This window comes from Pituophis catenifer, unplaced genomic scaffold, assembly GCF_029215685.1.
Source record: "Pituophis catenifer annectens isolate HBS135680 unplaced genomic scaffold, rPitCat1.0.hap2 SCAF_3, whole genome shotgun sequence".
Lineage (NCBI taxonomy): Eukaryota > Metazoa > Chordata > Lepidosauria > Squamata > Colubridae > Pituophis > Pituophis catenifer.
In genome coordinates, this window is record NW_027256883.1 from 153,465,183 (window position 1) to 153,537,271 (window position 72,089).

Here is a 72,089-nt window from a genome sequence, read left to right on the forward strand (position 1 = left end):
AAATTGCCTAGGTCTGTCCCATTGAGCAACTTACTAAAGACTTCTTGTACTCTTCCAGGCAAAAGCTAAATCTTCTGCTTAATCAGGATAGTCCACCAGCCCCTAATCCTTTTAATCTTTGCCTTGGAATCGGTTTCCTGAGATCAGCTTGCCCAATTTCTCTTTGATTTTTGGGTAACTTTGTTTTAGCACTAGACTAAAGCATCTGCCAGTGACCTTGCAAGATTGTACACAGTTTTTATGCTGATCATAAAATGCCAAAGACTAAAACTCACAGGGATACTGTTGGGTTGCTCATGAAGTTGTTACATAATGGATTCAAAGAAAGAAATTCTACAGTCAGGTAGTCATGGAATCCTTGGTTAGAATTCTGCATAAACTCTGCCTTTCCTCATTAAATATGATAGTTGTTCCAGTTTTCCTTCTTCTCATGAGATTTTCAGCATGCCAAATTCAAAACATACAAAAATGTGACACAGTCGACTTAACCCTGATGTCTCAGTCTTCAGCCTCTCACTGAATTAATACCGAAGAAAGGTCCAGGGTGATCTGCATTCATAGATATTTGTAGTCATGCTTTGCAAATTTGCCTGCAATTAGTACACAATAGCTTTTTATTACCTGTCGGGTTTCTTCCAGCTATCCAATGTAATGGAATGATTCTAATTCATTCTGTAGATCTAGTAAGATTATTATCAATGACCAGGAAATTGAGGAGGTGGGGGGGAGAGAGGAATGGAACAGACAGGAGCATTCTGATTTATGGCTCAACTGCCTCACTGGGAAACCACTGAGATTTTTTTCCTGGAATGTTTTTCTCCATACCCCCTGCTAGATTCAGCCCATTTTCAAACTCAGTCATGCTCCATTCTGATTTTATCCTGCTCATAAACAGTATCATCTTACCAGATTTCTTTCCAATCTTATCCTAGGGAGAAAAGAAAGGGCTCCTTAATTACATTAGGTGCAGTTACCAGAATCTTGGGAAGGGTGTCATAAAGAACAAATTGTCTCAATCCATTGCTTTAGTGTTGTTGCCTTTCTTACAATAGAATTCCTGCTTGAGGGCAACACACCCTCAGTTCTTCAATTCCCAAATCATTTTCACACCTGCTGATTGAGAAATAAAAAAGGAATAAAAATCACTGCCTCATCTTGCTAGCAATGCAGTGAAAAAAAATGCCCTCATCTACGTCATACAAAAAGGAAAAGAAAACAGAGGGAAACTAAACAGCAACATCGGCTGAAGAAAAGGGAATTTGTGTAAAAAAAATCTTGCCCATTTCACCTTCCTTGCTTCATTTGAATGACTAAGAGATACAAGCACCCTTAATCTGCATTTCTTTTTAGGACTTTTGGTGGCTGAGGAATTCTGGAAGTTGAAATCCACAACTCCCTGCCTGCTTGATTTCAGGCAGGGAGATTCAGTTGCTTGCTGATGCAATGGATTGCAGGGATTACAGCAATGCATTGCGACCAGCAGCTAAGGTAAACAAGCTGAGGGGGGGAGGGGAAGGATTTTTGCTACCGATTAGCAGGCAACACATTTAAAAGAAAAAAGTTTTTTTCTTTTACATGGCTCTGGCGATCCAAGCTGAGTTGCCTTATAGTCCAACCCTCTGCTCAGGCAGGAAGCCTTACAGTATACCGTTTCAGACAAATGGTTGTCCAATTTCTTCTTAACTTCCAATGTTGGAGCATTCACAACTTCTGGAGGCAAGTTGTTCCACTGGTTAAGTTTTCTAACAGTCAGGAAATTTCTCCTTAGTTTTAAGTTGCTTCTCTCCTTGATTGATCTCCATCCATTGCTTCTTGTCCTGCCCTCAGGTGCTTTGGAGAATAGTTTGACTCCCTCTTCTTTTGTGGCAAAAGAAATATTGGAACACTGCTATCACGTCACCCCTTCTTTTCATTAAACTAGACGTACCCAATTCCAGCAATTGTTCTTTATGTTTTAGCCTCCAGTCCCCTAATCACCTTTATTGCTCTTCTCTGCACTATTTCTAAAGTCTCAACATCTTTTTTTACATTGTGGCAACCAAAACTGGATGCAGAATACTGCATCCAGTTTTGTTACCTGCCAGCAGGAAAGCATCCATTTAATTACTCTTATTAATTAATATTCTTTTAAAGAAACTTGCCCATTTACTCCTCTTTGCTTCATCTGAATGTCTAAGAGAAAGATACAAAGCTCCCTTAATCAGGGGTGGGATTCTACCGGTTCGGACCGGTTCGCACGAACTGGTAGCTCCAACGAACAGCTGGGAGCAAACCAGTTCTCCACGATGATCTGGTTGGCCCGCCCACCCACCTCAGCATTTTATTTACCTTTATCTTCTCAGCTGATTGGCACAGCAGAGTGGATTGCCGCACCTCAGCTGTGTTACTCCCAAGTGGTAACAGAGAATGTTAGTATTTGTAAAATTGTGTGTGCGCACAAAGTGCGCGATCACAGAACCGGTTGTTAAACAGGCAGCATCCCACCACTGCCCTTAATCCCCGAGGCATCTGTAAAAATTCATGAAAGTTTTGCAAAAGTATTTTGTTCAAATGAATTCAAGTGATCTTGACTATCAATTGATCTCCCAATATTATGATATGGCCAGATAGCACTTTTCCAAACAAGTGATCAAGAACAAATATAAAGGCCATGAGTGAAATTACAGGTGCATGGATCTGATCCAGAATGATGCAAATTTCTGTGGAAGCAAACAGTTTTTCTATTTCCTAGAATTTTTCTAGTAAAATGGACCAAAATTTCAAAAACAAAGCTGAACATTTCCATCTGTAAACAGCACAGAACATGACTATGGAAAGGAGTTGATACATATTGTTGAGGAGTTAATGTGTATGAAAAAGGCAATCAAGATAAAAAAAAAAAGTAAAGTGAGAACTGTGGAAAAAGAAACCAAAATGGAGAAAGCAGAGACTTCTGTTGACATAGTTAGGCTTCTGTATAAATCACAGAATGCTTTAGAGGGAGAACTGGGTTGAAGGTTTACTTAAGACTTAATAAAAGGTGTTTATATGAAGGAAAAGAGAGGCTACTGTTATTCAAAACCATTTGAGCCACATTTATTCAAGAATCTTGCTTTAGGAGTTTATATTCTGTGTTGCTGACTGATACACCCTCAAGAGAAGTAAAAAGCTTGGTTCAGAATTGTTCAGTAAAGATAAATCTTTCAACAATATTTGGGCAAACCAATGGGAATAAGGAAATGGCCTGATGTTAGAAAGAAAGGCTTTTTGGGAAAATTAATATTCATCATTTAAACTCAGCAAAAATATAATGTATTATGAACTTTTGGGAGATGAAAGAGTTATGGCTCTCTCTAATTACACACTGCATAGAGTATTAATTCTTTTTACCAAGTATACAGTATCTCCAATGTAAAATTAAATTTAATTAGATTAGAATTATGAGTTGTAAAAATACAAGTGATGTGTTTCCTACACAGGGTTTTTTTTCTTTTTCTTTAGTCATCTGGAAGAATTGTTTTGAAAAAACATAATAAAAGCACTTTTTATCTGCTTTAGATAAAACCAATGACATTTAATAAACTGATCTGTAGAAATTATGGGCAACTGAGTTACAACAAAGAATTGGATTATTTATTTTTCCCCATTTTTGCCTTTGATTCTATCATTTTAATATACATACGTACTCTTAAAGGCCTCTAAGTTAATAGTTCACCATCAGAAAATTGTCCAATGAAAAGTAGAGACTCTCCTCTCTTTAAGTGAAATGATCACACTTTCCCAGGTAACAGGCTAGGGAAGAACAGAGTGCCTGATTCTTTTATAGTGTAACTGAAACACTAAAATGAAACTTCTGATCAAACATGTTGGCTTGCTGATTTGCTGTGCTGCACTTCTTGACTTTAATCAAGCCATTTGCAAGGTTGCAAGATGACTGTGTTGGTTAGTCCAAACTGGTCACAAACAATATATACACAGCTGCCAGCAAACTCCCACACTGACAGTATGTTTGATAGCATCACCTTGTACTCATATCAATTTTATGAACTGGATTAATTTACAAAAACTAAGCAAATTTAATTTATAGAGAAAATCCATGAGTTGGTTGACTTTTTAATATTTTTTGATGAAATATATCTGGCAAACCCAAGGGTGGGCTTCAAAAATTTTAGCAAGGGGTTCTCTGCCCGGTTGCTGGGTGGGCGTGGCCATGGTGGGCATGACCTAGTCAGGCTCCTGCACCACAGCAGCCTCCTGGGGGGAATTTTTGCCCTCCCCAGGCTCTGGAGGCTTTTCTTGACCCTCCGGGAGGGCAAAAACAGTCTCCCCAGGCTCCGAAGGCCCGTTTTTGGCCTTCCTGAACTTCCGATAGGCCCATTTTTCGCACTCCCCAAGCCTCTGTGCATGCCCTGCACTTACCTGCATCCAAAATGGGCTGCGTGGGGACTCCTGGGAAGGGCGGGGTGGGGTGAGTGGGGCCAGCCAGGGGTGGGATTTGGGGGTTCTGCGAACTGCACAGAATCTTAGCTAGAGGTTCTTCCGAACCCCTGCAAAACTCCAGCAGTCACTCCTGGGCAAACCCCTACAAGAGTGTCTTAAGAAATTTGCTGTATTGTATATCTTCATAACTATCAAGTTTGCAGGAAAATACTATCTCTCTTGATTGGAAAAACAAAAAGGCAAATTTGCATTTCTTGTGTTCTATGATAGGTGACAGGGTGCTTCAGTTGTTCTGAATCTCATTCTGGTCACTTACCAAATGACACCAGACTTACTCTCAGATTGAGCTAAATCAAATATCTTGTTTCTAGAATACTGGAGCAAGTCCTGAAATTAGGCAGTTTTCCATATACTATAATTAGCACAGTCTTCTAAATAACTATTCATGGCATTGCCTAGAGCAGTGATGGCAAACCTTTTCAGCACCGAGTGCCAAAACGGTTGCACGGAAACATTGCGCATTCACACAGGCTTGTCGGGGCCGCACTCCGGAAAAGCCGAATTTTCAGGTTCTAGCACGCATGCGCACCCGATGATCAGCTGGCCGGCACGCATGTGCAGGCCGGTTTCCAGCACTGCCACACGTGTGAATGGATTGCACTCTGGAAAAGCCAAACTTCTGGGTTCTGGCGCGCATGAGCACCCAACAATCAGCTGGCTGGCGTGTATGAGGACACTGGTTTTCAGCATTGCTGTGCACGTGAAGGACAGCTGACCGCGCACACGCATGTGTGCCAGAAACCCAGAAGACAAACAGGCAAGGCAGCGTGTGCCGGGCGACATGGCTTCACGTGCCACTTTGGGCATGCGTGCCATAGGTTCGCCATCACAGGCCTAGAGTAATTATGAATCACCTTTACATGTTCAAGCACAGAACAACCAAAAAGTATAGTATTTTCAACAGAAGAGAGTACATATAGATCAGATATGAACTGCTGGAATCCTGTGTGCTCTCTGAGCTTGTTTGTTTGCTTATAAACATTTCATTACCATACCAAGTAACATTATCAATGTTAGCATTGATGATATTACCAAGTTGGATAATGAAATGTCTGCAAGCAAATAACTAAGCTCAGAGAGCTCCAAGCATTCCACTACAATATTGGTCTAACCAATCCTCCAAATGGAATGGTTTCACATCAGAATTATCTCTTCTATGGTCTGTGATTATTACTGATTTCCTTAGTTATCTTAGTAACATTCAGGTTTCATTGGCTTTTTAAAACTTACATTTAAACTCTAGGGGAAAAGGATAATTATTCTACATTAAATTATCTCCTAGGTTTCGTTATGTTATGCTGTTGCAAATACTTCTCACTTCACCATTTCTTTCTGAGAACTGTTTGCATCCTGAGACTGTAAAAGGAAAACTTACCTATTTCAAGTAACTTCCAAACAACCATGGCAATCAGATCAGAAAGCCTAATCCCTCTCCAGGCACCATAATGTGTTACATTATGACTTGTTATCATCTGCAATTAGAATTCTCATTAGTGAGTGGGGATGATGGGAATCCAACCCGTCTAGAAAGGCAAGCCAAATTGAGCTCAGGAATAGGGAAGACTGGATTACCAGGTTCCATATTGCAATGGTTACATCCCCTATATTTGTTGCTTTGCACAGTAACATTAGATTTGTCACCCTCTGTTCCTTCTGCAACTGAGATCAGCAACTCCCACATTTGCATTGGTGGTAGAGCACAGCACCTTCTGTTGCCCACTCTAGACAGCAAGGTAATCTCTCCCTCCTGAGCATGTGCAGAGTGCATAACAATAGCATCTTTATTCCCCCATGGTTCAGATCCTGGTCTTAAAGCAGCAGCGACCATCACTCCCCCACCCACCCACCCAACTCGTCCCAACTGATGTACCTTCTGGGTTAGGACAAGCCGGAAAAAGCTCTCCTTATTCTCACCTGAGCCACCACATGTAGTTGTGCTCGTAAGGGAAAAAGCTGTTAGGGTCGTCGCAACAATACTTGATATCCTGGAAGCCGCAGCAATAGATCGCGTCAGCCTCGCCGTCTTCCCGCGGACAGCTGAAGGAGCCCACCAGGACTTTATCGGCGTTCACGTAGCTGCTGCAATCGGCGCTCATGGTGCGCTGCCCGCCCGGGAGTCACCGAGCCTCGTACGGAGTTCTTCGATGCTTGGCTATACTTTTCGGAGACGAGAAACGGCTGGAAGCGAAGCCAGAGCCGAAGCAGCGGAGAAATCGCCTCGACGACTGGTGCTCTGACGGCTCTGCTTTCATCTCCGCCAGCTGGCTCTCTCCGAAAGAGGATCCTTGCAGCTTCTCGCGATGCCCCGCCTTCTGGCCCAGAGCTCCGCCCCTCCATCTCAATCTTGCCCGCCGGCCGCCACTTCAGTCTATATATGCTGAAAGAGAACCGGGTGACGTCCAACGGCGCCTTTTCTGTTTTCCGTGCTAAAAAAAAAAATACAGTCCGAGAAAGGTGCGGTTGCCAATTCCCATTTGGACACCCAGGAGCAGCCTAGCAACTTACCTGGATTTGAAAAATCTGAAGGATTTTTAATTAGAAATCCGATCTTTGGTGGCAGAGGGTTTTTTTAACAGCCGTTCCCCCCCACACACACTTTTAAAAGCAAGTCTTCCGTAAATCATAAATAAGCCCATTTTCCACCATATTTTATTTGAAAGGAAATCAAAGCAGTAGTGATGAAACTAGTTGTTCAAGTTTTTGTTTTTTTTACTTGGATTACATGGTGTGGGAGATTTTAAAAAATGGTTCCGGGATGATCTCTTCTCAGGTACCATCCTCAAATGAAGAAGAGCAGGAAGATTACCCCGTGCTGTCATGGCTCAGCAAAAGATGCAAGTAAATCTATCAAGACCTGACAAATTGATTTTGATCAAGAGCCCCTTTTACACACTCCTATGTCAGACAACCATAGAAGGCAGAACGATAGAAAGGAGCATTTGGACACTGAGAACCGGCAGAGTTCATCTGCAAGAAGTCCAGACACAGCTAGGATCAACTGTGCTTAAGAGAAGCTACTGGTTGTTGCTATTTCTGAAATGATCTGGCCAAGCAAGAGCCCCTTCAATGCTGCAGTGAGAGCCCAGTATCAATTCCTCTCATGATGTTCCCTCATCACTGGACTGTGTCCTGAAATCTAGATCTGGTCTATAGCTGGCTTTCTGTCTCTGCTTCTCCTGCTTGTCCTTCGAAGAAAGCCTTCATGTGTATAGATGGATTTATGTTCTAGAAGATAAGCACAACAAATGATGATAAACCCTTTTGTCTGTGAGGCCCAGACAGTTTTCAGAAGGTAGCAGCATCTGTTGTCTTCCCTAAAAAGAATTCACAGACTGAGGACTACAATTGGCACTCCTTTCTGTCAACATTCCCTGTGCCTTGATTTGTCGGTTTATTTATATCCAGCCTTTATTATTTTTACAAATAACTCAAGGCAGCCAACTTACAGATAGTCCTTGACTTACGATCACAATTGACCCCAAAATTTCTGTTGTAAAGTGAGACATTTGTTAAGTGAGTTTTGCCTCATTTTCTTTCCTTGCCACAATTGTTAAGTGAATCCCTGCAGATGATAAGTTAGTAACCTGGTTGTTAAGTGAATGAGTCTTTCCCATTGACTTTCCTTGTCAGAAGGTCTCAAAATGAGATCATGTGACCTGGGACACTGCAATTGTCATAAACATAAGTTAGTTGCTAAGCATCTGGATTCTGATCATGTGACCTTGGAAATGTTGCAATGGTAGTAAGTGTGAAAAATGGTCATAAGTCACATTTCATAGTGCCATTGTAACTGAACAGTCACTAAACAATCTGTTGTAAGTCGAGGACTATTTGTATTCAGGGTTGGGCTAGGAGACAGCAACTGGCCCAAAGTCATCCAGCTGTCTATCATGGCTAAGGTGGGACTTGAATTCACAGTCTCTCGCTTTCTAGCCTGGTGCCTTAACCACTAGATCAAACTGGCACTGGTTGATGGGCTTCAGCAATCATGAGAGCTTCAGTGACAATACAAGCAGGCTAAGGCTCTGAAGGATAGTCCCAGCCTTGATAATTACATTATAAAATGGACAGGGATCAGTGTAGCTATTTAGGCACTGAAAAATATGTCCTTAATATAGATAATCCTCAAGATACAACCCATTACTTAAGAACTGTTCAAAGTTATGACAGACCTCCCAAAAGCTACATACAACCCTGTTTCAAACATATAGTAGCTGTAGTGCCCCTTTGGTCATTCTCCCTTATGACCCATCACAGGGACATGGCAGTGCCCGTCCACCTCTCCATCCCACACCCCAAAAGAACCTCATAGCACTTGGGCCTGCTCCTCCTACCTCCTGGAAACAGCCACCATTTTCAGCGCTCTGACATTTCCTTGCAGAAATGGTGGCTGCTTTTGGAGCTTTTTGTCCCAATCAGCTGGCCCATGTGAGACTGCAAATCTCTCCTGATTCTTGCTAGCTAACTTAATAACTGTTTTACTTTTTTTGCTGCCTGTCTGACTGCCTTTAGGGTCCAGTTTCTGTTGTGACTGTTTGGTGCACATTTGTGCTGTAGCCACTTTCTCTTTAGAGCTGAACTTTTTCTTTAGCTCCTCAAGGCTGCAGAAAAAAATTCTCTGCTTGCTTCCTTCCTTTCCTCTGTCTTCAGCCTGGCAGTGACTCATCAAGGTGAGTAACTTACATATTTTGTCATCATCTTTCTAGGCATACAATAAATTTAGCAAATGAAGGGGTTAAAAGGGATTGAGGGTAGAAGTGGAGAGTTTGATTTCGGCACCTAATTCAATGTGGGAAGTCAACAAGTCTGTCTCTCCCAGCTCTTTTTGTTTTCTTTATTGAAGAAATATGGTTTTCTGGAGCAGGGAGAAGATTAACTAAAATAAAGGTTTTGGAAAGGTTTTGCATGCAGGCAGTTAACATCCCCAAAGCTAGCAAGAGCCAGAAGAGGTTTACAGTCTCCCAAAGGCCAGCTGATTGGGGTAGAGGTCCAGTCCGTAAGCATGGTTTCATCAGTCAAGCATGGTGGTTTATTCAGAAGCCTCTATAACATTGGAATGTGGTGCTAGGCCCTAATCTAGCTGGGTTCTTTGCTGGGTGATTTTTGGTTTTGCAAAGCTTTTTACTGCTTATCTGCCTCCTTTATGGACCCAGTTTGATAGCAGGCCTGCCAGCACTTCCCCACCTAGCAGGAATTCCATGCTCATCAAATGTTTGTCTAATGGTGGCATCAAGGAGAGCAGAGGGTGGGGGTCATTAAGCAAGCCACTTAATGGTTGTCATCAATTACAACCATAATGGGCAGTCTCCATTATGGTTATAGGTTGAGAACTACCTGTATCCAGTTTCATTTATTCATCCAAATGACTCTTCCAAATTGGTCACTCGTATAATACTTTAGTATAGTGTATCCTGCAGGTTTCAAGATATGATCAACTATTATGGCAAGGCTAATTCTATTTAGACAAGGAAAGAAGCAATCCATCATTGTGCTTTGAGAAGCCACGTGGATCTTTAATAATAAAACTGGATAAATTTATATCCTAAACTGCAGATCATGGTCTTTGAAAATGAATAAGGTCCAAACAGGTTCATGATCATGATCAAAAGGAGGAAAAATCACGCCCAGTATTAAAATCTGATCTTGAAAAATGGCTGTATGCAAATATTGAGTGTTTTGCTGTGTCCTTTAAACTAAAGTGATAGGAGAGGGGTAGGAGTAGACTTCACAGAACTTACACCCAATTTATTATGTAAGTTCAAAAGCTAAACTTTTGAACGTCAAAAAACTTTTTCCCATTCTCCCCTTTACTCCAGAAAACAAATCCCTCTCCCATTGGAATTTCACTTATATGGTAATTTCAGGTTGCAGCTTGAAATCTAATTGGTACTTAATTAAAAATGGACCAGTACCATGACCTAAGTGAGGAACTTTGTTTCATTCATTTTTCCATTTATTTATACACCTTTCAGTTTACATGGGGAACGTTTTACTTTGTCTCAAAGGCAAATTACAGATTCTGATTCCTCAAAATTCTCAGGCAGAATGTTGAGTACTCTCCACTGCCTGAGAAAATGTCAACTCACTTTGCAAAATGTTAATATTTGGTTAAAAAAAAGATTTTGCTCCATAGTTTAGTGCTATTTTTTTAACTGTTGTTTTTAATTTATCCATTCCAGACTGTAAAAATGCTACTACCGATGTTCTTTCCTAGCACCCCAAATTATCTACCTGATAAAGAATACCAAATACTACAGGTCAAATTCCCTTTGGAGCTGTACCGTCATAGACAGCCATGTTATTATGGTCTTCTTAGCACCTCAAAAAGAGGGGACAGCTTGGAAAAATTCAGAACATCTCCAGGTTTTTCTATTATCTGGAAAATAGATATCTAGATTTCCAGTTCATCAAAAGTTCATTACCAGGAAAATGAAGAAAGCTTTGCCCTAGCAAATTCAAAGATAAGAAGGAACCTAGAAATGAAGAAAATCCTTTTTTTCTTTTAATAAACGAGGTTAGAAAGGCCCAGGGTATCTGCAGGAGTGAGGATGTAGTCAAAATCTGCAAGTTAGCAAGTACAATGTTCTAATCAATCCCCACCCTGTTTATATATAGATGCACATACAATACAAAACAAATGAGCACTAAGTTATGATTCTATGCTGCTGAAATTTTGTTTTGAAGTGTACTTGACTCTAAAGAGTTTGACACATAGGTAATTTGCCCTCTAGCTCTCAAGTAGCGCAGAAGAAAGAACGTATCCCAGTTCACCCCTCAACTAACATAGTGCTTCACAACTATGGTTAAAAATAAAAATTCTACCAGAGTCATTGACTGAGATGGGTGGCCATAGAAATTGAACAAATAAATAAACGATACAAAGGTGACACATTTTTCTATATAATCTTTACCATTTATAGACTTTCAATCTAGAGATAACTGACTGCACTTCATGATCTTGGCCCTGGAGAATATGCAGAATATGGTTTCATAAAGATAAATAAATTGGCCATTTCTCATGAGACAATAGAATGTTTAATCTGTGTGCAGCTAAGAATGACAGGCATTGATAATACTTTGAAAAAAACCAAAGGTTCTAAGGAGTTCTAACTGTTACCAAGTTACCAGCAACATCAACCTGGTAAAGAAAAGAAAGAGAACAAAGAGTTGGACCAAAAATGGTAAGTTAACAATGCAGGGGTGGGGGTGGGTGAGAATGGAGGAGCAGGTAGCAGTGGAATGTATAAACAGGTTAATAATCAAATCTTAAAAATGTAAATTGTTTTAGAAAGGTAATTGCTACTATTAAAAAGTGAGAAGGAGCAAATTCTCACGGAAACAAAATAGAAGTCTCCAGCTCCATTTTACAGGGATTTACATAATAGAATAAGATTTAGCTGCTTCAGCTTAGCAAAGGTCTCTCTTACTTGCAATTCCGCAAGCAAATAGTGCTATAAATTAGACCCATCTTTAACAAAAAGGACAATGCAGGCACTTTCCCCACCACTGTTTCTCATTTATAGGATTGGAGCTGCTGTAATATCAATCATAGCGGTAACACAAAACACATCTCCGTATTTTGCTAAGGAGCTCACCTATTCTCATTAATGGGGAATAAGATGACTTCATGACAAAAAGGCAAACTCCAGAGTGCGCAAGAATTTCTGCCTAGGAAAGGAATTTTCATTTGCAGGAAAATTTATTTATCATTTAAAAAAATATTTTTAAAGTTCATTTCAGGAAAAAAAACCCTACCTTATGGCTAACTTTTTTTTCAGAAGCTTTTATTTTGTAAAACCAATCTGAGTTGATCACTGATAAAAAGAAAGGAGGATATGATTGCAAATGTTATAAAACGATGATAAAGCGTATGATAACTTCATATGCTTTAAGTAATTCCTAAAAATTGTTATTCTTTTAAACTTTTGTGGATTATTTTATTTCATGTTCTTATTCTAATAATTTGCTCTATAAATTAAACGCAATGTTGTATTTATCGTTTAAAACAGAGCCTGAACCAAGCAAATCTGAGCAGTAAGCTCCATTCCCAGAAATTTTCTGAAGCTTCATATCTTGGTCTGGCCTCCTGCCCCAGGATAGTGGTTTGATACTTCCCACTAATATTATTTATCTTCTGGGGGGAGGCTTATATAGTGCCCTCACCCTAGTGAGTATAAGAGAGAGAAGTCCTGCAACATTCTTGCAAATAAAAAGATACTAGTGAAATATCTGTTATGGTGCCATTTTCTCGCATTATACTGTCAAAGGGCGTGACTAAAGGGATCAGCCCCCCCCACCCCCCCATTTGGAATTATACCAATCTCACAAGAGATAAAGAAAAATGAAACATTATTTAAAATAAAAAATAAGGAGAAATATATAAAGTAAATTTGTAACTATGTGGTGTTGCAGCAACAAGACGTACAACTGCTTAATTTACAATATAGACCAGCTGGCAAATTGGCTAGCCTAAAATGTCCAAAAATCAAAAGATGGCATCAATTTGTTATAATTATCCCAGGTTCTGAGTTTTACAGAGCTCAAAGAATTTCTTAAATTATCATATTAAGAGATTTGGAAGAAGGAAGCATCCCCATGCAGAATCTGATATATGCATAAAAGACCGAAGTAGGTACAGTAGCTCAATTTATACCCTGTCAGACCAAATCAAGAAATTAATTCATACGAATGCTAACATTACTTTTATTAATATTGGTGATCTGACTGTGCTTCCCTCTCCTCCCCTTAGAATATGTGAATTAGTGTGTGTGCCTGAATCTTTTGTGCATGCTTTCTCTTGTTTTGGACTTAAGTCATGTTTTCCCCATGTCTCTTTGGTAATGGATTTGGCCTATCTCTCTCAAGATCTTCTTTGTTATTTTCTATATAAAAGGTAAAGGTTCCTCTTGCATATATGTGCAAGTTGTTCCCAACTCTAGGGGGCGGTACTCATCTCTATTTCAAAGCCGAAGAGCCAGCGCTGTCTGAAGACGTCTCTGTGGTCATGTGGCCGGCATGACTAAACGCCAAAGGGGCCCGGAACGCTGTTACCTTCCCACCAAAGGTGGTCCCTATTTTTCTACTTGCATTTTTTATGCATGCTTTCGAACTGCTAGGTTGGCAGAAGCTGGGACAAGTCACGAGAGCTCACCCCGTTATGCGGCACTAGGGATTTGAACCGCTGAACTGCCAACCTTTCGATTGATTATTTTTATATATATTTAAATATAAAGTATATATACAGAGAGAGGTATAAAGAATATAAGTTTTAAGAACACACACACACTAAATTAAGCTATAAAGCAGCTTCTGCCTAACCATTAACCAATTTCTTCAATGTAATTTAAATCTAGAAGCAAAGTTCCCTACTTCTTTTTTCCTGGAACCTCTGGGCTTAATTCTAGCCATTTATAAGAATGCCAGCTCAGAGCCAGCAACTTTTTTTCTCCATTTCTCTGGAGTTCTGCTTCTCATTTTAAAAAAACAACTTTCTCTATGAGAGGGAGGGCTGAGGCATCTCCCTTTGTTTTTATGTGATAAAAGTTATATCTTCCCGAATGCTGAATGTTATATGGTGTCCTGCTTGAGCAGGGTTTTATACCTCCAAGGTCCTTTTCAACTGTTTTTTTGTATCTTGATTAGAGACAGGGGAATGTGTACTCCCAATTGGAGGAACAGGCTGGCATCCTTGTGAATGCAGGCTGCCATCACAATAGAACCTTAAATAAAGTATTTATTTAATGAGAAGTCTAGCCACTGCGTTTTATTTTGCAGTAACATATTATCCAAAGAATTAAAGCTTTAGCATTTTCCAGAAAAGCAAATAACTTGTCTTGACAGTGGGAAAAAGACTGAGACTAATTGCAAATACTCAGGACCTGTCATCAGCCACTGTTGAAATAAGATTCAATTGATATTCAATATATAGAAGTTTTTAGTGAAAGGCATCTTGTGCTTTATTGCAGATACCAGTAGCAAAATATCTTAGATTGGCTCTATTATATTATTTTATTTTTTGTTGTTTCGTAAGTTTGGTGGATTTCTTTTTTCAATTACATAGATGTTACTGCCATAAACATTTTTTCCCACTGGATAGAAATTCTGAATGGTAAGTGGAAATCAATTTTCTGGGAACAAGAGTACCTGAAAATTAATGGATGGCATTTTGGTTATTTTTAAATGGTTCTTATAAAAGTACAGTCATCATGAATTACCAATAGATCACCAGAGCCAAATATTAACTGTTCATCAATCAAAGGTCATCCTGAAATTGCAATTGTGGATTTTTAAAATTATTTCTTTGCATTTCTATTTCATTGATCATGCTTTCAAGCATTGAAATCAAGCATTGATCATGCTTTCAAATATAATTTGTCTGACTTTATATGCTCTTTACATCACATTTTCTTTTCTTTTTTTTTTTTGCAACCCAATTCTGGGAAAAAAAAATTGCAGATACAGTTTTTAAGGATAAGTACTTGGAGATGGAAGTATATTACCGGTAACGGCATTGTGTCATATTGAATAAATTGCAATAATTCTTTATTATAGCCAGTGGCTAGTAATTTTTTAAAAATCTATAAGAACTGAAAAAATGCAGACAGGACAAGAACATTGAAATCCCTAGTAAATAATACAATGCATACGTATTAAAATAGGCAATTAAGAGGAATTCAGTATGAGATTATAAACTAAAACCGGAGCTGAATTACCATTTTGATGGTCTCGTCTTATTATCAATTGCTGTACTCCACATATCATATTCTAAAATTTGTTATATTATAAGTAGTAGCAAACTACCTGACAGAAAAAAAGTGTCAAGAACCAAGCAATCATTCACAATCAAGAATCTTAGATTCTTACAGTGCTTCACTAGTCAGATTTATTGAAAGGAAAAGTAGTTAAGTTACAGAATCTTGGAAAGTGAATATGTGTATTTTAGCAGCCCATACATCTATATATATGAATTGTGATTTCAGTGAATTGTGATTTCACTGAACTAGGGCTGCATAATATCTTGGTTTACGTAGGTAGAACCTGGCTAAAGAGAAATACACATAAAACCTACGAAAAAGAAAGAAAAACAAATATTGTACCTTTACAGGGAGGATACATGAGATGAGGGTGTGGCTAACTGATGAGGCCTTATAAGGCCGAAATAGATCTATCTTAGTCTCCCAATGGGCAGCAAAGGGTCTGCTGGCTGCCAGAAGAAAAAAAGCCCAGAATAGGTACCGGTAATCCTCTTAGGGAGTCTTAGTAAATATACCTTTCAGCAGCGTTGATTATATGAGCAATTATTAGGCAGTTCAGACCAATAAAATATTTAGCTGGTTGCAGATTCATATTCTACTTCTAGGAGGTAACATTAGAAACTAGGGTTGTTTCATGTTGTTATTCCATACTTTGTATTTGCTGTTTGAGAAGCGTCTTAGTTCAACTGAAGCCCACGAACATTCAAAGCCATGAGAAGCCCTAGTCAATACAGTTAGTATATCCACTAACATTCTCTTCTAGGCCAAATTGAATTTATAATAATTTTTAAAGGAACAGACCCACAGGACTGTATCATATACCCTTCTGGGAGAATTAAGATGAAGGACGAAAAGAAAATATGAAAAGCCAAACAATATAATAAGTGTGTAGTTGTATAATAATTTATGTGTTGGATTGGAACTGAGAAGATCCGGGGTCAGAAGCTCACAGAGTAACTGTGGGCCAATGGCTTTCTTTAAGCAGGTTTGTTATTCCTGGAAAAACAGAATTTTAAATATATCCCCTTGAGCTCTTCATGGAAAGGTAGGAGATAGATTTCACAAACAAATCAACATTACAAAAATGACTTTTTCCAGTATATCCAGCATGTTCATGTTGATTTTGTATTTCTTATGATGAATATATTTATAAAAAATAGGAAAATATCTTACTACTGATGGCAGAAAATTCAACATCTTGCTCTGATAATAAAAATTCAGTAAGATCAAGTAGTAGCTTGATTCAAGTCTAACTTGATGCATGTAAAAAAAAAAGGGGGTCATGGCTTTGATTCCTTAGTTGTCATCGTCTCCTAATGAGTCACCTTGTTTTCTTATGTTGAGTAGGAAATTCAAATGTAATCTTTTAACAGGTGGTTCACTAATAAACTAGGAAGCAGATAAAACAATATCATCAGGATATGGCAGATGTTGCCAGTGTTTGTGCCATGATGAGTTGAAGTGGAGAAAGACTCAAAGTCAATTAACCCAATTTTGTAATATCACATAATAGCCAGCAAGAGACATTTTTAGCAACACTTAAAACTAACCTTACATTGCATAGTTCTCACAGTGGTTTCTTGCCAGGATTGCCCCTCCCTCAAATTATTCTCAAATTAACTAAGAATGATTATTAGTTCTGAGGAAAAGGGGATTTAATGGAGTCCATTAAATGGCTCGTGTGATGTGCTGTCGCCAAGGCGGAAGGTTATTTTATTATATTATATTATTAACTTATTATATGATTCTCTCTTTTATTAGTTTTATTGTTTTTCATATGAGGTTTTTATATTCTTGTAAGCCACCTTGAGTCGCCATGTGCGAATTGGTGGCAATATAAATTTCATAAACAAACAAACAAACAAACAAACAAATAATAGTTTTTCGGCGGGTTTCTTTCTCACATAACTGCATACTTTGGCTCAGAGAAGACCCATTTCTGAATTTCCTTCAGATTAAGAGAAAAATATATATAAAAGTTAACATTGCATTAAAATTTCACGTTGCATTAAATAAATAAGAAAAATAAGAAAAAGCATAAAAGATAAGAGAGTTCCAGTGGTGAATCCTTTGTTTTAAATTGTGTCTGAGACTTCACCAGTGATTTTTTTCTTTACTGAATGTTTTCCTATTCTGAAAACAGACATTATTACATAGTTACAATGAGGCTAATTGATAAGAACCAGCCTCATTCTGTTTGAACATGAGCCTTTGAGTTTCAGAAGTATTGTGAACCAGGAAACAAAGAGACACAAAATAAAATGTTCTCCCAATTTAATAGATTTATTTTTAAAATGTCAGGATCAATATAATGAAATGGAGCCAGATATAAATACTATCAATGAGAGAGTGCCACTAAGGGTGATATATAACATCAATAGAAAGGTGTACAATGAAGAAGAATTTGAACAGGAGCATGATCAAAACAGGTATTCCCAGTTCAACAAGGAATCTGAAAGCCCTAAACGTGGACGAAAGATCCAATGCAGGTAAGATTAGTGAGGAAGTTTATTCCTCTCCATATTTGACTGCTTTGTTATGTTTCTAGGTCAAACTGTAAACCCCAATTTTCTTTTGATATTAGAAACGCTTATCATTGTTTACAGACTTCACCTGTGCACAGTTTCTTCTCTTTTATGTAGAGCTAAATTAGCCCCAGTGGCTCAATAAATCAGATGTAATAAAAATGCAGTAATGAAGAGAAGAGTGGCAACAGTGGAAAATACGTGGAAGAACCTAATTCCAATTTAAAATGGATTAGATAGTGATATAGCTTCACATCAGAGTACCATTGCTGACATATCACAATGTCAGAGTTTTACCCTTTTGTTAGCAACATTGAATAAGGCAGAATTTGCAGTTGCTTACTGCAAAATCTGTTGTTAATCCCTAAAATGATTCTCTATTGGACAATTGCTGGCATGCTTCCAAGATGTACCTGGGTATGATGCTTGGGAATATGTGGTTTTCCAGTTCAAATTGTTCTGATTAATGTAGATTATTAGATCTCACCAAGCTCAGGCCCAGTTTGGGAACATAAAGTGCTTACTTGCCTTGAAGGAGTATCTACACCAGGGATCTAGAACTCAATTCTTACAAATGCCACATTAGGACAGGTTCATTCACCTGGAGGCCACAGCATTGGAAGTCTTTCCATACACTGAAATAAAAATCTCTAGTCCCTACAATAGTACCCAGGGAGCTACGACTAGTAGCAAGGAGGAGGTGCAGCAGTGGCAGAGAGAACAAGTACATGGGGAAGTGTAAGCTCCAATCTTGCCCTGGCTGCAGTGGCACCTGTAGGACAGGTGTAGCCGTCCCTTGGGCTGTGCAGTTGCAAAGTTGCACTTCATTCTCAATCTGAGTAATTGGCTTCAGTGTCTGCAATGATCTTGGTGAATGTAAATACTGAATCTGTACAGGTAGTCCTCGAATTACGACTGCTGCAACTTGTAGCCCACAAGTCTGAGTTGTCTGATTGGTGTTGAGAACTGGAAAAAGGCAGTGTGTGTGTGTGTGTGTGTGTGTGTGTGTGTGTGTGTGTCCCTATTGGTTCTATAAACACTTTATTTTTTTCTCTCATACACCATAGAGACTGAAGAATTCCTGCTTAGGAGAACATAAAAACATTATAAAAGAACAAGATTTGTTAGGATTTATTACATTTAGAAAGATTGATTTAGAAGATACATGTTCAGAAGTCTTTGAAGAATTAATCTTAAATTGAATTAATGTTGGCTATGATAGTATAGTTTATAGTTCATGATTTACAAAAACTAAATTTTAGCAGAAAAGCAGTGTCAAAATAATAAGACATAATAAAATATAACTAGAATGGAATACAAGTATGTCATTTTAAAATTATTCCCATTTGGCACAATCCCATATGACTTTGCTCAGAAATTGGTTTCCATTATGTTTAACAGGTCTCACTTTGAGGGAAGTGTATATAGGATTTTAATCTGAATTATACATTTGGCTATTATTTAACAAAAACATAAAGGGCTGATGATTGACAAGAGTATAGTATTGGTTTAAAGATCACTATGTATCATAGAAACAACTGCGCCTTTTTTATCAAGATAAAATATTGGCTTTCTATACAATCTTATTTCAGATTCTCATATGCACGGTTCAAGAATTTCATACTCAAGATGTTTCCTATTTTAAACTGGCTTTATAATTATCGCATTACTGAATGGATTCTAAGAGACTTACACGCTGGCATAAATGTAGGGATGGTGCAGGTTTTCCAAGGTAAGTTAGTCCATTTCTCATCTTCTATTTAAAAGCTTTCAAGTGGATAATTTTCCAGTCTTTTCCACATATGGCATATATCCTAGGCCCATGATGGCGAGCCAATGGCACACGTGCCACAGCTGGCACGCATAGCCATATCAGTGGGCACACAAGCTCAGCTCTGGCACGCATGTGCGTGTTGGCCAGCTGATTTTCAGGTCTTCTGGGCCCACCAGAAGTAGGAAACAAGCTGTTTCCTGCCTCCGGAGGGCCTGGAGGGGTGGGGAAGGCCCGATTTTCTTTCTCACCTGGCTCCAGGGCCTCTCTAGGATCTGGGGAGGGCTAAAACAGCCTTCCCCACCCCTCTGGAGGTCCTCCGGAGGCCAAAAACAACCCACTTAACAACTTCCGGTCCCACCAGAAGTTGTCAAATGGGCTGTTTTTGGCCTCCGGAGGACCTCCAGGGGGGTGGGGAAGGCCGTTTTCGTCCTCCCCAGATTCCTAGAGTGGCCCTGGAACCAGATGAGAAAGAAAAACGGGCCTACCAGGTCATTGCGTGCCAGGAGCGGGGGGAGAGGGGTCACATGCGCAGGGGTGGGGTGCATAGAATTATGGGTGTGGGCACGTGCACACGCAATCCTCCCGCTGGCCCCCTCCTGGCACGTGATGGTAAAAGGGTTTGCCATTACTGTCCTAGGCTGAAGCTCCCTTTACTACTCTATAGTAAATAGAAGCATATGGGGTTTGGACTCAGATAAGAAAAACAGCCTCTAGTACAGATAGTCCTCGACTTATGACCACAATTGAGCCCAAAATTTCTGTTGTTGAGCGAGACAGTTGTTAAGTGAATTTTGCTCCATTTTACGAACTTTCTAAAAATAGTTGTTGAATGAATCACTGCAGTTAAGTTAGTAATATGTTATAAAGTGAATCTTGCTTCCCCATCAACTTTGCTTATCAAAGGGTCTCAAAAGGTAAGCAGCCATCATAAATATAAGTCAGTTGCCAAGCATCTGAATTTTGATCATGTGACCACGGGGTGGTCGTAAGTGAAAAACAGTATGTGAAAAACGATCATAAGTCACTTTTTTTAGTGCCTTTGTAACTTTGAACTGTCACTAAATGAACTGTTGTAAGTTGAGGACTACCTGAGTTTAAAAAGGAAAAACTCTATGAATTTGTAAAGGGAAAGGCATCTTCACCTAAGTTCAATTCCTAATGATTACATCTACCCGTATTCTAACTTATAAAACAAAGGATTTTTTGTACCTGAAGTAATGAAACAAGAACTAATTTAATGGATTTCAACATCTGTTAAAATGAAGTAGTAATATAAACAAAATCATTTCTGATTCGAAAATTAATGTTCTTTATAAATTGCCCATAAAAATTGACTCCCATTACATGCTTCAAGACTTGGTCATATATTATTAAATAACATCTCTATGTAGCCTATGATGCATTAGAATCTGTACCACAGAAAAAAGAATTCTTCTTTGTCTGCTGTATTCCAGATATAGCAGCAAGAAGAATATAGTTTGGACCCATTAATTGTACTTTTCATCTTAAGATCATCTATGTTTCTGGCATGGTCACCAGAAATATGATTGGTTCTTAATTCTAGTTCTAATGGAAATAAAAATTGCTGCCTTCCAATTATCTTGAGTTAACAGTGGGCATGGAACCACCATTCCCTTGTCCCTCTTTTCTCCAACAACTGCCTACATATAAAATATTATTTCAGGACCATACTTCATACATTTGTCTAGTAGAACAGGTAGTAATAGTAGTAGTAGTGATAGCACTAACACACATTTTATTACATTTAACATGTTTACATTCTACCCTTTTTCCAGTCAAGGGTTTGCCTATTTTATTCTCCTAGACATTGATGTATCCAAGGCCACTAATGGGTTTCCATGATTAAGTGAATATCTGAGTCTAAATCTTATCTGTATCCAAAGTGCTCCTTCAGTTAGCCAATCATTCTGAGCTATTCCAGGCTTGCAAATAATCAAGAAAAGAAAAATAATTAAAAACTCGCTCCAATCCAGCCCCACCTCTGGTATTCATCACTCATCTGCCAGAGTTTTGCCCCTTGCCCAGTACTGGAAGAACATAAGAAAATACAATAATTGGGCTGCTTAGATCTCCCTTTATGTGTCATTAGCAAGATGCTTAGAAGGAAAGATATAGGCAACATCCAGAGAGATTTAGAAGAGGGGGAAAAAGCAGGCTTTTTACTTAGATACATCATACCAGTAGTAGATGCTTTCTGTTTTTCCCAGAAAACAGTGCCATATGAAGATTGATTGACTCATCATGAGCCATCAAGTTGGAATGGATTCTTAATTACCATTATTTGTCCTCAGCCTAGTCTTTCAGGTCTTCCAGTAATGCAGTCCTTGTCACTAGTTGTCTTCTTCTCTTTCTTCCCGTCCCCCAGAATTATAGATTTTTACAGCAAAGTCAAATGGATAACAGATTATTTATTAGAATAAGAAGTTATAATAAAATAGGGCAGGTTGGCTTTTCCTTCACTACAAATGGGCAATGAAATGTTTGCTTTGTATCAGTTTTGAGAGTATATTTTAAAATATGCATTCCTTATAGGATTATCAGGAATAGCATTAACCGGATTACCAATTCCAGTTATAAATAACTTTTATTCTGCATTTTGCTGCTCTTTAATATATGTTATATTTGGAACTTCACAACATTTGTCTATTGGTAAGTACCATTGCTATCTGTTCATTCCATTTAAAGGTATATGCGGTTATTTGTCATTAGAAGTGATATACTGACTCATTAAAAAACCTTATTTTTGTTCATTTATACTTTCAAACTTTGACTTTTATTTCATATTTATCTCCAAGTCTTCTGTTAATACCGTATTTTTATTATCTGTCATCAAATAATTCACAAAGCTAAAGAAAACTAAATATTTTTAAAAGCGACTATATCAAGTTTGATTTATCTATTCAATCGATTAGTTTTATGAGAAAAATCACGATTCTTGTAAATTCTCCATTTTTGTCTTAGCAGTATTTTACACGTGTTTCAATTTAAATAGATGAGTTTATCTGTAAAAATTTGGAAGTTAAATAAATGATTTCTCTCTTCGTAATCACTCTGTGTGAGAAAATAAATTGTAAAGGCTTTTCTCTGAAATCCAGACATAATTGCTGGTAAAAGTGGGTCTCTTACCATTTTCATGCTCTAAAAACACCTCTATTTCAGGCTTGAGTGCACAGTGCAACAGCAAATCACAGCTCTCCAAATACTTAACTATTTATTCATCTCTTGATTTGGCAAAAGATTCTCAGACATAACTTGGCTAGATGAGCATCTGTTTTCCAAAACAAAAATGAAGTTTAAACACAACAGTTGATTGACTGTTGCAGTACAACGAAGTCAGAACCTTTGTATATAATTTTGCTGCAAATTCTAGGCTTTTCCCTATGTTCTTTCTAAGGTAATGAATACTTGATTTATTGGACTTCGGTAACTGAGAAATGTTTATATAATGATCCTCTAGCCTAGGAGATGACTGACTCTTGCTTTGCCAACTTCAACCCTTATACTTTGGAAGAGAAAAGAAAACTGTATACACACTTCTACTCTCATTTCCACTCTGCTGTGCCTTAGTTAATAGACCTGTCAGTCTTTCTGGCAGCTATCTGAAAACCAAAAGTGATTGTTCATTAGGCACATTTCTGATAGAGTTTTTTAACAAGATTTATTGAGATGAATGGGATGAGCTTACAATATTTTCTAGCAAATGAACTATGGAGCTGAACCAGTTCAGCTCCATATATATGTCCTCTACATTCCACAAGGTGGGATATAAAATAATGAATGTAAATTATAGAAGGCTTCTTTATGCCTTTTCTTATTCTGGGATTTTATAATTCCAAATTTCTTGAGCCCTTGACAGCTAAATACGGCTAATTTGTTAGATATTGGAGACTGTTAATAATGAATCAAATTGTAAATGATTAATTCTTTCTGATAGACCAGTGGCATTTCATGGGCCATAAATAAATATTGAAAAAGATCAGGGGCATCCTATTAAACGAAAGTATCCTGTATACACTTTTTCCTTCAAGAGAATGGAAATTCAGTTTTTTCAGCAAATAAAATTATCATTACGATTCCTTTGTGTGTATCTTCCCAATCTCTTTATGTTAAAAAAACTTTTTGAAGTTATACTGAATTTTTTAGTCTAAAATGTAACCCCCAATTAAATATGATCATTTGAATTATTCTATGTACCGTATGTCATATAATAACAATTTGCAGTTTTAGGGCATCATTTGACAAGTTACATGCCCTGAGGGGAAGTGCATCTCTAGCCAATGAAATCCTATTTTTAAATATTCATCAGTTTATTTCCTGTTTATGGTTTCCATATTGCTTATGTGCTATCACAGTTCCACTTAGCATAGCTTATCTAGATGCACAGTCAATGACATTTTTAAAGATCTGTTCCCTATTACGAGTTTTCTAAATTTCAATGCTTGTATTGCTATATTATCATTTCTGTATGTCCATGAACCAATTGTATGTCACTTTTGCAAGCAAATAATAACTCAGGATGGTAAGTGACACCAAAGGTGCTCTCAAAAACATTTTTCAAATTGTGAAAATGAAAGCAGTTTAAACAATTGTTTTGATACTTTATAGAAACCAAGACAGGTTAGGATTGAGAAGATATCATAGTCTCATACTCCTTATTGCCAAAAGTGTTTCCAGTGCTTTCTGCAGGAAGAGATGTCAAATTAGTCAGTCTGATGAAACCAATGTCATGCCATCATGACACAAGCACTGCTCATTTATAGGTGTATTGCGACATGTACATCGAAAAGTTACACAGCTTGTGGCATTAGAGCATCATATCACTTTGTTATTTTGATGAAAGCCACCAGACTTTTAGATGCCCAGGATTGTGTCTTGAGCCTAGGTAGTAAAAAGCGGGGTACCTAATTGGGTGTCACTCATTTCTAAACCCCATAAATCAATTGATTGAAATATCTTGATTGAAATGAAAGTTATACGATACCAGTTTAGAAGAACTATTTAGCATCAATGGTTGACTAATGCTGAACATGAGTTGGGCTTGGGTATGCTTAGGTTAGGATCAGGTTCTAGCCAGCTGGCAAGGGTTAACACAGAGTTCCTGAAAATCTGGTGAATCTTTCTGGTAGTGATTTATGGACCATCACTGTTGTTGAGTGCCCAGTGATGTAACTTCCAACATCAGAATATTAGAAGAAATAATATGCAGAAAATATCTATTAGTTTGTTGATTTGTTTATATCCTGCCTTTATTATTTTTTTATAAATAAGTTAAGACAGTAAACATAACCAATAGTACTTCCTCCTTCTATTTTGCCCCAATAACCCCGTGAGCTGAGTTGAGCTGAGAGAGAGTGACTGCCCCAAAGTTACCCAGCCAGTTTTCATGCATTATGTGGCCCTAGAAATCAGTTTCCTGGTTTCTACCCTGGTGCCTTAACCATAGACCAAACTGATATTCTTTTTTTTTTTTCATTTTTTTATTGGTTTTACCATAACAACACAACACAACATACAAAACACAAACACATAATATGTTTCTTTTTACATATCAATTTCGTTCCTCTTACTTTCTACTATATACCCGTGATGGCGAACCTATGGCACACGTGCCACCTGTGGCACACGGAGCCATTTCTGTGGGCACGCGAGCTGTTGCCCTAGGTCAGTTCCACCGCGCATGCGTGCACACCTCCCACTGGCCAGCTGATTTTCAGGTCTCTGCTGCACATGCGGGAGACATGTGTGCATGCCCATGCCGCCCCTCCCCTCTCAGGAGTCTCCACACAGCCGTTTTGGATGACAGGTAAGTACAGGGCTGGCGCGGAGGCTCTGGGAGGGTGAAAAATGGGCCTCCTGGAAGTCTAGAAATGGGCCATTTCTGGCCTCTGGAGACTTCAGGGAGGCCTGCTAGGCCCAAAATGGGGCACGGGGGGGGGGTCGCATGCGCCTGCGCAGGGGGGAGCAGGGCAGTGCAGGGGGGTTGCGTGCACATGCACAGGGGGCAGAGTGTGGGGGGGGGCATTGCATTATGGGTGTGGGCACGCGCATGCACATGCTATTGATGCACATGCGCTTTTGGCACCCAAGGAAAAAAAGGTTAGTCATCACTGCTATATACATTCCCCATTTTTCCCATCCTTTATTATCATTATCTTTATCGTCCCTTTATTTTTAATCTTCTTCATTTACAATATTTTGCACATTTGTCAACTTCTTTTCTCCATCATTTATTCACATTTACTTTCCCTTATCTCGAGCCAATCATACCATTTAGTCCATACTTGATAATATTCTGTATCTTCCTTTTCTTTTATTTCTTTCGTTAATTTATCCATCTCCGCACAGTCCAGGATTTTATTAATTATTTCTTCCTCTTTTGGGATCTTTTCACTTTTCCAGGACTGTGTGTAGACTATCCTTGCTGCTGTAATTATATGCAGAAACAAATATCAGTTTTACTGGGGATATTGAACAGAATTTACAATAAAGAAATTAGATATTACAAACTGGTATTCTGAAAGCATTTTATACTTTAAGCTCTTTAGAGAAATGGTGAGAATTACCTTGTGACAATTAATATGGTAGCTGAATTTATATTGGCTTTGGCTTTTATCTTGAATTTTTGCTTTTTGGCAACAGGTTCTTTCAGCATTCTGAATGCAATGGCAGCAAATTTTCAGAGCAGTCTTAATTTCAGAATAAAGTTTCCAATTAATAACACTTTGTCCAATGTTTCTGATGAAAATTTTATGCGGAATTATATGGAAGCATTAAGTCTCACTGCATCTACTACATTTTTAGTTGGGATTATTCAGGTAGGAAACACACTTGAATTATCATTTCTTTTTCTTACCATATTTTTATTTATTTATTCTAAGTGCTTTAATACCACTTCAGTCAAGTTAATAATTGTGTATGTGTATGTGTGTCAATAATAGCAATAAAGCAATAACAAACAGTGCATTCAAACATCCTAGATATATACTCCGTTTACTCCTTAATCCCCAAATATCTGCATAAACACTCAGGTCTTGAAGAGTTTTCGGAATAACAGTGACAAGGACACTGATTTCTGAGAGTAACTGATTCTATAGAGGTGGGAATTCCAGTGGAGAATGCTGACTTTTAAGTTCTATTAAGGATATTCTTGGCTAATAACTGATGTTGTGGGTTATTGAGCAGATTACCCTTTGAGTTTACAAAAGCGACTGAGAATGATCGTGGATAATAACAATTCACATACAAACTGGGTTTTGATAATATTTTACTTTTAGGGGAAAAGCAAAATCATAGTCCAAAAACATTCCAAGTCATACACATATAAAGTTAGATAAAGATTAGTCCAGGGATATTTTCCAATATAAAGTCTTCTTAACAGTTGTAGAAAAATACAATAAAACAGATCTTCTTTAGTTTCATTCATGAACACATTTCAATATAAAAGCAGTCAATAAATATTAGAGAAGCAATAAATAACCATGATCAAGCAATGATCATGCAGAGAGATCAAATATAGAGTTACAGCATATCAACAGGTAAAATGGTGTAGTGTCCACACAAACCATAATTCAGCTCTCCTTAAATACATTGGCTACAGAGCTCAGCCAATCAGGATGCAGGATGATGCAACACAGTTTTTAAAGCTACACAATACTTTTAGCTACAAACACACAATATTGGTTTATATATTTCCTGACCAACCAGTTGGGTAATAACAAGTTCCTAACAAGTTCCCTCCATCTCACCTCACAGAGAGTGGGAATTCTTAGTACTTTCAAAGACAGAATAAAAATTCAGTAACATGTAATATGATACATATTTGAATGCAAAAGTTGAATAAAAGTTAAATCTTAGCTGAGTAGACTTTTCTTCTGAGTGAATAATGATAGGATTGTATGATGAGTGTAATAAAGTAATCTACAACTGACTTGCTAAAATCTTAATATTTTTAGACTCCATTATTCTTTTTTTGATGTATGAAAATTCTATACTAATTCTGCACCAATACTTTTCAGTAATATTTTTATTTTTGGCTCTGATGTACTGAAAAAAATAAGTAAATTATTTGGCTTTATACAATTTTTCTACTGTTTTTAAAATATAATTTATTTTTTATTCTTTGTCCACTGTATTTTATAGTAGGGTTAAGAATAACATGGAAAGAGAATTAGATCTTAAGGAATGTGAGGAGAGAACAAACTCTTGTCTGATAACCAGAAACATTTCACCTTGCATAATAGCTGAAATTCAGAAGATTCCTAAAATCTGCTGATATTTTGCCTGAAGACATTGAAAACATTCAAGAGTTCAGCAGAATTATGCAAGGTTTCAATTATTTCACATAAAAACTCATAAGATTTCATGCAAGGTAATTGTTCTTTGGTGAAATTTCACCAATCTTGTTTCTATATTTCTTGGTAATGAGGGCCAGGAAGAGCTACTGGCCCCTGACTTCAGCTTATTTCAGAGCATTGACTAATTTGGAGGCATAAAGCAGATGATTTAGACTTAGACTAACTTTATTGTCTAAGTCTAAGTATTGTCTTTATTGACTTTGAATGTACATTAATCTGCATACATTAAAATGAAATTTTGTTGCATACAGCTCTCAAAGGGTCACCACCTCTGGTATACACTACATAAACATGACAAAATAAATAAATAAATAAATACAAAATTATGCATATACCCACATATATTATAATACACAGAGAAACAACACAGTCTAGTTTGGATGTATACATGTACCTGGTAAGAAAAACTAATCTTGTGAGTTTTCCAGACGGATAGCATAGGGAACAAAGCTGTTATAGAATCTGGTAGTCCTGTTAGAAATATTTTGAAACCTTCAAGGACAGAAGCATTTGACAATACTTCTATCCTTGCAAAATATTCACTTGGGTTTTAGAAAAATAGCATAGCTTCTTTAAATTTCAAGTGTATAAAATAGTGAACTCCTACAGAAATAGGGCAGCTATTGTGGCAAATTGAGGTTTATGTTTTCTTTCAAACCCCATTTTTTTCTATTTTAATATCTCTTTTGTTCCTTCCAGCTCCTTTTGGGCATCATTGGCTTAGGATTTGTCACAACATATGTCTCAGAGAGTCTCATGAATGCTTACCTTACAGCAGCAGCATTACATGTGATTATATCCCAGTTCTCTTTCATCTTTGGAATTGTAATTGATTTTCATTCAGGCCCATTGTCATTTTTTTATGTGAGTAAAGCCACTATTTTTCACTTTCCTGTTTCTTGACAAGAATGGGGAGAAGTAGAAGTCATTATTAATGTATTTCCCACGAAGAGTGAAAGATACTAGTGAAAGTTTTATCAAATTCCTTCATTTGTAAAGATATAATAATGAGTGGTCGCAACACACACGAGGAATCTTAATTCTCACCAGGGACTTAATTTCCCCGTTTTTTAGGAATTATTATTTTCTTTATGACATGTCATTGTCTTTCTTAAAACAGTGAAGATAAATCAACCTCCTTTAAACATGGTGGGGCTTAACTTTTAAATAATATAAAAGAATATAAAAGAAATATAGCATAAGGGTCTTCATTACCAGGATCAGGTTATTTGAGGGACCACCTTTTCCGAGTGGCATTGATTTGCCCCATTAGGCTCAGCAGAAGAAACTAGTTGTGGGTAGTATGCATCCGAGGGATAGTGTCATATGGTAGGACCCAGGATGAGGGCCTTCTCTGATGTCCTAGGGAAAATAATTACCCCCAAGATAGACTGACCTCTAGAAGAACCTTCTAGAAGGGCTTGAAGATCTAGTTTTGCTATCTGTCCCAGGGATTAAAGAGTGGCATGGAACCCATGAAATGGTTTTTAGTTCTTAATTGTTTTTAACATTTGTCTTGTTTGTATTCTTCTTCTATTCATTAAACATGAAACTCAGTCAACTGAACATTTCAAATTGTATCATAAATACCATTGACTGATGCTAATGGTTGATACAGGTTGCTGCCAGCCTCCTAGGTATCAACCAAGTATCTTCTTAAAATAAAATAGTCTTGTTTGCATTATTATTATTATTATTATTATTATTATTATTATTATTATTATTATTATTATTATTGATTTAATTGTAAGCCTCCCAGAGTCGTGTGTGAGATAGGCAACTATATTTATTTCTGAAGCAAAAAACTATGTCATTTAAAAAACTATATTGATATTTACTTCATACTATTAGCAGCAAATTAACATTTTGCTGACATTTTCTTTTTTTCAGAATTTGGTATACTACTGCATGGGTCTCCCTAAAGCAAATTCCACTAGTATCCTGCTGTTTTTGCTTTCTTTACTATTGCTGAGGGTTGGCAAATGTATTAAAATAACTTATAAACACTATCCTGTTGAGTTTCCAATGGAGCTTGTTTTGGTAAATATCTGACATTTTTCAACAATTACTTTTATGCTACCAAAGTCACAGTTTTATAAATGACTTGAAGTCATAGAGTGTTCCATGAAACAGTTTCCTTCAAACATTGTGTTTCTTTAGTACAGAACTGAATTTTAAGAATTTTGCTACTCTTTTATTTTGGCTATATTATATTGGCCTTAGGTTCTCCACAAAGAACAATAAGGAAACACAGCATCTGAAAGAAGCATTGTCCCTTATTATAATTTATTTCAGGTCCTCTGATAAAAACAGAGGAATTTGTTTTATTGCATACCTCAAATTCAGGGGACACTATACCATCCCTTCTTTGCCTTCACTGCAGAGTCAGTAAGAACATTTTGTTTACGATTCAGATAAAGCCCAATTTTATATAATAGTGTTATAGTCTATTATTGTCCTTAGAAATGCATTCTTGGGAAATGGAGATTTAAACATTAAACATTCTGCCTTAAGTTTCAGTATCAGTGGGGGAAAATCCTTTTCTGACCATGAAACTTTTCCACCCCCCACTCCTGATACTAATTGTTGCACTGGTGATTATATCCTACTGTTTAACTAATCAAAAGTCTTCCGTGTTTGGCATTATACCACTGAATATTATTAGAATCTATTTCAATATCTGGCTAAAGCAGAACAATTATTAGTCCATAATGCCAAGGTAGATATTGACATTGTAATTGCCATTAATCAAGACTGAATTCGAGGGTATACAAATGTAATATTGAAATAAATTTAAATAAATAATATTCATCTTAAATAATATAGAGTGCATTGTTTTCCTTTTACAGATTATTGCATTTACAATGCTTTCTACCCAAACTCATCTACATGCTGAATCTAGTGAAGGAGTTTTTACAATGACTCCCCACAAGTATGTAATCTAAATCTAATACTATGTATTTTTCATACATGTATAAATATGTACTTACCATGCTATTCCCTTTCAGGGTAAGATATGCAGGGGGGAGAAAAGGAAGAACAAATAATAAATTTAAAAAATCAAAATAATGACATAAGAAAAAGGAAAGGAAGTAATGTTGAAATTGAAGAATTGGGTAAAGAACTTAGTAATAATACCTCAGCTTGAAATTCCTGTGAAACATTTGCCAATGCATGAACCTGAAAGCTTAATGTCATACATATTTCAACGTTGCTAACTTTGTCATTGAAATATATGCTGCCATCTCTATTTGTGGCCAACAGCATTTAGCCAAGCCAACAGTGTTGAAATATTCTATATACTGTAATTTCCCTGATGGGGAATACTGTAAGGTATTGATGGGGGCAGGATTTAACATTTACTGAACGGTGTAAAGATTCTTTGTTCTAGCCATCAGTATCATGTATGGACCATCAGTATTCATAAAGAGCTATAATTACTGCACACTTCTTAAAATGAGCTAAAAATAATGTATTATTTTATCTTACTTATCAGATTTATTTGCCATTCATATCACCGTTAATGGTGACTCTAAATTGACTCTTTAGTACTGTGCAGAATGTCAATTTTTCCTTTTATTATGATTTTATTTCATATGTAAAATACAAAGAAAACTAGAAATAAGAAATTAGGAGAAGGAATGTCAAATTTGAACTTTGAATGTTGCTTTGGAGGACATGGGGATGTCAGTGTAAATCCTTAAAATGCCTCTTTCCTTTCCAGGATTACATGGCAGCTGTGAAGGGCAGTTGTGTGACCTCTGGAAAAGAGTCAACTGCTTTGTTGAGTACAGAGTGGTGGTGTCTTCACTATCCAAAGCACACTTTGGAGATCAAATTTAAATTTAAAGGGTTACCCAAGCCTTCTATGTTCTGCTGGGGAAAAAATATTGTCCATTGCTCAGTTTAAACTTTTAATAAAGGTTATTTGTCCTAATTTTCAGAAAAAGTTTCTAAGATAGCTAACAATAAGTACATAAATTAAATGTTTGAAATCCAAGCAAGCACATATTTATTATTAGCACTACTTGCTTGGTGCACAAAATTGTGGGTTGAAAGAGAAGAGATGGTAGTAAATCAGTAAATAAATAGAACTATAGCTTGTATATCCTAATCAAAGTGTTCAAGGATGTTCTTTACACAGGGCTAAAGCATCTCTTTTGTTTCAGGTTTCTGAATCCTACTTTACCTGTCTTCTCAAAACTGGACAAAATTATATTACATGCTTCATCTCTGGCAATAGTAAGCTACTTCCTTCTCATTTTTGTGGGAAAGAAGTATGCAAGTATTCACAACTATCACATCAGACACACTCAGGTAATAGTTATATATCGCAAGGCAGAAGCTTCAAGAAATTGATGGAATTCTGGGAGAATAAAGAAATTATAATTAAATATACTTTTCCATAGATTTCCAGGGTCTGTGGAAGGCATGCAACTCTGTAATCACTATTTGTCTCTAAGTACATTAGAGATACATTGGGACACATTGAGATAAATATGAAAAACAAAGCAATTCTTCACTAACTTAACTGATCAGTCAAAAGCCTTTGCATAGCTTCCTCTGGTATACCAGTTGCACACTTTTCTTGATCAGGAGACACTCCAGACAGTCATTCATGCCCTAATCACTTCACAACTTGTCTGTCGTAATGTGCTTTATGTGGAGCAATCCTCAGAAGCTTCAATTGGTCTAAAATACAGCAGCATGGGCAGTGACCAGTCTGCATTATCCGCTATGTTTCTGGTTGTGATTCAAGGTGCTGGCTTTGACCTATAAAGCACTATGCGGCATAGGACCTGTAATTTGAAGGAATGTCTATCATCTCCTGTGATGTGTGTCCAGCCAATACAGACTAACAAGGTTGGCATACTTTGGGTCCCTTCAATTAAACAGTGTCAACTTTTGGGATCCAAGAGGTGTGCCTCCTCTGTTGTGGGGCCTGCCCCCAGAATAAAGCTTCCCCCCCCCCCCGATATCCAAGTGGCTCTCGCACTATTAGTTTCCCAGAGCGCTTTGAAGACCTGGCTCTTCCCACATCAGGGCTAGATTTGCCATCTTGTGCTTTATCTGCTTTCCTATCTATTTTTTGTTGGTTTGCTTTTGAATTGTATTGCATGCTAATCTATTTACTACATTACAATCCACCTAGAGTTGTTTGGAGTCAGGCAGACCTAAATTAGATAAGTTAAATTAAGTCCCTGTGGGTGCTCAAGATTAAAAGTGTGACAACATCAGTAATGCAATTAAACTGTTCTGAAAGACTTTAAGCCTACCACAACACATAAAATCAAAGTTACAAGTCCAAAAAGAAACAACAACAAAAAAAGTAATTGCCCATTAAAATTATGGCTTTATCTATTAGAACAGAGGTATTTATAGAAAACTAGTTCTTGGTCATGCTGACTGGGGAATTCTGGGAATTGAAATCCGCACATCTTAAACTTGCCAAGGTTGAGAAAGACTGGACTATATTGTACACATTTTAAATATGATTAGGCAGAAGTCCCTCCAGGGGCACTCACAGTGGTGTGTCAACAGCATCACAATTGTAGATAAGACTTGGCAATCAAAGCCCACCTCCTTCTGAACATGCATTACACATATTACATGCATGTAAAAAGGAATGGGACTTTGGGTGCTGAAGTCATGGTCACCATTGTGATGCTGTTGATCCTTCCTGTGGACTCCTCTGAGAGCTGCAGGCATTGTGCAAACCTAAGCATATTCAAGAAAGCAGTAGGAGCCATTTTTCCAAAAAAGGACTGTTGATTTAAGAGATACATTAACTGTAATGACTGAACGTCTCCCTAAAACAAAAACATCTTTTGGTTATAAATGATAAGGATATATTGATATTCTGAAGTTTGTCATCCTTATTTTTTCTAGTGGAAAATATTTGTAGTCCCTATATTTCACAGCACAGTAATCTGAATACCAGGAGGTTTATTTTTATTTATCATGTACAGGATTTAATAGCAATTGGGCTATGCAATGTCTTCAGTTCATTTTTTAAGACTTTTTCCGTCAGCTGTGCAATTTCTACAACTGTTATTCAGGAGAAGACTGGTGGAAAAACACAGGTGAGTTAGATCCAGTACTTGTTTCAAATCTAGATTTGGGTGTATTTGTTAGAACATGGTTTTCTCTGCAGTTTGGAACATGCAAAAGAGATGCTTTACAGAGTTTGTCAGCAGGAGCAAATAGTTAAATAACTACAGCATTTGAAAAAATGTATTGTCACTTCAAAGGCTGCCCTTGGTTCATTATTATCAGTCTCAGTGGAGATGTTGTTGCATAAGAAGTCACCCAAAATTTTAACCTAGACTGTCTACTGTCTAGACTGTTTAGACCTCACTCCATTCCTAAGAGGTCTGTAAGGGTGTGCATAAGAGCACCAGCATGCCTACCATCCCTGTCCTAATGTTTCCTCTACTTGTATCTATTTTATATATTCAATTCATGCTTATACTTATATAAATTACCTAATAAGTTCTTGACAAATAAACAAATAAACAAACAAACAAACAAATAAATAGGCAGAAATTTTTTTAACCCCATTAGGGTTTTTTGGTTTGACACATACCTGTTTGCAAATTGACCTTTCATAAATTTTGATTAGCATTATTATAAAATATAATTATATTTAAGCCAGAAGAATAGGTGAACTCTCCTTCAGATCAAGCTCAGTTCTTGATGACTTTGTTGACATGGGGTTTTTTTTGGCAACTGTCAGAAATGTTTTATAGTTGTCATCTTTCAGGATATCTTTTTGACTCCTCAGTGTAACTCATTAGTGTGATGTACCTTAATCTCTCATTCAAAAAATAAACAAGTCTGGTAACATTTGTGTCCTTGAAATTAAGAAATGTAGATCAAATACACTATTGCCATCTAGATAAATGTTAAAAACCTAACAAGAATTACATGCTACAGTTTTAAAAACAAATAAATAGATTAAGAAATAGATAATTAGCATAGAGCAATGGTTCTCAACCTGTGGTCCGCAGATCCCTGGGAGACCATGATGTCATTACAGAGAGTCCACAAAGGCTTGAAGAAATGTTATGATTTAAATCTTGAGTTAAGTCTTGGGTATCCGTGGCCATGGTCACGTATTATCCAGAATTTGCTAATAAGTAGGGTAGTATGTAAGAGGTGAGGCAACTGGTCCAATGTTGAACCAAGGAATACAATATCTAGGTTGTAAACTCTGGAAAATCACTAGACTGTAGTAAAAAGCTATCGAAAATACCAACCAAAGGTAACACCATCAAACTGGCTGAACTGATATGGCAAGAATGGTGCACTCCAGGTTCCTTTGCTTTCACAATAGCATCTATTGGAAAACATGCCTTCTTTGTAGCAGCACTTGCCTTCTGAAATGGGGGTCCCCTCCCCCTCCAGATTCAGATGGACTCTACTGTATTCAGTTGACCGATAGTGATTTTGTCAATGCCGATGGTGTACAAGTGGTGCTCCAAATGTTTTGGAATTGCACCCAAGGCACCCCATCTTTGCTTTCTTTTGCCAAATCATTCTAATGCTTTCACCAGGTCCTTATATATTATTATGTTTGGTTGCCCAATAACTCATATGTTTATACTGGATTTTGTATTTTCATCCACTTGTTGAGTCCTTTCTAAAGATAATATCGTTGCCATATTATCTGTCATCTAGTTGTCTCCTGAATTTTGCAGTCTGGATATGGTTTCCTGGTTCAATCAAATTCTCAAAATTTGAGGTACCATCACTTCTGAAATGGTAAATGAATTTGTGTGACACTCTTCTCCAATGAATAAGCCTAAAAAATAAACACACCATGTATGTAGTAACAATTAAATTTTGATCTAACTACACCTGCCTTCTATAGGCTTGGGCAGGCAAAATGAGAAGTAAACAACAGGGGGAGTTTTTAACAATGCTTCTGCTTTGCCTGTACAGACAAATCATGAGTACTGCGAAAACTTTCTTTGGGGAAAACAGGGAAAAGCTTTTGGGGAAAAGCTTGGAATGGGTTTTGCCTGAATATGCCTCATCAGATTTTTCAAAATCTGCTAATCGCCCCACTCCCCTCCAAGTTGGTTGTACAATGTCCTACCTCCAAGTTTGAGAATCCCTGGAGTAGTGAAAAAGCTTGAGTCCAAGTCAAGATCATCTAACTTCAAAACAGTAAACTTTATTGAAGGCAGGTCATGAATAGATTTAGGAATCCAAAGTCAAATTAAGGAATTAGCAGGCACTTTAGCAATAGTTGACCTTTTAATCAAATTAATAGAATCTTTTTTGATGTGATGGTGGTTGAAATTTCATCATATTAATTAACATGGTACATATCATTCTTACATGTTCTGAAAGTAGACTTGAGTTAGGAGGCCTATTTTGACTTACAAAATATGGGAAAGAATTATCAGCATCATGTTAACATTTCTAATGTCATTTTTTAAAAATTAGCTTGCAGCTCTGATTGGAATTTCCTTAATGCTGGTGTCAGGATTAAAATTGGGGTATTACTTCCAGTACCTTCCAAATGTAAGTTAAAGTGAAAATCTGAAGTTTGGATATATAAATGTTGTACCAGAATGGAAGATTGCTCTCTTTAAAAACCTAGGTCATCAGAATATTGATACATTCTATATCCCTGCGGGTTTTTTTAACGAGCTGCCAATTCTCAAGATGTCAGATCCAACAGGTAGGTCAGACCAGGAACTGTCCTAACTCCACAGGAAAATTAAAATGGCTTTTATTGAATTTAGCTAGAATAGCAAAATCTTGTTTGTATGGTTGTACTGTATTTCTTCCTCCTTCCAATTGTTCAGTGAATTAAGGAGACATATGCCTGACCTATTTCAAAATATCTCATTGCTTTGGATTTTAAAAATGATCCATCCCTTTTAAAACTATTATAACTACCAATGGACCTTCTTGCTACTGTCCCCTTGGCAGTCTTGGAGAACAAGTTTGGTAAAACTCCTATTATCTGTGAAAATTATGCCTATGTGACTCAGACCACACTGAATCTAGAGAACTTGGTTTTCTAAGGTTTTTTTTTGTTGTTGTTGTTTAGTTATAATTTTATTCCAAAGGTGAGAAAAAGGTTACTTTGGCTGATGCTAAAAAATATCCGTAGTCAGACAAAGACATTTTATATTAGTTACTTTACATCAATCTGAAATTTCCAGGTTACCTACATAGTTGCCAAATTTTGCTATCTAAAGGCAAGTATACCCTATCAGAAAGTCAGTATTATGGGCAGAATAAGTTTTGGAGATAACTGATAGTTATTTGGGTGTATTCTAAAAGTATAAATGTTTATCTGTCTGAAACTTTCATTGAGTTTGGTCTATGACTTTTATAAAGTTTTATTTATTGTGAAATGCCTATGCCTATTTACTAGATTTAACAGTTGGTTAATTACATTAATTTATTGTGCACTTTTCTTTTTATCCAAAGAATTCCCTTTTTATTACAGAAAAAGTTATTTATTTGAAAAGGCACTTAGAAAACATGTGTATTAATAAAATTTCCATTCGTTACTTACAAAAAGCCACAATATACCTACTCTTTAATAAACAATTTGGTTTCAGAAAAAAATTATCCTGTAATCTACAACTTCTGCACTGCAAAAACATATGGACTACAAATCTCAATCAGGACAAAGCAATAGATGCAATTTACATAGACTTCTGTAAAGCCTGTGATTCAGTGGTACATGAGAAACTACTTCTAAAACTAAAATCCTATGGCATCTCCGGACCCCTACATAATTGGATAGCCACATTCCTGTCTAACAGACAACAAGTGGTCAAAATAGGGAGCGCCCTATCAAATCCTGCACCTGTTAATAGCAGTGTCCCCCAAGGCAGTGCTCTAGGACCAACACTCTTCATACTATACATAAATGAGCTTTGTGATCATATTATAAGCAACTGCATTCTCTTCGCCGATGATGTAAAAGTATTTAACACCACCAACAATGCTCCTACCCTTCAAAAAGACCTTGACTTTCTGTCGGAATGGTCAAACAATTGGCAACTCCAAATCTCAACCAACAAATGCTCTGTCTTACACATAGGCAAAAAGAATCAGAACACAAAATACAAGCAGAGTGGACACTACCTTGTAGATGACCCTCACTCTGTCAAGGACCTTGGAATACTCATATCTAATGATCTAAGTGCTAAAGCCCACTATAACAACATTGCCAAAAAGGCATTAAGAGTTGTAAACCTAATCTTGCATAGCTTCTTCTCCAGTAATATTACACTTTTAACTAGAGCATACAAAACATTTGCTAGACCAATTCTTAAATACAGTTCATCTGTCTGGAACCTGCACTGTATATTGGGCATTAATACAATTGAGCTTGTCCAGAAATATTTCACAAGAAGAGTCCTCCACTCCTCTGCTCGCAACAAAATACCTTATGCCACGAGACTTGAAATTCTAGGCTTAGAAAACCTAGAACTACGCCGCCTTCAGTATGACCTAAGCGTGGCTCATAAAATTATCTGCTACAATGTCCTACCTGTCAATGACTACTTCAGCTTCAATCACAACAATACACGAGCACACAATAGATACACACTTAAAGTGAATCGCTCCAAACTCGATTGCAGAAAATATGACATCAACAACAGAGTGGTCAATGCCTGGAATGCACTACCTGACTCTGTGGTTTCATCCCAAAACCCCCAAAACTTTAACCTAAGACTGGCTACTGTTGATCTCATCCCATTCCTAAGAGGTCTGTAAGGGGTGTGCATAAGAACACTAGGGTGCCTACTGCCCCTGTCCTAATATTTCTTTTATTTGTATTCTTTTTATGTATTCAATTCATGCTTATACTTATATATATTATCTAATACGTACTTGACAAATAAAATAAATAAATAAAAATAAAGTATTTGAATCTGCACATATACTCAGAACATTCTTAGAATAATAGAGTTGGAAGGGACCTTGGAGGTTTTCTAGATCAACCCCCTGTTCAAGCAGAAGATCCTATACCATTCCAGACAAATAGTTGTCCGGTCCCTTCTTAAAAGCCTCCAGTATTGAAGCACCCACAACTTCTAAAGGCAAGTTGTTTCACTGGTTGATTGGTCTTACTGTCAGGAAATTTCTCCTTAGGTTCTAAATTGCTACTCTCTTTGTTCAATTTCTATCCATTGCTTCTTGTTCTGCCTTCAAGTGCTTTGTAGAATAGGTTGACTCCCTCTTCTTTGGGGCAGCCCCTCAAATATTGGAACACTGGTATCAGGTCACCCCTAGTCCTTCTTTTCACTAGACTAGCCAAACCCAATTCCTGCAACTGTTTTTCATATGTTTTAGTTTATCAATACATTTTGACATTTTAGTTTTTTGAGAAGAACTCAATGCCTATGAAGGCCAACACCAGCTAAAGAACAGGAAGCTGTGATTTCACATTTTTGTGTATACAGGTAATCCTCAATTTATGACCAGTTGCTTAACAATCATTTGAAATTATGACAAGACAGGAATGGGAGCTTTATGGCCTATCAAGCACTTCTGACTGTTGTAAAATGTTGTACCACCCCATCCCCCACCCCACAGTTACATGACCATCTTTCGGTCACTTGGTAACTGGCTTATCTTTATGACCAGTTGCAGTATCCTATAGTCATGTGGCCATGATTTGCAAAGGTTTTCTTTTTTACTAATTTCCACCTTTTTTCACTAGTTTCTGGCAAAAATCACCCATTTTAAAGAATGGGTTTGGTCTTACAACCACAACATCTCCTTAGTGACCATCACAAAAAAAGGCGTAAAATTGGATCCAGTCACCTGGGTGCCACCATTTATGATCATAACGAGTTACAATCTGAAGTCCAGTCCCAACTGTAGATATAAGTCAACTACCTGTATAACAAAAAGAAGAAAATAAAAAACTGGAGAAAATAAAAAAATAGAAATCTCTGAAAATACAAAAAGAACAACTATGGCAAAAGAAAGCAGACATAGTACAAGTAGTGATAGCCACCTTGAGTGCAATCTCAAATATTGAGATTATTTGATGGTGTTATAGGTATCTTCGCAGAATGTAAGCTGTTCCAAGTAAAACCTTCTTTTGCAATTATTACCAAGGATGACTGGCATCCTTGTAAGGATACCTAAAGGACTTCCTTGATATCTGAAAATATTGAATGTATCAAACCTGCACACCCTAATTTTAAAAAAAGAAAAATCCTGCCTGGAACTGCTTATATTCTTAGATGCTAACTGAATAAGTCTTAGGTTTTTAGTTAAGGCCTGAATTATTAAGTTTCCTCAAGTTTTAGACTGTGAATCTGACTGTACATTACATCATCATCATCATCATCATAGATGAAGGACATTTTTAAGAACTTGGTACCTGGCGCTCACTTAATTCTGGAAAATTAGAATATGTAAATATAATGATAAGATCTAAATCTTTGCAAAAGTATATAGCACCATGATTTTGCTAATCAAACTGTTAACTTCTGTTTTAAAAGTTTTTTATTTTGAAAACATTAAAAACAAGACACAAACACACAACATTTATATACATATCACTTTTTCCTACAGCTACTTCGAAGTGATCCTTTCTTACTATTTACATCTATTCACACACATTTTAACTTTATCTTATTCAACAATTTATTTTCCATCATTCTTTCTTTCGTCTAGATTGTACTTTGATCTTCAACATTTTTTCTCCCCTCTCCTTTATTCCTCTTTCTCATTTTTCCTATTCTCCAACCATTCATACCACCTACACCACACTTTGTAATATTCTGTATCCTTTTTCTCCTTGATTTCTTGTTAATTTGTGCATCTCTGCACACTCTTAAGATTTTCCTAATTCAAACTGTTAACTTCTATGTAATATTTTTAGTTGCTACTAGGCAGTTTAGAATTTAGTGTATATTTTGTATAATATCTAGAATTGGCAACAGTATCATTTTTTTAATTTACCCAGGCTGTTTTGGCTGCCATTGTACTCGTCAACATGTTCCCATTTCTTGAAAAATTTATGGATGTCCCTTACCTGTGGAATCAAGATAAATATGATTTTGTAAGTTTTGCATTATCTGTGCAACAATGCTAGAGAGTCAGATTAAACCAGGTAGCAGATTAATTAGCACACCATTGAACAGAGCCAATATGCCAAATATCCTGTAACTTGGAGTTAGAAGAATCAGTTTGTACCAAAATTAGGTAAGATGATAGAGGCTAAATGTACACTTTATAAAAGCAAAAGTAGGAAGAAGAAAAGAAAAGAAAAACCTTTCAGGTGCCCCAGGTTAGATTGTGGCACCAAAGGAGAACAGAGTTTTTTCACTGTGTACTTTCTCCAAGATAAATATTTTAACTATGTTTCTAGAGGATAATACAATATGTGTATTAATATTTAAAAATAAGTCTGAAATCTATCTGAAAATTCCAGTTTAATGGGACAGGTCTAGGCTCAATAGCTATTAGAAGACAGATCCTTGATTTATAGGTTAGTTGTTGACATTTCAGATTAGACCCATTGCATATTGTGACTTGAACACCCAGTAGTTTAGTTAGACTGCTGCAATATTATTGCAACACTACTTTAACCAGAATTTTTTCAACTTTTTGGATCTCCAGCCTTAGTTGTTAGCCTTGCTTAATAAGATAGCATCCCCAATTGGGAAGTTGATGGATCTCACAACTTGCGTCATGAAATCTATTTCCTAGTCCTATTCATCATAGCCTTGACTAAAATACTCCAATGATACCCAAAGAACACTTTCTGATCTTTCTCCATATCAGTTCTCCTAGAAAGTGGTATCTCCAAATAAACGAATTAGAACATTAACTATGAGCAAAATGTTTGGTGCTTTTTACCACTAAGCTTTAACCTCAAAAGTGACCATTACATATACCGAAGCTGCTGGAAATAAAATCTCAGAACTTCTTTTATCCAACACAGAAATTTTGAGAGTATTTATTGTACAGATAACACTATTCATCTAGCAGGATGAGTTCTGGCTAATTAGAAGGACCCCGTGCCTTCATCTGAATGTTCTAGTCTCTGAGATATGCTTTAGTGGAGCAGAATTGCAGTGGGAAGAACTCCTTAAAAATATGTTCTCAATATGTCCATGAGACATCTTTCTTGGGAGTCACAAGGCTCCCTGCCGTATCTTAATTTTTTTAAATATTGTGTTAACTTTTAAGAATCAGTTAATGAACATTTAATGTGCTATATTCTCATTAATATTTCTACCAGGGGTGAAATCTACTTACCTTCCCTATCGGTTCATAAGTATGCGCACATCAAATGCGCGCGCGGACCCTCTGCACATGCACAAACCCTTCTGCGCATGCATAGAGGATAAAAAACAGGTTACTTCCTGGTTAAAACCAGGAAGTAACGACGACCAGGCAGGTGGGCGGATCCTTGTGCCGCCAACGCTACCAGTTTCGCCGAACCGGTCCAAACCAGTAGCATTTCACCACTGATTTCTACTTCTCACACAGACCCCATAAAACATCTGGACACTAGCACAATGCTCTGTTTAGAAATATGTTCACCTTCTGAGAAAAAAAAATACAGACTTAAACCATGCTTCCAGGGAGTGGTAGAGAGGTCAGGGTGAATAAGGAAAGTATTTTCCTTGGGCTATATTTTGTATATTTCCTTGCCTCTTTTTAAAATATGTATATCAGTTGACTTTTCTTAATGTGATGATACTATATATTGTTTGGATATGTCTATGTGTATTGTGGTACAAGTTATAATCGTTCTTTGAACAACTGCTACAGTTAAACAGCAAGTATTTTGCTTTAGGGTTATGGATATTTAATTTGTGATTATTAAATTTTTAATAATAATGTTCCTGTTTTCATCTTTTAAAGGGAATTTGGATTGTGACCTTTCTAGTTGTCCTCTGCCTTGGTCTGGATATTGGCTTAGGAATTTCTTTGGGATTTGCCTTTTTTATAATAAGTGTCAGATCGCACAGGTATTTCTCCTACCATATTGTTGTCTTACTCCACATGACAAGTTCTAATGTTATTTTTTTCTGATCCTTCTTACTGTAAGATGACTTGAACTTTAAGAAAAATATTTGATAATAACAATAATTTTGTAATAAAACAAAATATTCAATGAAATTTCCCTTTCATCATCAAGTAAATAATAATCTGCCATAGGGGTGAAATCTATTTACCTTCCCTACCGGTTTGGAAGTGCACGCACTGGTTCGGAAGTGTGCACGCTGATCCTCTGCTTCTGCACATGCACAGAGGGTAAAAACAGGTTACTTCCTGCCAGGCAGGTGGGCGGAGCCTCAAGCCACCATTGCTACCGGTTCTCAAACAACTAGCCGTCATCGCTACCAGCTTGGCCGAACCGGTCCGAACCGGGAGCATTTCACTCCTGATCTGCCATCTGTTGGAAATGTTCTAATTCTGGATCTCTTTTATCAGATGGGGTAATATAAGTTGCCCAGTGCCATTACTGTTCCATTTTTTTATCCAGATGATTTTAAGAGAGATTTCTTATATTGGTTTATATACTAACACATACTTCCTTGAAAATCTTGCATGTTCGAATATATATTTGAAATATTGACATTGATAATTCAATAATATGTCTTGAGAAAAATTATGTTAATACCTGATTTAGCTCTCTGACATTAGGAAGTTGAGAAGATAGTACCCTTGTTTTTTCCCCCCTGAATCCTTTCTTATATTTCATGCCCTACTTCTAAAACCTGCTTTTCTTCTTTCTCTGCTCTGAGGCTATATAAAAAATAGATGGAATTTATGCAAAACATTATCCCAGAACTTGCTATAAGCTATTTTATTTTATGTTAAAAGATCCCCGTACCTTCCGAAAAGCATCTCATATATAATCCCATTTATATAAAACTAGAGCTGCAAAAGATGGACTGTGCTTGTATCTTTCCACCAAAGTTGTTAGGTGGGTTTCTTTAACTGCTACCCTTTCTGATTTGCTCACTTTCGTCAGGACATTAGAGATAGGGCATTTTGCTTGATTAGATACTGCAAGAGACATCTGCCCCCCAAAACGCTGGCTTTCCCTTATCCTTTGTGTTCTATAAAATGGATAAATCAGAGGACAAAGAAAAAGGACAAAGAAAACAAGGAACAAAGGAAGACTTGCCTAAGAACATCTAAGTGGGATGCTCAGACACTCTTTCTTCAGCTGCCCTCTCTATAATGAACTCTGAACATATAATGAAACCTAAAACCTTATTTGAGATTGTAATAAGTGACTCCTTTAACTGATGATTGCTGCCTTCCTGTACTTTCCCTATATTTTCTTTTTCCAGTATGTTCCTTTTTACACCTAGAAATCTGGCTCTGTTGGGCAAACAAGTAGATTTCTCATTAAAATATAGTCCTAATTGACATCTGTGTGTTCCAAAACAGATACAGGTAGTCCTTGACTTACAATCATATCCAGAAAGCTGGTCGTAAATTGAGGCACATGACCAAAAGTAATTTTCCAGCCTTTTTTTGTGGTGGTGGTTAAGCAAACCCATTCGTATGAATGGGCATTTTTGGGTTGGAAACCGTCAGAAAGAATTGTGAATAGCAATCACATCACTGCGGAACACCCCATGTCAGGAGAGTTGTAATGCTGACACCCCTGATATGCGATCACATGATTGGGGGACCAGCGCAACCATTTATGAGGGCTGGAGATTGTTTACAGGCTATAATGCAGCCATTCCATCATCGTCAGAACTTCAAACAGTCATAAATGACCAGTTGTAAATTGAGGACTACTTATACAATGTTTCATTACGTTTTGCTTTTCTGGTCTTTGAGCAGGAAGTCCCAATGTACTTTTAGTTCTGTTTTTCTAGAAGAAACTCTTGGTTGAAAAATCAAAAAGTTCCTGTTTGGAAAACTAGATGGTGTTGGGGCTGATTGATGGCAGCCTATAACAAGAACCATTTACTTTGGTTTTGGCTTTGGAAGGTGTTCTAATAGACTACCACTTAAGTATGAACAAGCATATCCTGCAGATGCCAAAAAAGCTAATGCAGTCCTAGCTTCCATCGACAGAGGGATAGTTTCAAGATCATGTGAAGTGATATTGCACTGGTGAGTCCACAGGACTGGCCAGGACAGTCCTACATGTATAGTATTTAACCCAGTTCCCAATCTCTACTCCACTCTCATTTGTTAGAATACTTAACTGTGGGATTATTCTACTTTGTTGTAAATTACTATATTTGGAACAAGTATCAAAAACAGCATGCAGCACCAGGGATATTAAGCAGTCCCATACATCGTTGTTTGTCTAGTTCTCTTGCATAATATGCAGATATTTAAAAGAAATAGTCAACACTAGCAAATCCTAGTACCGGTAACCTAATGCAGAAGAAATGATTAGCTTTCAGTGTCAGACTGATAATATATTTCTTTTCTGCAATAGCAAGGCTTCTCTATATTTCATGAAATGAGCTCTTTCCATTGGGTACACAAAATAATAGCATATTTCCTGCCCCTTCTCCATGTAGATATAAAAGTGGGAAATATAATACAAAGGAGTCTGCACTTCATCTAGATGAGTATAACATTATGTATAAACACAATTTGTATTCATCATTGTTTCTCCTTTTTCTCTAAGAAAAATAATATTTCAGACATATTTCCAGGGTGAGATAGGTTGGAAAATTTTGATCCATTGGTTTTATTATATTTCATAAGGAGAAAGTATATCCAATGTATATACCCTTGTTTCAGAATGAAGATGATGATGTTGGGTCAGATTCCAAACACCAATATTTATCGCAGTTTCTCTGACTACAGTGAGGTAAGAGGGAGATAAAATATATACCTTATTTGCTATAATCATTTTCCATTACCAGCATACCAACAGCTGACAGGGCCAGATAAATTAATTTCAGAAATGATTGTGTCAGGCTCACCCTGAGACAGTGATGAACATGATTAGAAACTATTTTAACTGCATTTCATGAAATGATACACATAACAGATGACAGCCTCTGAGTGAGCAGGAAAAGTAGCTTAGAATTTACCCCTATACCCAGGTGCATTGTAAACCTTTTGCACAGTTTGAAGTCAAGACTTGGATTTTCTCTTATTTCCAAAACTCATAATGTTCACTTATGACAGATGTCTGTGTATATTCTCTGCATTTCAGCTCTGCCATTCAAATAAATCCATCAAGTTCAGTTGGGATAATTTTAGCCACTAATAGGAGCCCTGACTCCTATTTTGTTAGGGAATTATAATAATTATCAGGATTATGATTGGTAATGTCACCTTTCATAAAGCAAAATCGTTGCCATCCTGACTACCATTCTGAAAAACATATCCTAACAGACTGTAGTTAATAGTTGTCATGTGCACAATTTCCCATCAATTTCTTAACCTAATATCAGCCATGAAAATATATTTTATTAATGCCAATTGTATCACCTAATTACATTTGATTCATGCATTATCTAAATGCTGTTTTATGTGCCTAAATGTACCTGGTATTAGATTATATTAAAAGTAAAAATTGATTTTCTATACAAACTGCCATTTCAAGGCTCAAGGATGACGCAACCTTCCACCCTTTTCCCATTGGTAAAATGAGGACCCAGATTGTTGGATGCAATAGGATGACTCTGTAAACCGCTTAGAGAGGGCTGTAAAGCACTGTTAAGTGGCATATAAGTGCTACTGCTATTTCATTAGCAAATAATTTCAAGAAAACTGCTAAAATAGTTACATGCTTAAAACTTAAAATATCTGTTTAGACATTTGTTAAAACATTAACTTTCTATAATAAAATCCTACTAGAGGATTTCTAGAGTCAGTAGTTCATAGTTTTGTTGTTGTTTTTTCCATAGCAGGGACAAGAGAGTTTGTGTGTCTGTGCATTTGTGTGTGTTTGTGTATGGGTCGGGGTGTGTGTGTGTGTGTGTGTGTGTGTGTGTGTGTGTGTGTGTGTTTCCAAGCACCAATCTTTAGTCAAATTGCCCTCTTGTATCTACAAGAAGGAGATAATAGCATGATACTTAGGGGACATCCATTATGTTCAATAATCAAATATAACAGCTTGAGAACACACACTATTGGTTGGAATTAAAAAAAAAAAATCCACACCATTTGGTAACATTTTGAAAAGGCTCTGCCTCTAAAGAGGTTTATTTTGTTTGCTTTTTAGGCCATAGAAATTCAGGGTGTGAAAATATTCCAGTGCTGTGCTTCTATCTCATTTGCAAACATGAAGCAGTTCAAAAAGTACATTTTGAAAAAGGTAAATTATCCTCTCCCAATACTAGTTCAGAAGCTATGCACCAGAGGTGGTATTTAGCAGGTTCTCACCAGTTCTGGAGAACCGGTAGCAGAAATGTTGAGTAGTTCGGAGAACTGGTAAATACCACCTCTGACTGTCCCCACCCCCATTTATTCTCTGCCTCCCGAGTCCCAGCTGATTGGGAGGAAATGAGGATTTTGCAGTAACCTTCCCCTGGAGTGAGGAGAGAATGGAGATTTTACAGTATCCTTCCCCTGGAGTCAGGAGGGAATGAAGATTTTACAGTATCCTTCCCCTGCCACCCCCACCAAGCCATGCCACCCCCGCTAAGCCATGCCACCCCCGCCAAGCCACACCCATAAAACCGGTAGTAAAAAAATTTGAATCCCACCACTGCTATGCACACCTAAAAACAGTAGTCTAACCCTCTTTCTGTTTCAGATGGATATGAAGGCAGTGCCTCTGGATGAAAATGAGATGCGATCCTTGATCTCAGTCAGTATGTCCAGTGTTAAAGGACAGAGCAAAGACTTAAACTGCGCCTGTGTTTGTGACCCACCTGAGCTGATCCCCAGGGTCAGATGCATTTCTTATCTATATGTGCATGCACATATTTACTCAAAACCTTTCTTAATTCTTAGACAAACAACACTGAGGAAAACGCTTTCCACTTTCTTGCACTTACAGCCTACAGCAATAGGCCATAAAATATTTGTCTTCTTTATTTATTAATCAAATGTGTATAGCAGCTCATGTCACAAAAAGTGACAAATATAAAACAACAGGTTTAAAAATGGTAACAATCCACATTAAAAGATAAATATTATAAAATCAAATATACAAACTTTAAACAGAGAGGATAAAAAATGATCACCTCAGCGATGGAGCCCTCCAACCATATCTCCATTTCTCTGGGAACCCCAAGCCTGATCACATAACCAAGTCTTTAGGGACTTATAGAATGTCAAAAGGGATGGAACTAATCTAATCTAATCTTGGGGAGAACAACCATAAGGCGAGTGCAATAGTAGGGAAGACACATGTCCTGGGACCAACTAAATGTAGGTCTCTAGCTGATGATACCCACAGCAGTCCTTTTCTGCCAGATCTAATGGAGTAGGCTGATGTAAGCCCTTCAGATAGCCCTGAAGGGCTTTAAAGTTTAAAACCAGCACCTTCATTTAGATCTGGAAGCAAACTGGCAACCAATGCAGCTCATGAGACAGATATATAGGATGTGCTATGCTAGGAGTGCAATAATTGTCCCTGGCGTTACATTCTCTACCAATTGAAACTTTTGGATACTCTTTAAAGGCAGCCCCATATAGAGTACACTGCAGTAGCCCAATCTGGAGGTGACTAGGCCATGAATAACTGTAAGCAGTTAAATGAGCAGGTGAAGCAGGGGTGAAATCCAGCAGGTTCTAACAGGTTCTGGAGAACTGATAATGAAAATTTTGAGTAGTTCGGAGAATCGGCAAATACCACCTCTGGCTAGCCCCAGAGTGGGGTGGGAATGGGGATTTTGCAGTATCCTTCCCCTGGAGTGGGTTGGGAATGGGGATTTTGCAGCAACCTTCCCCTGGAGTGGGGTGGGAATGGAGATTTTGCAGTATCCTTCTGCCACACCCACCAAGCCACACCCACAGAACCGGTAGTAAAAAAATTTGGATTTCACCACTGAGGTGAAGTCTGAAATCTGTAAGCAGGGCCTGCCAATCCAGGAACGAGCACAACTTTGCACAAGATGACGTAATACATGCCAGGTTGGCTCTTTTATCAACAATCAAATCCAGGATGAGGGAGCCCTTATTACAGACTAATTTGGTACCAGTAGCCAGAGGCCAGGACTACTGACAGTCCACTGATAAGGTATTAGGATTGAGATCAAAGCCCTGAACTGCAGAATTTAGCCTACCATTTCCTCCATAGAACAAAGTGTGGTTTTGCTAACGATCTTCAAAGCAAACCTACTCACTTTTCCATGGTATGTGGAATGTGAAAGGAAGATAGTGGTCTGATGAATCCAGATACCTGGCAGGGAAGGATCAGCAGGCAGAATGCCTTCCCTGACACTTCTGAGAATTATTTCTCAGAATAGAATGGAATTAGTATGGCTCACTCAATGGCTCCTGTAAATTTTTTCTCCAGTCAGGAACATGGCAGAGGACTGGAGAGACTTCATATAATCTGTAATCCTTCCCATTTTACCCCTTACCATTCCACATTTTTCTTGGTAATAAGGAAGCAGGAAGGAATTCTGATGTTAGATTTCCTCCCAAAAATTAAGACCCTTTCTCCAATATCTAAAGGAGAACTCTGAGAACGCTTGTAAGTGAAATGATAAATATGACATTAAATTGAGAATGGCCCAAAGTTTAAGTATATGAAAATGATGAGTCTGTAAAGAGCAATAGGAAATACAATATGATTTTCAGTGTCACCCCATTCTCTTCTAGAATCTCTTATCTCTCTTGAATTCTAGGTACCCTATAGAGAGAAACTTCTAAAGCGAGTTCCTATTGCTAATGAATCATACTCTGCTTCTTCTTTGGCCTTGGTACGTTGGACAAGAAACCCTTCTGATATACAATACTTCCAATCTCCAGCAAGAGAAAGGCCGTATAGCTATGCAAAGCGGAAGGAGGATCTGAATAACATGTGGTTTTCATCAGACCCTCGTTTAACAAGGTCTACAACTCAGTTGTATACACTTGACTCAAAATATGCAATGAATAGGATTCACACTATTGTTTTAGACTTTAGCATGGTGCACTTTGTTGATTTACAAGCTTCTTGTTTATTACGGGAGGTAAGTCTCTTGTATTGTTTTAGGATTTTATTAATCTAAAACTTCGATTTAGTATGTGTGTGTGTGTGTGTGTGTGTGTGTGTGTGTGTGTGTGTGATAGACTCTGTTTGGAATTTATAAGTGGATATCTAATAAGCAAGATCAACTACAAGTAAGGACCTCAAGGCTTCATAAGGGACTCAAGACCTAGCTCTGCCAGATGGTTTGGGGTCCCAATGGGAGAACAGCACAGTGGAGGTGGTTGATCAAGTAATAACAGATCCCACCTCCCTCCACTCAGTTCCCACCCATCCCATGTGTCACCTGATTTTAATATTTGGTTTTAATTTAATTTATGTACTGTATAAATACATTTTTATGACTGTAAGCCATACAGAATTACTCTGTGGTAAGATGAGCGGCCAATACATTTTATAATAAAACAAAATAAATAAATAAATAAATGCAAGCAGCACAATCAAATATAATCAGTATATTTATTTTTAAAGTTCCTTCATCTATATATTATTTTTCTTGCAGCAGTAAAAAGATGTTCCACCTACTTATATTTAGCCTTCCAGTTTTGAAGGTTTCCTTTTAAAAGGATGTGGTCTAGTTAGCTAAATGTACAATAAGTGTTTTGAAATAATGTATTATGAATCTCAGTTAAAAAAGAAATCACAAAGGGATGAAGAAACTGGATGAATAATGTGGCCTTCCAGATATATACAAAATTGACACTTCCCTGAAACCTTATGACATCTAATTTATAGCATAACGTTTTAAAGAAGACACATTTTGAAATGCTACAGGTAGTCTGGTGATACTGATCATGTAATTTGATCAGAAAATAAATAACAAGAGAAACAACGAAAGGATTGGTTTATTTTTCTCTACAAAACAGAAGTCCCACAGTGGAATGAATTTTCATGTTTAGATATCACAGAATATAAAATTCTGGCTGTGATACCCATGTCAGCATAAAGCAAAAAATGTGATACATTTTATGCAGGAAGCACACAGTACTGTTTGTCCAAATATGAGTACAGATGTGTACCTAATGCATAATTTGAGTAGCTAGTCCAGGATGGATCTACATTGATTCCTTTTTGATTAGAAAAATATACACTAGAATCAGGACACTAGGCTTTGGTTAATCCACCAACAGTATCAGTAACCCAATGCACTGCAGGAAACCAAACAGAGGAACATCCAATTCTTCCTGTTATCTAGACTGATTATGAAGCCAGTCATCTAGACTACATAGATCTGCCTCAAGTTTTCATGAAAAATAGATTTTCTTTTTAAAGACATACTGTTAAACAAACATATTCAGCACTTCACTCACACACTACTTCTATTTGAACTGTCAGTAGATTTGCATGGATATTTAGTAATCAACTGTTGTATCTTACTATCAATAAATGTTAATGATTTAATATGAGGGGCTGAGCTATAATATGAGAATAGAATAGAACAGAATTTTTATTGACCAAGTGTGATTGGACACACAAGGAATTTGTCTTGGTGCATATGCTCTCAGTGTACATAAAATAAAAGATACACTCATCAAGAATCATAAGATACAACACTTAATGATAGTCATAGGTTACAAATAAGCAATCAGGAAACAATATCAATATAAACCAGCAACAAGGTTACACTCATACAGTCATAAGTGGGAGGAGATGGGTGATGGGAACGATGAGAAGATGAGAAGATTAATAGTGGTGCAGACTTAGTAAATAGTTTGACAGTGTTGAGGGAATTATTTGTTTAGAAGAGTGATGGCGTTTGGGGAAAAACTATTCTTGTATCCAGTTGTTCTGGTGTGCAGTGCTCTATAGCGTCGTTTTGAGGGTAGGAGTTGAAACTGTTTATGTCCAGGATGTGAGGACTCTGTAAATATTTTCACAGCCCTCTTTTTGACTCGTGCAGTACACATAGATTCACCACAATGGAAATACACTTAGCTATCCAAATTCCAGCCATAGGGCTATGCTGGTTGGGAACTGTAGCAGACTTGGTCCCTCTGTATCAGCTTGAAGAAGCTCTTTTATCAAACTGTCTCAACCTCTGAAAGTGAAATTATTACTAATTATCATATGGCTTCCTTTTATAGCTCTGTCATGTCTTTCAGAACATTGGAATCACAGTCCTGATAGCTGCCTGTCATCGTGAGTATAGGCATAGTAATTATCTATATGCAAGATAGGCAATAGATAATATAGCACAATTGTGGGCTATAGCATGAACCATAAAATAAATAAATAAATAAAGCTCTCTTTAAAAAAATAATAATCATACAACTGCATGTAATATTTCTGCCTTTTTATCTCACAGCCACCATAATAAAAACTTTTGAAAAACATGATTTCTTTGACCACTGTGTTACTAAAGCCCGGTTCTTTCCTACTCTGCATGATGCAATACTCTTCGCTGTGGAGCCAAACTTCTTGGAAGAGATTGTTCCAGTGGAAACCCAAAATGAAGCTCCTGAGGACTTGATGGCAGGACTAGATGATGAAAAGGTATAATACTTCAATGAAGGTTCATGATAAATGTACCAACATGATTAGCCCTGGAAAGCCTTTATTTCAGTCTATGAATTATTGCTGTATTATAGTAACAAGAGGCATCTCAAAGTACTCCCAGTGAAGATGATTTGCAATTATTTTTAGTTAATCCCTAGGATTCTGCTGAACACTTATATATTGCTCTGCTACATGGTTCATGATTCAGATTTCTTCCTGTCATTGACATAATCTTTTTCAAGATTCACTCTATCCCTAGATTAAATATGTCAATGATGATTATTATAGAGCAGTGATGACGAACCTTTTTCCCGTTGCGTGCCAGAAGTGTGTGTGTACATGCGTGATAACAAGTGCGCGTGCCAGCACCCATAATGCAATGCGACCTCCCCACCCATGCACATGCGCACATGACACCCCACGCAAGCGCCCCGTATTGCGCACACCCCCATGCATGCATTCTGCATTGCGCATGCACAATCCCCCACATGCGTTTTGTTCCCCCCCACTGCGGCCTGTTTTGGGCCTGAGAAGGGAAGGGATTGAAGTCCCGGCCCGCTGCTTCTAGCAGCGGCAAAAACCGCTGCCGCTGAGTCGAAGGGGGGTGAGTGGGAAGGATCTGTTGTCTGGGGCTTCCCTGTCCGCACCGGAGCAGGCTGTCCAGGGAAAGAGATTGAATCCCCTGGCCATTCCTTCTGGCAGCGCAAGAAGGAATGGTTGTCAGACGGATCCTTCCACCCCCACCCCCTTCCACCCGGCAGCGGCGATTCTTGCGCTGCCAGAAGCAATGGCCTGGGGATTCAATCTCTTTCCCTGGACAGCCTGCTCGGGTGGGAAAACAAGGAAGCCCCGGACAGTGGATCCTCCCCACCCCCACCTCCTTCCACCCGGCCAGCTGATTGTCATGCACGCATGCGCACCAGTAACCCGTAGACTAGCTGGCTGGTGCGCATGCGTGCCCTGGAAACCCAGAAGAGGAATGGGCGATGCGACGCGTGCCAGGCGATATGGCTCTGTGTGCCACTTCCGGCACACGTGCCATAGGTTCACCAACATGGTTATAGTGTTTATCCTCCTGCTGCCAATCCAGTATGCTACCCAGTTGTGTTTCTAGGAAAAACACAATGCATCTAGGAAAAGCCAATAAAAATCCTCCAACCAGAATCTTCCATGGATTTCAACACAGCTGAGATGCTCCCTGTTAAGCTAAATGTATAGAGCATGATTGTGTGCTCATTTTGCCAATCTACTGATTTTGCCAGCCTCTCTCTGAGGGTTGCACATTCAGGGAAACACTTAAATAGTAAAGGGACACCCATATATAGTATACAATCCTGATTATTTAATACTTCTAGAGCAGAGGTCCCCAACCTCTGGGCCATGAACCGGTCCCAGTCGGTGGCCTGTTAGAAACTGGGCCACACAGCTGGAGATGAGTGATGGGCAAGTGAGAGAAACCAAAACCATTCCCCTCTCCCAGTCCATGGAAAAATTGTCTTCCAGGACATGGATTCCTGATGCCAAAAGGTTGGAGACTATTGTTTTAGAGCATCTACATCAGGGGTATCAAATTCAATTTCATTGGGGGCCGCATCAGTGTTGTGTTTGACCTTGTGTGTGTGTGTGTGTGTGTGTGTGTGTGTGTGTGTGTGTCTGGAAGCATGATCAGGGTGGGCATGATCAGCTCTATGTCACTCATCAAAGCTCCATTTTTGGCTGCGACGGCCTCCTGCAGCCCTTTGCCAGTGAAAATAGAGCTCAGGGAGGCCTCATGCAGCCCACAGAGAGCTGCAGGAGGCTGTTGTGGCTGAAAACGGAGCCCGGGTGTTATGTATGTAGATTTTGGGTGGGCAGTTTGATTTAACTGACCGTCAGCTGACCACCACAGCTGCAAGGTATATAAAGGGAGCTGTTTCCCCTGGTCAGTTGCTGGGTTCTCACCCTACAATAAAGAGCTGTTGTCACTCACTACCTGGCTTGCTGAGTCCTCATTCACCCAACTTAACATTGGCGACAAGGATAGGATTTTGAGGCCAGAAGCCATGGAAAGAGCTGAAGCCACGAGCCGATGAGAGAACTGTGAACCCAAATCCAGCCAGGCGAGCGAGCGGAGTACTTGGAGAATCTACCGACGATGTCTTCCTACATACCGCCAGCACCTTTCAACCCAACGGAGGAGAAGTGGGGATCCTACATGTCCCGCTTCGAATGCTTCCTGGTGGCCAGCGACCTACAGGGGCTACCAGACGTACGGAAGAAAGCCCTGTTCCTGAGCCATTGTGGACCCAAGGTGTTCGATATGGCCGAGGCCCTGTCGGAACCAAACTCGGTCCACACCATCTCATAGCAAATGCTTCAGACACTGCTGAAGGACCACTACGCCCCAAAGCCATCGAAGTATGTGCAGCGGTTCGACTTCCGGCAACGGCTGCAGCATGAGGGAGAATTGATCAGCGAGTACGTCGCTGCCCTGCGCAAGGCTGCAAACCAGTGCGAGTACTGAGACCTCGATGAGATGCTGCTAGAGCAACTAATCTGCGGAGTGAGAGATATTCGCTTGCAGAGAAGGTTGCTCGCGAAGACAAATCTCACACTACACATCACACTGGATGAGGCGAGGGCTCACAAATCTTCCTCCAAGGCAGCCGAGAGATTACAGGGGACGATGCAGAGCAGAACGGCACAGAAACCAGCCCCAGTTCACCAGGAAACCTTAGGCACGGGGAGCGAGGAAGAGTCGGACGAGGAAGTCTGCCGGACCAAACAGGACCAGCAGGACTGGCGAGGCCACCGAGATGCCTGTGCGAGTTGTCAGGGACCCCATCCGCGCCAGACCTGCAAGTTCTGAGACGCCATTTGCAGGCAATGCGAGCAGAAGGGGCACATCGCTAGAGTCTGCAGAGCCAAGCAGAACCCCCATTACAAGCTGTGGAGCAACGCTAGCCAATCGGAGATGGCACAGCAGATGAGAACCAATCCGAAGGGCGGCTACAGGAAGAGCGTGAAATCTGAGGATCTCGAGGCCTGCACCATTTGAATCGGCCAGACCTGCACATCCCCCGGAGAGAAGACCTACACGACGGTCGACATCGAGGGGCATGAGTGCATAATGGAGATCGACACCGGATCCCCAATTACCATCATGTCCTGGGACAAGCTAAAGAAGGCCATCCCCAGCATCCAGAGATGGTAACTATGACACCAGCGGCTGGGACTGCACGATACCAGGGGAACTGCATCCCTGTGGAAGGAATCGGTGAGTTCCAGGTGGAGTATGGGGAATTCCGGGAAAAGCTTCCCCTCACCGTAGTCAGCGGAAAGCACCCAAGCCTCCTGGGCATGGACTGGTTCAGAGCCCTGGGCGTGGGATTCACCGGAGTCCGCAACATGCAAAGCACGCTGAAGGACGACCTGATGCAGGAGTTCCAGGACGTGTTCGACAAGCGACTCAGCAAATATGTGGGGACCCCTATTTTGTTCAACCTCGATCTTAATATTGCCCCCATCCGGCTGAAACCCAGGAGGGTACCTTTCGCCCTAAAGCCCAAGATCGATATGGAACTGGACAAATTAATCAAGCAGGGGTGTTAGTGCCAGTCGATCATGTCCAATGGGAGACCCCAATTGTGACCCCCGTTAAGCCGGACGGGTCTGTGCGCATCTGCGCAGACTATAAGTGTACGATCAATAAGGCCCTCCAACAGAGCGCTTACTCGGTTCCAATCGTACACCATCTGCTGCATTCCCTAGGGCCAGGCAAGATCTTTGCTAAACTCGATCTTGCGCAGGCGTATCAGCAGTTGCCAGTAGATGGCGTTACTGCAGAGGCACAGACTATAGTAACACATAGAGGTGCCTTCAAGTGTACCAATTCGGAGTCAGCATAGCTCCAGGACTGTTCCAGAGCACCATGGAGCGACTGTTACAGGGGATCTCCGGGGTGGTCCCGTATTTTGATGATGTGCTCGTCACCGCAGAAGACGAACAGCAACTAGGGGAGAGGCTGAGACACGTACTAGGGAAGTTCAGAAGTGCAGGACTCAGGGTCAAACGCAACAAGTGCATGATCGCAGTCCCTTCTGTGGAGTTTGGGTAGACGGAACCAGCATACAGCCCACCGAGAGCAAGATTAGGGCAATCCAAGAAGCCCCCACCCCCAAAGACAAGGTGGAACTACAAGCATTCCTGGGACAATTGAACTTTTATGCAATTTTTCTAAGGGACAAGGCAACAGTAGCGGAGCCCCTGCACAGACTGTTGGCCAAAAAATCCAAATGGGTTTGGGGGAGGCTGAGGCTACCACGTTTGCTGCCATAAAGAAACTCCTGTCGGCCGAGAGTTTTCTAATTCAGTACAACTCTACACTTCCCCTAGTGCTAGTCTGTGACGCGTCCCCCTTCAGCATGTGGGCTGTCCTGAGCCATAGACTATCGAACGGTCTAGAGGCGCCCATCGCCTACTACTCCCGGACTCTTTCGAACGCCGAATGGAACTACAGTCAACTTGACAAGGAGGCCCTGGCAGGTGTCTCAGGAGTCAAGAAATTCCATGAATACCTGTTCGGCAGAGACTTCAAACTCATCACAGACCATCACCCCCTTCTGGGTCTCATAGCAGGGGACCGACCCACCCCGGCAGCCCTATCTCCCAGGATGACATGCTGGGCCATCTTCCTGGCAGCATACTCCTATCACCTGGTACATCGACCAGGGGTGAGCATGGGAAACGCTGATGCCCTCAGCCGTTGCCCGTTACCGGACAGGATAGAGGACCCCACACCCGGAGTTCCAGTCCTGCTGATTGATGTCTTGGACTCGAGGCCCATCACTTCAGCAGAGGTGGCGAGGGCTTCAACCAGAGACCATGTGATTCGGAAAGTCACGAGGTGGGTCACGAGGGGGTGGCCGGAAAAGACTGAGGGCGGGGAATTAAAACATTTCGCTAACAAAAAGGGCGAACTGACAATGAAAGGGAGTTGTCTATTGTGGGGCGATTGCGTCATTGTTCCCTTGTGCCTAAGGGAAAAAGTTTTGAAGCTGTTGCATGAGGGGCACCCCGGGATCGTAAGGATGAAGGGGTTAGCTAGGAGTTACGTTTGGTGGCCCTTAATGGATAAAGACATCACTGAATGGGTGAGGAAGTGCCAGCCCTGCCAGGAATCTGGGCCAGACCCCCCCACAGCACTGGTCAGGGAATGGGAATGGCCCCAGGGTCCCTGCTCCAGGATCCATATAGATTTCGCTGGCCCATTCCATGGGCAGGTATTCATGGTCGTCGTGGACGCTTTCTCAAAGTGGTTGGAGATCAGACTCATGAAAACCACTACCACCGATGCCGTCATTAGGAAGCTAAGGCAGTTGCTCGCCACCCATGGCCTACCAGACACCTTAGTCTCAGACAAAGGGCCCCAGTTCACGGCCACACAGTTTGAGGGGTACCTAGCAGAGTTGGGGATCAGACACGTACTCTCCGTCCCGTTTCATCCAGCTAGCAATGGCTTGGCGGAGAGATTTGTGAAAACAGCTAAGGAAGCCATCTCACGCCTAGGCCCCGGGGACTGGCAAGAATGGATAGACAAATTCTTAATGGCCCAACACGCCACAGCATGCACTGCCATAGGCAGGAGCCCGGCAGAACTCCTAATGGGGAGAAAGCTCCAAGGAGTCCTAGACAGGCTACACCCCAGTTATTCCCCTGACAACTTCAGAGGAGAAGAGAAAAGACTTAGAGAGTTCACAGTAGGGACGCCAGTGTTTGCTAGAAACTACGGAATGGACCCCTTTGGGAAACCGGGACAATCACGGAGGTCACCGGGTCCAAGTCTTATAGGGTAGACATGGGAGATGGGAGGAATTGGCGGCGGCATATTGATCAGCTACAGAAGCGTTTAACCGCCGACACAGAAGACATCTTTGACGAACTGCTCCCTAACTACCAACTGAACTCCAGACCTAACTCAAGCCCGAGTCAAGCGGAGGACTTAGCTGTCGGCCCCGATATCCAGTGCCGCCCCATCATGGAAGATCGACCAGCCAAAGAAGTCGCCGCCCACAATGAATTCTCTGAGGTTCCATTGGTGGAACAGGGAGAAACAGAGTTCCTCCGACCTGCTCAACGCCACACCTCCGACTGAACTGCGCAGGTCAACTAGGGTGCGGACACGCCCTAGTCACCTGAGAGACTATGTATGCTAATGTCCACCCCAAGTGACTTCTGGGAGGGGAGGAATGTTATGTATGTAGATTTTGGGTGGGCAGTTTGAATTAACTGACCATCAGCTGACCACCACAGCTGCAAGGTATATAAAGGGAGCTGTTTCCCCTGGTCAGTTGCTGGGTTCTCACCCTACAATAAAGAGCTGTTGTCACTCACTATCTGGCTTGCTGAGTCCTCATTCACCCAATTTAACACTGGGCGGGCCGTGTGTTTCACTGGCAGAGGCACCACGGTCCTTTCTTGTTTCTAGGGCAGGCCCATGGGCCAGATCTAAGCACCCCATGGACAGGATTTGGCCCCTGGGCCTTGAGTTTGACACCCCTGATCTACATGAATGCAGCTACACAGTATCTCTTTATAACTGCCATACTGAAGTGAAGACATCAAGGATGAGGGCAGGAAGGAACATTACTGTGTTGTGATACATATATTGCAAAGTATTGCCTTTCCCACTTTTCAGATTTAATCTATGTACAGAATAAAACCTATGCAGGATTCATATTGCATGGGAGTAGCATAGGAGAATCTTTTCATGTAAATGTCTATGTTGATTCTCAGTCATCAAGGTCTCCAACCGTGGCAACTTTAAGCCTGGAGGACTTCAACTCCCAGAATTCCCCAGCCAGCTTTGATCCAGGTCATGGTTGTCCTAAAGGTGCTTTTTCAAGAGGCAACTGGACTTTCTGGTTTTTCTTTGAAGACATTTTGCTTTTCATCCAAGAACCTTCTTCAGTTCTGACTGGATTCCCCACCATCCATGCAGAACTGAAGAAGCTTCTTGGATGAGAAGCAAAATGTCTTCAAAGAAAAACCAGAAAGTCCAGTTGCCTCTTGAAAAAGCACCTTTGGGACTTTTCACGTAAACTTTCTCAAGCATAATCTAACCACTGACTTTATACTTTTCCTCATAGTGATGGGCTTCTAGCTCAGCTGAAGGCTTTAATGTTATTTATTTTTAAGTAACTGAGAACAGGATTGCCACTTTGGGCTAAACGAATAATGTCATTCCCTTTAAAGGTTGGTTTCTGTCTTAACTAGATCGAGTGAACTAATTAACTTTGCTAAATGATTCCTTTATTTTTCTGGAATCATGGCAAAGACTCTTCTGTATTTTGCATATGTAAGATCCTTGTAATATTCAGTTTGGTGGATAAGAAAGATGGATATATGAGATTATGTATGCATGCAAATGTGTGAATTTCTGTATATGTAGGCATTATATATTTGCGTACATTTCAGGATATAAGAAGTTACCACTCTGGGAGAAGTAAGCAATCGGAGAGGAGTCTGCAGTCCAATGGGATCAGAGACCCCCCCACACCCAAAACTGTTCAAAGTGAAACCTACATTGAGGAGCCCATATCTGACCTTTTCCGCACATTTTCTCTCCAGAGTGACTTAGAGGGTACATCTCATCACCCTATTGAAACAACGCCCCTTGAGGACAATGAAGATGATCAAGAATGGGAAGGAAAGTGGAATTATTCCAGAGATATGTAAATTATGAGATCTATTCAAATTAGCTAAATAAACAACAGCAAAAATATAATGCAATTAATCTAGACTATGTCTTTTTCCTCCCAGTCCCCTGGGAGTAATATCGTAGGTTAAATGGTTAGCCCTTTTTTTGTTGACATTATTACAGAATGATGCAACATTTATATAACCAATAATTCATTGAGAGAAAGAATATATATTTTCTTTAAAAACTACATTTTGATTAGTACTATACTAATGAAATGTACTATAAAGCTATAAATATGAAAATCATTTATTTATTTATTAATTCTTTTTACTGTGTAGGTTTTCTAGCTTCTCAAAATAAATTTCTTATTTAACTGCATATGGTTTGCAGTTTTAATACTTTAAATAATAGATTTTTGCATGTATAAATGCCGCCATGTTTTAGACTCCAAGTTTAGATACCTAGTGTCTGATAAGCAAATATGTTTATTCTTCAAAGCAGTACATTTAGGTCAGCTTAAGGGAATATTAAGTTTTACTTCAGATTCAGATAAGAAATATCATTCGATTTGTCATATATTTGTAGGTCACCATGTTAAAATGTTAACATTCTTGACCATTTTAACAGTTTTATTGTTTATATTTACAGTACATTCATGCAAATATTGCCTTTCTTATATTGAAGCTTGTTTCAAATCCAGTAGGCAAAAGTTACCTGTTTTTAAGGTAACATTTCACCTCTTCTCCCAACACAATTTTCACTATGGATATAATCTAACACACTTTGTTAATGATATGGTTGCTGATGCAGTCAAGGACGGAAACTGTCCAGCTCTGACTGACTGTTTTGGCTGCTGTAGACAGATCACCTTCCCTTCTTCAGTGCTAGAAACTGCACAATGTGTCATTGTGACGTGAGAGGCACAGGAGATTAGATATATGTCTCCCAGGGGTTAATCTGTATGTGTAATACCTATTTAACACTTTCTAAAGCTGTTGTCAAATTTTATGTGACCACCTTATATGCACAAGTTTAGCATTCTTTGGAAGGTAACTAGTATTGTGCTATATACCGTTTCCCCTAAAATAAGACATCCCCTGATAATAAGCCCAATCGAGTTTTTGAGCGCATGCACTAAAAAAGCCTCCCCTGAAAATAAACCCTCCCTGAAAATATTTAAATGCATGTGCAGCCGGTCCCCGCCATTTCCTCTGGTTTCCTCCACGCGCCCCAAAATAATAAGACCTCTCCGAAAATAAGGCCAAGCACTTATTTCTGGTTTCAAAAAAATATAAGACAAGGTCTTATTTTCGGGGAAACAGAAGGTTGATTTAATAGGGAAGTGTTCTTCCATGTGTGTATTGCTGTTAGGAATATAAACACTACCCTGCTGGATTGGACCATTGATTCACTTACTGTTTTTACATTGGCCAATCAATTGTACAAGGAAGCCAACTGAGTTACTGAGTACATTATAGATTTTCTGCTGTTTCAGCAAACAAGGGGCTTCACACAGCTATAACTTTACTGTTTTTGATACTTTGGTGAAAGAGGGCGGTGGAACTGGGCTACTCCAGTCCAACTCTACAATTATACACAAAAATCCTTCCAGGTGCTGCTAGCTGCAAAAACAAAAATGGATTTATTGTTGGCACTTCCATTACCTTGCAGCTCTGAACAAAGCTGAAGTTCACATGTTATCAGTCATTCCGTCCTGCTTCACTTCAGGCTTTTGTTGGACATGGTTTAGTGCTCTTCCAGAAGAATGCTATATGTGTTCAGAAATAACGGAATCAACAGAAGCATGAATAACAAATCTGATGGTAAGACAACTGGACTGATCATTGAATACATTCCATACACCAACATACAATCTCCCAATACCTACATATTTTAGGGGAAATAATTATTGTTTTCTACTAGTAGGTGACACTTGAAGGGAGAGAAAGCAAAGCCAGGACAAGCCACCAATCGATTTCCTTTGGCTTCACATTAAAATGGTTGGGACAGCATCAATCACTGGCATTGTGACAGTGTTAGGATACGGTGTGGCAACTGGTACCAAATTTAATCCCAACATACTCTTCTGCTGTCTTATGGTTTGGGAAATAGCATTGCAATGTGAATCTGGAGATTTGTGAAAACCAATTATATAAACTATGACTTTTTATTTATGTGTGATTCTAGATAATGGCTTATTTAGTAATGGTTAAGTAAGCTATGGCTTAGGGCAGGGCTGTCAAACTCCCGGCCCATGGCCGGATGCGTCACATGCTGGCCACGCCCGGTTTAGCGAAGGGGGGAAAAGTCCCAATACGTCACGTGATGTTGCCATGATGACGTGAGTTTAACACCCCTGGTTTAGGATATTAGATGAACCAGGTTCTGCTGGATATAAAGATCACAATTCTTTTATTGCACATATCACAACCCATTTTCTGCACATCAATTAAAATGAAAAATATATGAAACAATATGAAAACTACCAGTATTTAAGAAACAATTCCTGTACGACATCATCCACCACTTAGTATTATACTTTTGGAGAACCATACAAGGATTATTGGGCTTCTAGTAATTCCTTATTGAGAGTCATTGAACATCACAGCTGTATTTCAAAGCTTTTTGAAAGCACATTAAACAAAATATAGTAGATGATTTCTCTGTTTCATGAACACAATCCATTTGTTTTATTATGTTGTGATTGTTGTATACATTACCTGACAATTGTGCCTGTAGGATTATTCCAGGAATATATTTATTCTTTCAGTTTAATATGAGAAACACTGCCAAGATTTTTAAACACATTTCTTAAAAAGATTACTTAATGGACCAGTCACTTATTTACTTTTTAATGGTAGATTTTTTTTCTATCCATGGAACGTAAAGGAAGCTCAGAAACATGGGTCTCAATTTTATAAGAACCCCTTTTTATTAGTGTTCAATCACTGAAAATTTCCAAGTCCTTTCACAGTGTTAGAAACAGAGTTGGTCCCTTTCAAAATAAAGTTACTTAATTTTAGTAACATTGCTACAGAAGAAAAGTGTGGATGATTTTATATAATTAAAGTTATATAAATTGATACTTCTCTAAGGCATTTTTTCAGTGATATTTGGGAGTAAAAACAACTATTAATTGGTATGGATTCAACATTCATTTCTTCATTCATTAAAAAAAAATTTAGATTCAGATAATGGGATAGATTATTTTTATCAATTCATCCTTATTAGCAATTTCCCTCCACATATCATATATGCTATTATGGATACTACCTCACAATCTCCTACAGCAAATAACAATTACAAAGGGGAAAGGAATTAGAAAACTATAATATTAATATTCTTCTGGAGCAACCTAAAGTTGAATGAAACTCGATACACAGATACTTGAGAAGTTCTTATTTTTCGTAATACATGGGTGAGTGGAATTTTCCATAAGTTTATGTGGATGTGTACAGGTACTTCTTGACTTATTTGAGCCTAAAATTTCTATTGCTAAGTGAGACAGTTAAGTGAGTTTTGCCCTATTTTATGACCTTTCTTGCCACAGTTGTTAAGTGAATCACTGCAGTTACATTAGTAACTCAGTTGTTAAGTAATGCTGGCTTCCTTTGCACTTGTTAGATCAGTAAGTCATAAAAGGTAATTACATGATCCCAGGATACTACAACATCATAAATAAGAGTCAGTTGCCAAACATCTGAATATTAATCATGTGACCATGGGGATGCTACAATGGTCATAAGGGTGCAAACTGATCATAAATCACTTTTTCACTACAATTGTAACTTTGAACAGTCAGTAAGTGAGCTGTTGTAAGTCAAGGACTAACTATATTTTCCTAGCATACCGTATTTTTTGGACTATAAGATGCACCTCACTATAAGACGCACCTAAATTTAGAAGAGGAAAACAACAACAAAAAGTTTTGGGCCTCCCTTTTTTGGGGCCTTTTTTCGGCTCTTTTCCAATCTTTTTTCGGCCAGTTTTGGGGGCTTTTTTCAGCCTGTTTTTGAGGCTTTGGGGGGGGGCTTTTTTGAGGCTTTTTGGGCCCATTTTTGAGGCTTTCTTGGGGCTATTTTTGAGGCTTTTTTGGCCGTTTTTGAGGCTTTTTTGGCCCATTATCGAGGCTTTTTTAATCTGTTTTTTTCTGAAAAAACTGGGCCTTAAAAAGCCTCAAAAATGGCCAAAAAAGCCTCAAAAACAGGCCCCCCAAAAGCCTCAAAAACAGGCTGAAAAAACCCTCAAAAATGGGCTAAAAAAAGGCCTGAAAACAGGGTGTGCAGAGGCCAAGAAATGGCTGGCAGGTGGGCAAGGCTGATAATGTTGATTATCATTATGAACATTGCAATTGTTCAGGATCATAATATGTTCACGATAAATCTTACTATCAATAAAGTTTACAGGTACTCCTTGACTCAACCATTCAGTTGGTGACTGTTCAAAGTTACAACAACACTGGAAAAAAAAAGACTTATGACCAGTTTCAGCATCCCCATCGTCAATGAGCATGACTACTGGCATCTATTTATGATGGTTGCAATGTCCAGGTGTCATGTGATCACCATCTGTAATCTTCGCAGCTGGCTTCCCACAAGCACGTCAATACGGGAAACCAGATTCACCTAATAACCACATGATTCATTTAATAACTGCAATGATTCATTTAACAATTGTGGCAAAAAGGTCATAAAATGGAGCACAACTCACTTAACAACTGTCTTGCTTAGCAACAGACATCTTGGGTTTCATTACAGTCATAAGTCAAGGACTTATGTATTTAGGTTGCTGCCTAGAAATCCTTTATAGCATTTAATCTCGCTAAAATCAATAAGTGACTTGTAAGAAAAATAAATAAAACCTGGCCATTCACTTTTCTTCTTAGGTATTAGTTTCTGTATGATTTACTTAGAAAAGGTATTATATGAGAAACAAATACTTATATTTATGGAATGCAAGCTAGCTCAGGTAATCGGAATTTATTTATCTGTTGGCAATATGAAGACCCACAACAATAATCCAAAAATAAAAATATAAAAATGTGTGTTTTAAAAAAATAATCAGAGTTCCATTTTTTTCTTCAGAATGAGTTGCCTCACAAGTTCAATCACATAAGGTTTTATTTCCTCAACAGTGACTGTAGAGTCCCAAGCATTTACCACTTTCCCATCTGGATCTACCAGATATTTCCAGAAGTTCCAAGTTGGCTCTTTTCCAGTGGATTCTACATAAAAAAAGGATAAATATCAGAGTTATGAATAATCTATAATATTCTAATTTTGCTTATTTGCAACTTTAAAAGACATGTAAGATTAAATAAGAAATGTGATTATCCAATATTAAATAATATAGAAATAAAGATTAACCCAGATCTTAGAAGAATTCATTTTGGTTTGGAAGAAAAAGGTGCTTAATGCTCAAATGCTTCAACAAAATGGAGGATTTCAGCAAAAGAACCTTACAACTGCATTGATCACTCATTTATGTATTTTTTAAATTAAAATCATTTTGTTTCCAATTGGTAACCTTTAGATGTATTGGATTACAATTTCCACCATCACTAGCAAACATGATCAATAGGCATGTTTTTCCTTCATCCCTTATCACTTTTCCTTTTCTCCATTTCTCTCCCCTGCGCCTCATTTTTAAGGTTTCTTTTTTCCCTTCTTTCTCTCTCTCATATTAAAGCAATAAAAAATGCTTTTAAAAAGATTTGAGTCTGCTATATTTTTTTTCAAGGCACATTATGTTGAGTTATATACAATTCAGGAATATGGTGCAATAAGGTAAAGTATAAGGCAACTAAATTTTGCTGAAATCCTATTGACCCTATTGATTTCCTGGGATGTAGGAGAAAAATTAAAAATAGTAATCAAAACATCTATTTATTTTACTATATAAACTTGAAAGAAGCAAAGTAATTATTGTTGAATTCATGGTAATCTCCCCTAAATCTCCCAAAAGTAAGATATCACTGATAGTGATAATAAACCATCTACAGTTTATAGGTAATAACAATAAAGTTAGTATTTGCAGCTGATTCAATCTATATTAATACTCACCAGTTAAAAATTTAAAGGCTGGATTTGCCCTGATGCCCTTCACTGCTATTTTGCTGAACATAGGAAATGTAACGCTGTATGTTTGTCGGACAAATCTCTCAATTTCATTATTACTGTTGGGTTCTTGCTGTCCAAACTGATTGCAGGGAAATGCTAGCACATTAAAATGATAGGAACCAATCTCTCTCTGCAACTGTTGTAAGGCTTTGTAGTGACTGTCGGTATACCCACACTCACTTGCAACATTGGTAACTAATGATACCTAATGGAAGAAATAACAAAAATACCAGTTATAACCCATTCTGCATTCTACTTTCAGAAGTATAGCATGCTTTACTTCCTATATATCCCATTTTCAGAAATGGAGCATTTTGAGAAGAATATTTTGCTTTTAGACTTCAGTTATTGCTTGCATAATTACTATAATACATACATGGATAGACAGTTGGTGCAGTGGTCAAGGCATCAGCTGGAAACCAGGAGACATGACTTTTAGTGGCACCTTAGGCACAAAGCCAGCTGGGTGACTTTGGGCCAGTTACTTTCTCTCAGCCCTAAGAAGGAGACAGTGGCAAACCACTTCTGAAAGACTTTGCCAAGAAAACTGCAGGAACTTGTCCAAGCAGTCTCAGATACAATTGAACAGAAGAAAAAATAATAATACATAATGCACTGATAAAGTAAATAACTAAATCCTTTTGAGACCCATGTCACTTTGAAATTAGGTGTGTTTGCAATTATTTTCCCCACTCTCTTCACTAATAAAACGCATTAGCCATTGCTCTGTGAACAAATGTCTTATAAAATGTACAGTTGTCTGATAAGGGCCTGATGGCTCAGCAGACTAAAAGCATTGTGATTAACACCAGCTGTCTGCAATTACTGTAAGTTCGAATCTCACCAGGCTCAAGGTTGACTCAGCCTTCCATCCTTTCTAAGATAGATAAAATGAGGACCCAGTTTGTGGGGGCAATAAGCTGACTTTGTATAAATATATAAAAGTATGAAGGCTATTGCTTAACGCATTGTGAGCCGCCCTGAGTCTCCGGAGAAGGGTGGCATATAAATCAAATTTTAAAAAAAAATCTTTTACTGTACAATCCAGTTTTATTCTTGAAGTTAAGCTGAGGATACCTGTATGCAAATCAGAGGCATTGATGGAGGAGAGAGAAAAAAATTACTGCCTTGCCCCCTTGAATGTACATGTGATAGAAATAAATACACATATGCATAAGAGGGGCAGGGTTTTACATGCTTGTGGTTGCCATCTTGATATTTTTGAGCTTTCATGGACGCCCATGATTTGTATTTATTGTGATCACATTTTGGTGAGTTGGTCATAAATCTTTAAATAATTAGATACTTTTAATAGGGCAACAATTAAAAATGGTTGCAAATTATTCAAAATCCCATAATAGCTAGGTAATGAAGAATCATATCTGAGTAGATAATAACAGAATAACAGAGTTGGAAGGGACTTTGGAAGACTTCTAGTCCAACCTTCCTTGCTATACTATTTCAAACAATTGTTCTAATTGCCAGGAAATTTCTCCTTATTCTAGGTTGGTTCTCTCCTTGATTAGTTTCCATCCATTGCTTCTTATCCTGCCTATTCTTTGGAGAATAGATTGACCCCCATCTTCCTTGTGTAAGCCCCTCAAATATTGGAACACTGCTATCATGTCACCCCTAAATATTTGGTATGCCACTGCAATCCATAAAATGAAACATGGATTTTCTATGTACCAAGAGAATTATTTTTAAAAGCCACACACACATATATCTCCCTCCCTCCCTCCCTCCCTCTCTCTCTCTCTCTCTCTCCATTTTATATTTAGTGTATACCCACAGGAACTCCAGGCGCTATTCTTTTCTCCCCACAAAACAACCCTTCCTAGTATTCTGAGACATGAGAAAAACTGAAAGGAAGAGTTCTGAAAGGAAGAATAGGGAAAACATTCAAAAAGATAGAAAGACTGACTTCAGGAAAATTTATTTTGCACCAAAGGAGGTGCTACAAGTACTGTCAACTATAACTGCCATACCTACTGGGTTTTTCCCCTTTTAAATGTTGCTTGTATAAACAACTGCACTTAAATTCTAATTATGTAATCAAATTTGCAGGTAGGTAAATATTTAACTTTATGTAATGTAAAGGTGGTGTCAATTTCTACATATAATTTAATCAGGGGACAACTACAATTTTACATACAACTGCATTGTGCAATTAATTACCTGTGATATATTACATATGCCATAGAGATTGTAGGTGGGGGCAGAACATTTTCTATGCTAGAATCATAAGTGTTTTACTGTGCTTTTCCAAATGACCATTGAAGCTCTTAACTTCTAATCTAAGTAGGGGTAATACCAAAACCCAACAACAGTAATAACAACTTTATTTACGGTCAGACACAAAATAAATAAATAAGGATTCTATTTTGCCAGTAAACATCTATATCAGAATGGCTTTAATATATCAAATAACAACCTTCTCCAGCCATCCGTTCTGCAGGTATATTGTTGTAGTTATTCCTCACATGGGCAGAGGAAAACCACCTGATGTCAGATTTGGCCATTAGCAAAGAAAAGACAGACAAAAATCAGACATTTTGCTCAAAATATCAGGCTGTACAGTAAGTAGTAGAGTTTGAGTAAGAGAAAGGTTGAATTCATTGAGTCATTGAATTTTATGTAACTGTTTTAGATAAAGAGTGGTAGTTGGATTCTTTTGCAATGCCTTCTTAGCCTCTCTAAAAGAAAGATTCCTTATCAGAAGTTCCTTGTGTGTTGGATTCTTGTGTGCCAATGAATTGTTCCCAATTCAGCATGCCAGAGATAACTCTGGCATATACATGTAGTCCTCGACTTACAACAGTTCATTTAGTGACCATTCAAAGTTAAAACAGCACTGAAAAAAGTGACATGACCTTTTTTCATAGTTAGGACTATTGTAGAATCCCCATGGACGCATGATCACAATTCGGATGCTTGGCAACTGATTCATACTTATGACAGTTGTAGTGTCCTGGGATCATATGATCCCATTTTGCCATTTTCTGACAAGGAAAGTCAATGGAGAAGCTAGATTCACTTAATAACAGGGTTACTAATTTAACAACTACAGTGATTCACTTAACAGCTGTGGCAAGAAAAGTTGCAAAATGGAGCAACATTCACTTAACAAATGTTTTACTCAGCAACAGAAATGTTGGGCTCAGTTGTGGTCGTTAAGTCAAGGACTGCCTGGATTAGGACTACAATTCCCAGGATTTCTAGTTAGCTGCTATATTGAGTTGGGATTCTGGAGACAGAGTGGCTGCTTATTTGGAAAGCAACATTACAGGAAGATTGCTATATGACTAACCAGAGCTTGTAAAGGACCCGCTACAGTATTGGATAAATATGAAAATCTATGCTTTGATAAACCATCAAATAAATTTTAAATGTAGAATTGTCTCTAGATTTTAATTCTTTTTTTTTCAATCTGAGAAAGCCAACAACTGTGCTGAAAATCATTATTCCTTGAGAATATTAGATTGTGGATGACTTAGCCCTTACAGGTAAAGTAACAGCTGAGAATCAAACTATTATCAATACAGTATGCTTAACCCAGAAAAACTGAGTGTGAATCACGTTTGCCATCTAGTGGACCTAAATTTTACTTCCAACATCTTGGAAGCATGCATTAAATGTGTGCATCAAAACAAGTTGAAAATGAAACAAAATACTGTAAGAGTAGCTTTTGGAGAGATGGGGAGCATGTAAGATAGATAGAGAACATTTAATTAATATACTGTATATGCATAGCAACAAATTTGCTACAGTTAGTATGTGGTCAAAATTTATTTATTTTCCACCTTTATTAATTTTACAAATAACTCAAGGTGCCAAAGATATCCAATACACACCTTCCTCCTCCTACATTCCCCACAACAACCCTGAGAGGTGAGTTGGGCTGAGAGAGACTGACTAGTCCAAGGTCACTAAACTGGCTTTCATGGCCAGGGCAAGATCTGAACTCTCCGTCTCTTGCTTTCTAGCTTGATGTCTTAACCACTAGCCCAAGATGGCTATATTACCAAGCATTCGGATCACTTGAGCTATCTTTGTAGATCTATGATAAAACTGGAAGGAATTATCAGAGCATATAATATTGGAAAATACATTAGCTGGTATCATAAAAAGGACAAGATATGAAATTCTATCTGGGAAGTAGCTGTGAAATGACTACGCACGCACGCACACACACACACACACACACACACTTTTAAGCATACTTTCGAATATTTGTGTATTTTTATTTTTCACCCTTTTTTTGAACCATTGATCTCCTTCAGAGGTGGACTCTTGGTGTTGTTACTTTCATTATGCAATTGCTGATTTTACAAGTGACTTTATGAGAAATTGATCATTTTGGCCTAATTTTTGTATTTCTTCTTTATGGAAGAAAAGATGGAATAACTTTATTAATGCTAGGAAGCCTCTTTCTAGGAGGTTTAGCCAATAGTTTGCTGTTCAGTGGGTAACTTGTAGGTCTTGTGAGAATAAAAGAAAGGTTTGATTGTGTTAATGCTACTTTGTACTCTTTAAAGGAAGTATGTGATATAACAAATTCATTACAAGTGTTTATAAATGTTATCTTCCTGGATGGTAAGAAATGTAAAGAGTATAGTGGTATAAACTAAGTATTCTGAAGAAGTCTATTAAAGTACATGTAACCTTTGTTGACAATGAAAATACTGAACTGGTAGGTAGCTTCTGCCTTTTAGGATCAACCATCAAGAGTAAACAAACCAGCAGTCAAGAAATACACTACAGACTAATGCTTAGTAGAGGAGCAATGAAGACCTTTGAAAAGATATTCAGATGTGTGTATATGTCCATAGCTACAAAGATTAGAATGGTGCAGTCAATGGTTTTCCTTTTGGCAATATGGAAGAACAAGTTGGACACTGAAGAAGACAGATAGAAAAAAGTACATGTATTTGAATTGGTGTTGGAGAAGACTCCTGAGAATATAATGGATAACTAAGAAAATGAACTAATATATCATTGAACAAACCAATCTAGACTTCTTACTCAGGGCACAAATGACATTTGTTCAAATTATCATATTCTGGACACATTATATGAAGACAAATTTTTCTAAAAAAAAATTACTTCCTAATGTAGGCAGCAACTTTGTATAGGCAGCTGGGTGACTTAGGGCCAGTGACTCACTCTCAGCCCAATCTACCTTACAGGGTGGGTGTTGTGATGAAATAAGAGGAGGAAGGTGTATTAGATATATTCACTGCCTTGAGTTGTTTATAAAAATAATAAAAGCAGGATATAAATAAAATAAAATAAAAATATGCTTTACTGCTTAGCTGCTGAGACCAACCAAGGTCATACATTTTACTACCTAGCTAAACAAAGAAAGGGAGCTACTAGGGAACTGATAAAATAAAGATCATCTAAATCAGGAGTGTCAAACTTGTGGCCTGCGGGCCGGATGCGTCATGCACTGGCCACCCCCACCCCTGGTTTAGTGAAGGGGGAAAAAGTCACGATACATCAGATGAGACGATGTGACGCCACGAGTCTGACACCCCTGATCTAAATGATAAATAGGAAAATACTTTGGAATATATTTGGAAAGTAGTGAATCCTGTCCCAATCCATTTTTCATAACCAGAAGAGTTGAATACTTAATTTTGGTTAGAATAAACAACCAGTTTTATATCAGAGCATCAAAGTTTTATATCTGTTTGCATCCAAGTCTGGATAAAAGCTTTTTATTTGTAGATTGCCAAGATATAGTACAATGTTCTTTCTGTGAGTTCTTCAATTAGTACCTAA

General features: G+C 38.4%; 2 protein-coding genes across 2 annotated transcripts in view; one reads left to right on the plus strand and one right to left on the minus strand.

The window, feature by feature from the left end:
* Nucleotides 1–17,540: 17,540 nt before the first annotated feature.
* On the plus strand, nt 17,541–60,218 carry SLC26A8 (solute carrier family 26 member 8). Its single transcript, XM_070939544.1, has 19 exons — nt 17,541–17,722; nt 19,351–19,490; nt 22,086–22,202; nt 26,193–26,368; nt 28,607–28,771; nt 29,798–29,947; nt 30,757–30,839; nt 32,077–32,224; nt 33,877–33,990; nt 36,362–36,439; nt 40,872–40,967; nt 42,782–42,888; nt 45,650–45,719; nt 47,085–47,177; nt 47,619–47,753; nt 49,663–49,989; nt 52,091–52,145; nt 52,312–52,499; nt 59,958–60,218. Exons 1-19 carry the CDS (start codon nt 17,550–17,552, stop codon nt 60,216–60,218), a joined length of 2,676 nt encoding a protein of 891 aa, XP_070795645.1. The 5' UTR covers nt 17,541–17,549.
* A 4,944-nt stretch (nt 60,219–65,162) lies between these two features.
* GPX7 (glutathione peroxidase 7) overlaps nt 65,163–72,089 on the minus strand; it is an 8,622-nt gene continuing 1,695 nt past the window's right edge. Inside the window, exons 2-3 of the mRNA XM_070939545.1 lie at nt 66,246–66,507; nt 65,163–65,407 (exon numbers count right to left, since the gene is read on the minus strand). Of these exons, the coding sequence (XP_070795646.1) occupies nt 65,244–65,407; nt 66,246–66,507 (426 nt within the window). The 3' untranslated portion in view covers nt 65,163–65,243. The remainder of the gene's footprint in view (nt 65,408–66,245; nt 66,508–72,089) is intronic.

What these genes read in the sequence shown, in the direction of transcription:
- SLC26A8 (XM_070939544.1), top strand. Translation starts at nt 17,550, where the DNA reads ATGGAGCCAGATATAAATACTATCAATGAGAGAGTGCCACTAAGGGTG. An exon ending in TTCACAACATTTGTCTATTG is followed by an intron (nt 22,203 to 26,192) that starts GTAAGTACCATT and finishes TTTTGGCAACAG; the next exon opens with GTTCTTTCAGCATTCTGAAT. An exon ending in AAAAGTACATTTTGAAAAAG is followed by an intron (nt 47,178 to 47,618) that starts GTAAATTATCCT and finishes TTTCTGTTTCAG; the next exon opens with ATGGATATGAAGGCAGTGCC.